The sequence below is a fragment of the Paramisgurnus dabryanus genome, chromosome 7 (assembly GCF_030506205.2).
Source record: "Paramisgurnus dabryanus chromosome 7, PD_genome_1.1, whole genome shotgun sequence".
Lineage (NCBI taxonomy): Eukaryota > Metazoa > Chordata > Actinopteri > Cypriniformes > Cobitidae > Paramisgurnus > Paramisgurnus dabryanus.
This window is the reverse complement of record NC_133343.1, coordinates 30,194,643-30,266,731: the sequence shown is the minus strand read 5'-3', so window position 1 is coordinate 30,266,731 and position 72,089 is coordinate 30,194,643.

Here is a 72,089-nt window from a genome sequence, read left to right as displayed (position 1 = left end):
ACACTTAAAGGGATATTCCTGATAATCCCAATAATTTACTTACCCTTATGTCATCCAAGATTTTTATTTCTTTCTTTGTTCAGTCGAGAAGAAATTATGTTTTTTGAGGAAAACATTCCAGGATTTTTCTCCATGTAGTGGACTTTAATGGACCTCAATAGTTTACAGTTTTAAACAATAAACTGACACAAAGAAATTAATCTGTATAATTCCACATACAACAACATCGGAATGGTCCTCTTTCTCTGCACTTGCAGCGCTAGTTTCATGCGTGACCTTTCAAAGTGATTGCGTAATACGTAAGGTCAAGCTGGCACATCACACGGCTAGTTTAAGACAAGAAGTTTTGATTTAGTGAAAGACGAATTGTTGTGCCTCGGTTGGGATTGTTTCGAGTCCTTTGAGCTACATTTAAACTGTAAACTGTTGAGGTCCACTAAAGCCCACTATATGGAAAAAATCATTTTTCCTCAAAAAACTTAATTTATTTTTTGACTGAAGAAAGAAAGACATAAACATCTTGGTTGACATGAGGGTGAATATAAAAGAAAAAAAAGGAAAACTAATATAAAATCTGTATTGGATTGGATGAGCCCCATTAACGTCTTTACTGTAAAAAGCAGCATGCCCTTAAAAGTGCCCACAGGTCCCTGCAGCAAACATTATTTCAACATCCTGCGAATGTACAAACAATAACACGTGTCAACACGAGATCCAAAAAAGAGCCGATGATTTCAAGTCATTTTCCAGTGCTACTGTAAATGCACCTGATATTACACAACTAACATCATCTTCCAATTTGTAATCAGAAAAGCGCAGGTAACATGAATGATCTTTGACTGAAACCAGCACCTTATTTTGCCTAGCTGTATCATCCAGTCATACAACTGTCATAGATTTTACACAAAAGTTGCATTAGTAAACATTAGTAAATGTATTAACTAACATAAACAAACAATATAGTTTTCTGGCATTTTTTTATTCTTGTTAATGTCAATACAGTTAGTCATGTTTGTTCATAGTGCATTAATATGTTACAACGCTTGATTTTATAAATGTAGTAGTAATGTCAAAATTAACAAAACTATGATTAATAAATGATTTAGAGTTATTGTTCATTGTTATTTTATGTTAGCTAATGCATTAACTAATTGTAAAGTGTTACCCTACCATAAAGTCCTGCTTACTGTAGATAACCACATTTAAATGTTTTAATTACATTAATCAATCCCTTGTTTTATTCAAATCAGTTATTTTGTATTTCTGTGATTTAATTTATTACTGCTCAATTTTATAGACATAAAAATGCTATAGTCGACCTGTTTTTCTGACTTTGTTTATACTTTAAAAGAGCTTCCCTGTCTTGTGTATATAGGAATAATGTCAATGATAACAGAAAGGCAGAAAGAAGCGATAAGGATGACTGCCCAACTTTGAGGACTATTAAGAATTCTTCAGTTATGTTTAGATTTTCTGCTGACTGCTATGAAAGATGTGAATGACTTTCAGCTCTTGAACTATCGACAAACCAATAATCTATAACTCGCTGTAGTCTGTACACACCTGTTATCTTTAGGTGACAAACTAAATCTCTCTCATCTTTATAATTTGTGTGCATTGTGGGAAAAGTGTGTATAAAAATGCTAAATTTTTTCAGGCATATGAATTGTGCGAACACCCAGAGTAAAAAGCCAATTAAACATCCTCTGGGTTGTGTTTTTAATCTTATCAACATGTTTTTTAATAATATAATTCAGGTTATCATCTAAGCAGAAAATAATTGGTTTCATACAAGGAGAAAACCCTTAAAAGAACAGCTTTGCTTTTGAAAAGTGTGAAGAGGAATCTCAGAGCGTTTCATTGGCTCGGTTCCATACATTTTTTTTCTTTTATTAAAAAATCTCTTATGGCTCATTTGTAGAGCTGGATAATTCCTTGTCTCTAAAGTCTACAGACAGTCGCTTCATTGCTTTGATCATAAATCACATCGAAACACGAGGCAACAGACATCTTTATTGAGACACACAACTTAAAGAAACAGTAACTCTTTTGGTCACGTGCACCCTCTGACTTTCAAGCCAGGTAAAGTTTGAAACCAAACATAAATCTTAAAAAAAATTTGCATTACGAAACACAAATGGAGGTTTTGAATCTCAAACTATTCTTCACACAATGAGTGCGTTATGAATTTTTTTTTTTTTACATATATTTTGTCCTATGTTTTAGTAACCGAATAAACAAACATTCCGATTATGATTAATAAACTCACGTAAATGCATTAAATGGTTTTCTTTTATCTGGGAAAGCCCATAAATGGTTTAAGCAAAACTGATTGGCACAGGTAGTTTTTTTGTTCATTACCCCGATTTCGTGTTGCATGTAAACAACTTAACCGGCTTTCTCGCAGTTTTGTTCGTGTGCGCATGTCTCCATGTGTGCGTGAAAGATAAAAGCACAAAGTAATGCATAAAAGTCTGCATTCGGCTCAAGCAGTTGGCAGAAAAACTTCGAAAATAAAAGCTGATGTTAGATTTAAAGGAGAAGAGATACAACAGTATAGCTTAAGACAGATTTTTTCAAACGGCTTTTTAAATGATTATTCTGTATGTAGGAGAGAACCGTTGTGACAATATGCGAGACAAAAATAACAAAGCGGTTTCTCTGAGCCCTGATAACATTTGCATTCTAAGCTATTACAGCATCTTTAGCATGCAACCCTTGACAGAGCTGAAAAATATTGTAATGCATTGTTTTGCGTGTGTAGGTCCAGAAAGCTGTTTTGACCATGATAAGTAAATTCCTAAAGCAGTCATTTTTTCTTATAATGCATTGTGTTTCTCATTTCATGTGTCAGTACTGATCAATCTACAGGTTATTTAGTCCTGAAGTTTGACTGAGTTTTTCAAAATAAAAGTAAATCATTTTAAATACTGTTGAAAATAAATTTGTTCTCAACAATTCAAGTTTGTACTATCGAGTTGCTTTTGATACATTCGATAAAACTGAAATTTAAAATGAAAATATTTTGCAAAAATAAAAAACAAAAAAAGAAGTCAATGCGAACGCAGTTTTCTGCATAGCCAGTTTATTATTTAGCATGTGAACGTATGACAACCAGTTTCTATAATAAGCAGATTTTTGATAGTTCTGCGTATTCTAAACGCAATCACTGACCTAAGATTGCTATACAGTTTTCGCAACTTTCATGTAATTTAACGGCTAAGCTTGACAAATGTATTCATGGAAAAGGTTTTTAAAAATGTCTCCTTTTGTGCTTCATGAAAGAAAAGCAGGGTGTTTGAAATGACACGATGTTGAATACATAATGACAAAATTTCCAGATTAAAGTGAATTATTCTTTTAACCTGTTTCACCTCTAGTTCTTAAAGACTCTCTTTCATACAGAAGCCAAAATGCTGATGACTTATTTTTCTCATTTTGTTCTCCCTGTATCTGTGGCCAGAAAACAGGGGATGAGTCAGAGAAAAAGGACAATTATCTCTGTCAGTCTGATGCAATTAGTATTGATAAGAAATAGCCATCTAAGAGTGAGGAGCCATTAGCTGTGTGTGTGCGGGTGTGTGTGTGCGCGTGTGTGTGTGTGTGTGTGTGTGTGTGTGTGTGTGTGTGTGTGTGTGTGTGTGTGTGTGTGTGTGTGTGTGTGTGTGTGTGTGTGTGTGTGTGTGTGTGTGTGTGTGTGTGTGTGTGTGTGTGTGTGTGTGTGTGTGCGCGTGTGTGTGTGTGTCTACTGTCCTATCCTGGCCTGTCAAGTCCATCCAGTATCCGTGATGCCGTGATTGGGCCAAATGGAGATGAAAGTGGTGGCAATCGCATGACATTAAAACCTTTTATAGATTTCTATGGGTGGAGGGTTTAATGGTGAAAGCCATTTCAATGAGTCCTGATTGTGCACTTTTGGGCACATAGACAAAAAAATTAAAAAACACACTTCGCTGTGCTGTGTGTGAATGTTGTGGCCGGGGGTATGATTTTTATTAAGATAAATTTAGATTTGAACGAATTTTCATCACCAGATTGAAAGCACATAATAAAAACTTTCCGTAAATCAAAGAGCTCCAAATTCTCTCAGCAGTCTCTGAAAAACATTACAGAGCTCGCAAAAGCACTTATTCTCTATAATTTCCAGGCCTTATTTAAATAAAAAGAAATGAGACATGTATTTATTTTTGCTTTTAAAAAACTTTAAACTTAAGAAGCTCAAATTCTAATATAGTTTGCCATTCAAAATATTTGAAATATAACAATGTAACTGAATTGCATTTGAATCGCACAAACACCATCTTGCAGTCAGGTTCTGTGTATTGCACTAAAGTTTACCATAATCTCAAATCCTTTACAGGGATTTTACAGCATAGTAAAATCGTCAAACAACTGCATATCTTTTAAATAACAAAAATGTAATTGATCACATGCTGTATGTATTCACTGATCTCTGTAGACGAAATACACTCACTTAAAGGATTATTAGGAACACCATACTAATACTGTGTTTGACCCCCTTTCACCTTCAGAACTGCCTTAATTCTATGTGGCATTGATTCAACAAAGTGCAAAAAGCATTCTTTAGAAATGTTGGCTCATATTGATAGGATAGCATCTTGCAGTTAATGGAGATTTGTGGGATGCACATCCAGGGCACGAAGCTCCCGTTCCACCACATCCCAAAGATGCTCTATAGGGTTGGGGCCATTTTAGTACAGTGAACTCATTGTCATGTTCAAGAAACCAATTTGAAATGATTAGAGCTTTGTGACATGGTGCATTATCCTGCTGGAAGTAGCCATCAGAGGATGGGTACATGGTGGTCATAAAGGGATGAACATGGTCAGAAACAATGCTCAGGTAGGCTGTGGCATTTAAATGATTCCCATTTGGCACTAAGGGGCCTAAAGTGTGCCAAGAAAACATCCCCCACACCATTACACCACCACCACCAGCCTGCACAGTGGTAACAAGGCATGATGGATCCATGTTCTCATTCTGTTTACGCCAAATTCTGACTCTCCCATCTGAATGTCTCAACAGAAATCGAGACTCATCAGACCAGGCAACATTTTTCCAGTCTTCAACTGTCCAATTTTAGTGAGCTTGTGCAAATTGTAGCCTCTTTTTCCTATTTGTAGTGGAGATGAGTGGTACCCGGTGGGGTCTTCTGCTGTTGTAGCTCATCCGCCTCAAGGTTGTGCCTGTTGTGGCTTCACAAATGCTTTGCTGCATACCTCGGTTGTAATGAGTGGTTATTTCAGTCAAAGTTGCTCTTCTATCAGCTTGAATCAGTCGGCCCATTCTCCTGTGACCTCTAGCATCAACAAGGCATTTTCACCCACAGGACTGCCGCATACTGGATGTTTTTCCCTTTTTACACCATTCTTTGTAAAACCTAGAAATGGATGTGTGTGAAAATCCCAGTAACTGAGCAGATTGTGAAATACTCAGACTGGCCCGTTTGGCACCAACAATCATGCCACGCTCAAAATTGCTTAAATCACCTTTCTTTCCCATTCTGACATTCAGTTTGATGTTCAGGAGATTTTCTTGACCAGAACCATACCCCTAAATGCATTCATTTGAGAAAATGCCATGTGATTGGTTGGTTAGATAATTGCATTAATGAGAAAATGAACAGGTGTTCCTAATAATGCTTTAGGTGAGTGTATAGTACATAATAAATGAATCAGTAAGATAGTGCCATGGGTAGTCGCACTCAAAACTTTTTAAAATTGTAGCATCTCTGGACACGCCCCATCCCATCACTGTCGCTGATGAGAACAGAAATCACCAGCTCTCCAATGTGATGAATGTGATCGTGTCGCTTGTAATGTGAACAGGGAACACAGTAAGTCTTCCGGTAAAATGAAAACGTCTATTTTCGGCTTTTAAAGCTCTCATAACGCAGCGATTTGACTGCCATTCTGATGATCGCCTCTTAATTTTAGGTTTGGTTGAAAACTCTGACAGATAAAACCTTTATCTGCATAGATGACAAGGAAAGAGCATCTATATGCGCATCCATTTTAGCCATCCTGTAAAATTTGAGCGGGCAGTGACGTGTGAGCGTATGTCGCAGGCAAACATGCGGCGAGGCATCAAGTATAAGATTGCGCATGGATTACACAAGAATTTCTCATGCGTTTTTCATGCGCTTCTGTGTATTATTCATTCTTTTCAGATGAGAGACAATATATTAAAGAGAATCTTAAAACTTCTCCAATAACAGCTACACATTTACTCAATTGATCATGGTTTTTCTGTCTTTCTCATTTGTTTCTCGAGATTAAACCTTTATCTTTATGTTTGATTTCATTTCTCCATCTGGTCTTAGCTGATGTTTCATTGAGGTTTAGACTTGAATATTTAAATTTCAATCACTCTTCTTGAACAGGTCAGACTTTTGTACTGTTAGTAACTAAAAAAACACATTAGTTTGCACAAGTAGCATTACATGAGTTTACAGTAAGTGAGAATGTTTATTGAGTAACTTGATTAAGAGTAGTCGATTGTCTCTCTCTGTCAGCATAAATCCATTTCCACCTACCCGGAAATAAACTTCACTCAGATTCCCAAGGGCTCATAATCTCTCCCGTCCTTCGAGCTGGTCGGTCTGGATGAGGGAATAAGGCTGAAATCTGAGCGCTCTGTGTGTGAAATTTGTGGAAGCCTGCAGCTCACTGCAACCTTTATCAGCCACTACAGGGACCTGGACGATGCCCTGAAGCCATCAGACATACCTTATCACTGAGAGATTCAAATTATTATGTTCATCATTGCATTATTACTGTATGTTATCATAAATAAGCAGTATGCAATAAACTGAATTGCACTCTGAATATATTCTGCATGAATGCAAACTGCAGTAGTTACAGTAACAAACTGCTTATAGATAAATACACACCTGAATAATAAAACAAAAACAATGGCAGAGACTTTTGAAGGCAACTCTCTATTGCCCCCCTTGGGTACTCTTGGTTATTATGATGCAGTAACACAACAGTGCACATGAAGTACAACAGGACTACATGTCTGAAATGCACTGGTGAGGTTTTGTGTAGAGTTTGTTTTCTTGTCTTCTCATTTGAAGAAGAGAAAAGCATCTTAATGGTGCGGTCCATCTTTATAAACCCACCTCTACTGTCAATCACCCCAGTCTTATGATTTGCATATACTGTACATAATTCTTATATAATAAATTTTAACTTTGCATGCACATGTTACACCAGTACTTCCCGTTCATCTTTTCCTAATTTTATGTATTGGTTTCTCTCATTTTTTTCTGTTTTTTACTGTTGCTTGGGTTTGGTATTAGAACTACATTTAGTTACATAAAATGACATCAAAACCCCAATTCTAACCCCAACTCCAAGTGACCATGGTTTAAAAATATAAAAAACATGAAGAAACCTATGACATCCTGAAGCAAATCCCAAATCTTACCCCAACCTAAGCGACAATGGTTTAAAAAACAGAAAAAATGTGAGAAACCAATACATAAAATGACACGCCGTATTAAGTGAACGGAAAGGACTGGCGGCATCATATGCATGCAATATTAAAAAAACAACAATGGCTGCCCAGCAAGCAGTAGCCGTCATTTCACCATTTAGGTTTACTATAGATGCAATATACTTCAGGATTTTGCTATTTATTTTTGTGATTTTTGTGAAAAAATTAATCAATTCTTATAGCCAACACTTACTGTAGAGAGGTGCGTCTGGTAATTTTTTTTTTAGGGTCGCTCTTTAAAAAGTTTGAAAACAATGGACCTAAAGTAATGCACAATAAGTCCAAACCTGCCTTTTCCCTAAACTGTACGTATACTTGTAAGATATTATTATGTGTGTATGTAGCCGTACAAGTGCAAAGCCTGCAAAGAGAACAGTTCAAAATGATCTTACCATTGTCGCTTGAGTTAGGGGTTAGAATAACATACTGTTAAATTTTTAGAAATCCTAATCCAAACTCCAACTCTAACCCCAACTCCAGGGGCCTCATTTATCAAGCGTGCGTACGAACAGAAGTGTGCGTAAAGTGTGCGTAGGAACAGTTTTACGCAAAGTGTGGAATTTATCAAATTGTACTTATACGTAGAAATGTGTGTAAATATACGCACACCTCGGAGTATGCGTACGCAGAGCATCTAGTGGTAGAACAGCGATATTACACAGGACCGTCCATCCCCAGCGTTAAAAGAACACTTTGCCTATTTATTATCCACCCCAAGGTGTTAAAAATGATTACTGTTAATAAAGTAACTGCAAAACAGTGTTGAAGTTAATTAATGAAATAAGTGTCTAACCCTATATAAGAAAGCTCCATCAAATGCTTGACACCGTGGCTTATCTTGCATTATTGGAAGACTTTGCAAATCATCCATTCCGCCGGGAGCGCGTTTTCAGAGATTGCGCCGATGATGCTGGTTATGCGGCTGTCCAAGGTAAGTTCTGTCATTGTCTGTCCTCCTACAGATTTCACGTCGGTGTGCTGTGACGCGTTTTTTTTTTGGCTGATAATTTAATGTCAAACCACTTTTTTATTTCTAGAAGTGTTCTCATACCCAACGGAATTAAACTCACTGGTAACATGTTCCCATGCAGATTTGTTTTCTTTTGTTATTATTCCCCCCGTATTAAGTGAACAAATGTGTTAATAACCTCATCCACCAGTAACTCAATTTCTGTGTCTGTAAAGTTCCTCTTTTTCGCTCTCTTTGCCATTATTGCGATGAGGGAAAAAGCACAACCACGTGACTTATAACGGGAGGTGTTGTCACCATATATGGTTCATCGGAGGCGTTTCGGAATGCAAATGACCATGAACGTGCACGAGCATGGTGCTTAAGAACAAGTGGGATTTATCATCAAGGATTACTTACTGATGTGCGTACGAACCCCATGCGCACGTTTGATAAATCCCGATTTTTTTGTACTTAGGCACATTCTAAATTTCATTCGTAGGTACAAATATAGAACATTTTCTACGCACTGTTGATAAATGAGGCCCCAGGTGAGAATAGTTTTAAAAGCGAAAGAAAAACATGTAGAAACCAATACATAAAAGTACATCCTATCCCAAACCTAACCCCAACTCCAAGTGACAATGATTTAAAAGAAAAAGAAAAAGAAAACAATACATAAAATGAAATGAAAAAGAAAGTCGTGCCACGGACACGAAAAACTACTTATAGAATTTCATGCAAGTGACATGAAAAAGACATTTGTGCTCAAGAAATGAAAAAAGCTGAAATTCGTGCCATGGACGTGAATAAATCAATCAAACTTTTTGTGACTATAACACGACTTGCCGTGAGATCGTGTTGGGATTATCCAGCATTTGGTTATTATGCGACCTGTAGCTGCAATCAGTTTTCAGAAGAGATCAGGGGCCTCATTTATAAAATGATGCATAGAAACCATGCTACATTTGATCTTACGATCATTATCAAAAATGTGTACGTGTGATTCATAAACCGAACGTGCATGCAGAAAAGACGCGTACCCCTTTCTTTCAGATGTGGAAATCTATAAATCGCAAATGATCTTGAACTTGTGCGCAGCTGAGCAGTTTCAGATCTCCGCCTTTAAACAATGCCTAATTAATGTCATAGACATATAAAAGAGTGCTTGTCAATGTTTAAAACCAATTTCGAGCCGCAAGAATCGCTTTTATTTCCAAAAACCTGCAGCAATCAGACAAGCAAAAGTGCGCACGTCTGCTCAGACCCTGACGTGAAGCTTAGCACTTTTCCATGTCAAAGACAGTTTTTATAAATATGGTTTTGCCATGGATTTTTTGCGTAAGCACACTTTGCCATCAAATCTGTGCATTCGCACACTTTAAAAATGAGGCCCAGATGTGCTTCAACAGTAGACACTTTAAATCTAGATTAAAAACACATCTGTTGAACTCTGGTTTTACTGAATGAGCACTGTGCTGCTTCACACTGACTGCACTTTTAACTCCAGTGATTTTTATTCCTGTTTTATTATTTTTTAACACATTTTTTTATTATTAAAATCACATTTATTTTCTTTTTTTATTTTAAATACTCATGTATCTTTGTTTATTTTGTGATTTTATTGTGTGTCTCTTATTTTTACATGTTATTTCTCTTACAGTATATATTGTAAAGCACTTTGAATGACCTCTGTGTATGAAATGTGCTATACAAATAAACTTGCCTTGCCTACTACAAAAAGACAGATAGTTCTCTTCAACTGTGTTGTTTTATGTAGTTAGATAATAAAACATATTACCACTTTGACCTGTACTAACTAGAACAGCAAAATAAATTTTTTCCATAAATCTCTTGTGTATTATGAGCAATAATAATTGTGATGATTGCTTAGCAGGCAACATAACGACATTTATTTGTGTGGGTTGCCTGTTAGATCACAGACATCCATTAGCATTTGCTTTCGAAGACACGTCCTCCAAGCGCTCAGAGACTCGGGGGAAGCAGAAGAAACTACTACAAAGTGATTTCACGCTGGAAAACATGTTTAGCATAAACTCCTGTCTGGAGCCGCAGTGTATCGCTGGCAGTCGTCAGACAGATGAGCTTCAAAGAGACCTGATGGAACCAGCTGCAGGTTTACCAGAAACTCTCCTGATCCAAACACAAACCAGAGAGACAAGAAATATACAGACACTGTTTAGTCCTTGGCCTGGGTTACCAAAGCAATGCCAACTGAAGACTCGGTGAAGAGAAAGAAAAAGAGGGAAATGTGTTTCTTAATATTTCATGTTTTAGAGACAGAATAATAAGTCTTTACATCACTTAAAGCTCCGGTTCTTTCAGTGTTTTTGAAGCTTTGATTTTGTTTACAGTGTGCAATATAAAATGTGTTCATGTTTTACGTGTAAAAAAACGAAGTATTTTTCCCACAATTTACCTATCTGTATATCGCTGTTTTCGCTGTCCTCAAAAAACGGGCTGATGTCTTCCTTGTTCTATGAAGTCCCCACTTCAGAAATAGGTGTTGAGTTCTGATTGTGTAGTTTGTTTAATGTGTTGTGATTTGATAGCAGCTTAGCTTCCCGTTAGCTTAGCTGGCAACTGACGTATTCCTGTGGGCGGGGTCTAGTAAAAAAAAAAATTCTATTGACGTCATTAAAGCAGGAAGTAGAGGACTGTAGTCCAAACCGGCTGTTCACTGTAGGCTTTGAAAGGTGAATTCTGTTAAACAAAATATATCGCCAGGCAGTGAACTGGCAGTGAACTGTCTGTCTGTCTGTCTGTCTCTCTGTCTGTCTCATAGTCTGTCTGTCTGTCTGTCTGTCTGTCTGTCTGTCTCATAGTCTGTCTCATAGTCTGTCTCATAGTCTGTCTGTCTGTCTGTCTGTCTGTCTGTTTCTCAGTCTGTCTATTTGTCTGTCTGTCTGTCTATCTGTTTCTCAATCTGTCTATCTGTCTGTCTTTCAGTTTGTCTGTCTCTCACGCCCTCGTCCTGTCTCTCAGTCTGTCCGTCTGTCTGTCTGTCTGACTGTCTCTCAGTCTGTCTATCTGTCTCTCAGTCTGTCTGTCTATCTATCTATCTGTCTGTCTGTTTGTCAGTCTCTCAGTCTGTCTGTCTATCAGTCCATCTGTCTGTCTCTCAGTCTGTGTATCTGTCTCTCAGTCTGTCTGTCTATCGGTCTCTTAGTCTGTCTGTCTGTCTGTCTCTCAGTCTGTCTGTCAGTCTCTCAGTCTGTCTATCTGTTTCTCAGTCTGTCTATCTATCTGTCTGTCTGTCTGTCAGTCCCTCGTTCCGTCTGTCAGTCTGTTTCTCAGTCGGTCTATCTGTCTGTCTGTCTGTCTGTCTGTCTGTCTGTCAGTCCCTCGTTCCGTCTGTCAGTCTGTTTCTCAGTCGGTCTATCTGTCTGTCTGTCTGTCTGTCTGTCTGTCTATCTGTTTCTCAATCTGTCTATCTGTCTGTCTTTCAGTCTGTCTGTCTCTCATGCCCTCTTTCTGTCTCTCAGTCTGTCTGTCTGTCTGTCGGTCTCTTAGTCTCTCTGTCTGTCTGTCTGTCTGTCTGTCTGTATGTAGTATGTCTCTTAGTCTGTCTGTCTTTCTGTCTGTCTGTCAAGCCCTCGTTCTGTCTCTCTGTCTGTCTGTCTCTCAGTCTGTCTATCTGTTTCTTAGTCTGTATATCTGTCTGTCTGTCTATCTGTTTCTCAATCTGTTTGTCTTTCAGTCTGTCTGTCTCTCACGACCTTGTTCTGTCTCTCAGTCTGTCTGTCTGTCTGTTAGTCTCTCTGTCTGTCTCTGGGTCAGTCTGTCTGTCTGTCTGTCTGTCTGTCTGTCTGTCTGTCTGTATGTCTGTCTGTCTGTCTGTCTGTCTGTCTGTCTGTCTGTCTCTGGTCTTTCTCTCAATCTGTCTGTCAGTCTCTCAGTCTGTCTGTCTGTCTGGTGGTCTCAGTCTCACAATCAATCATTATTTCATTGTTAAAAGAATCTGAAGTCTTATCCTCTTACAGATATTTACATTGTTACATTGTTATTTTTATAGGAAAATTTGCAATGCAAAACACAATCATTTTTTACAATAATTGTTATTTTTTATCCAATTGCTTTTCGTGTACACATTTGAACAGTATGTACAGTATATTCCCTGGGAACCAAACTCATAGTGCTGTACCAGCTGAGTCATAGAAACACATTGAATAGTGATTAGGGGTGGGCCGATCCAATACTTTGGATCGGATATCGGGTCAATACGGACCTTTTTTGCTGGATCGGGTATCGAAAAAACGGGGCCGATCCAAATCCGATACTGTGCATTACTTGTGGTTGTTACTGTCATGCTACAGAAAAGTCAAACTATTATAAAAGCACCATAAATGTTATTATACACTATATTCAAAATCTTCCTAATATATTCAACAGCCTTATGCGAAAAACAAATGCAAATATGAAGATATTTAAGGTCACAAAAACTGAATGGTTTGGTGCTCGCCGAGTTAATACACTGGAGTAGCGTGAATTAAATATGTCATACACACACACAGAAACACACACAAAAGCCGTATTTTAAACATCTGATTAAAAAGTCTTTCATGTTGTGACAGTTTGCGCAATTAAGTAAAAATGTACTTGGACTTTTTATTTGCTCAGTCGTATGTCCACTCAAAAACAATTATTAAATTTGTAAAAACACTTAAATTCTTTTAACTTGTATCTCATTAAAAAAAAATTCACTTGACATGATATTCTCTTGATTTTGTGCAACATGTTTTGTGTGTATATGTGTGCGTATATATATTTATGTGTTTATACACACAATTCTAAATGGATCAAGAAAAATACTAGTATTGGATCGGGATCGGTATCGGTCGATACTCAGAATACAGGTATCGAAATCGTATCGGTAATAGAAAAAGTGGATCGGCCCAGCCCTAATAGTGATGCATGAGACACTAAATTACATTTTGGTTGTAATGTTTGCCTGGCTCTCCAGCAGACCCCTTCACACCCATTTCTGCCTCATCGATTTGAGCTGTAGATGAATCAATATGCGGGAACACGCTCTCTCTCTGAACAGCAGGAGTTTTGTTACAGACACAGAAGCTAGATTGCCTGGCCTTGGAAGTTGCAGGAAGAGACGATATTTAGCATGGAAAGTGTTCGTTTTGTCTTTGTAAACTCACCGCTGTGCATCTGGACCTATCTTTTGAGAGAAGACGTTTGTCCTTCTCGGGCGAACAATGATCGCTGAACATGAGGTGCCATCAAAAAGAGTTCAGATGATCTTTAACCTGCAAGCGAATCAGACCCATTCATAGTGCAGTCGCACAATCAGTGTCGAGATGAGATGACAGGAAGAATTGCACACAATTCCGAAGGACTCAGGAAATCACGCTTGTCTATTGAACATCGTATTTTCTAAAACCGCTATCATTCTTGCTGGAAAGAAAGAGAGAGGGAGAAAGAAAGGAAGCATACTTTTAGGCTATCATTTTAAATGAGTTATGGTTTAGTGGTAGCACTTAGTAGAAAATCAACTTCTTTACTTTGTATGTTAGTCAGACAGTCCCTGACTAAATGTGCAGACTTCTTACCCCCTTCTGTTTAGTTGTACCCACATAATATCCTTTAAAAACCTCTAAGGCGTCTAATATTGTGTCCCTGGTTGAGCTCATTGCCGAGTAACTCATTAAGTTTCAGGCTACTTCACAATGAAAAGCGTCTGGTGCGCACACAACTCTACAGGCTGGAGACTCATACCTGAAGTGACTAATGGGAATTGAAAACAAACAACTGCCGCGCCAAGTCATTTTTCAGTGACGTGTAAACGCCTGTCGCTTGTCACAGAGGAGCAGCTCTACAGAATAACATGAGAGAGAGATAGACATATATAAAGAGCAGGCCAGCTGACAGTCTTGCCTGGGCCCGGGACAAGATAATCTTAGAGGGCCCTCCACCCCTTACTTTTTACTGGTAACAAGAGATTTGGCATTATCAGATTCAGGACCCACGAATATTGCATATTATACATTGTATAAAACATTTAGTTAAAGGTGATTTTCGTAATTTTTAGAAGGATCTCTTGACAGAAATGCAAAATAATATACTAAACTATATTATCAGGGGTGTATAAAGACCTTTTTATAATGAACCGTTATGTTTTTATTACATTAGAATGAGACGTTTTTATCTACATACACAGAGGGTCCCCTTTCGTGGAGGTCGCCATTTTGTGCTGCCATGTTTCTACAGAAACGTTTAACGGACAAACTTTTTTTACTAAGTTGTCTCTGACAATGACATGTTTTACTGTAGCTTATCTATGCGTTTCAAAAGCGAGGGGTGAGCAGTGGATTGAGCCGTTGGTGGCAATTTTCAACCTCACCACTAGATGCTTCTAAAATTTACACACTGCACCTTTAAATGTAGTACACTGAAAAAAAATATTCATTGAATTTAATACATTTTTTAAGGTAAGTGGTTGCAATCAATTTATTTAAACTACATTTAAACAAAAAGATTAGTAAAGTAAAATAAAATATAAAACTTTTGTTTAAATGTAGCTTAAATAAATTGATTGCAACCACTTACCTTAAAAAAAACGGATTAAATTCAATGAATCATTTTGTTTCAGTGTACTGACGCTGTATACTGAAACAAAATATCATAATCACGTATGAATTATGAACAGACTATTGGAAATATCAGTAAAACAACTTCAGCTAATATTATGCTGTGTTTGGACTAAATATTGAATAAATATTACTCCTATCTTTAGAAATTTGAAGTAAACATATAAACTCAATCAATATTTCTCCAAACATGCACGCATTTGAACCAAAAGTCCAGAGGGATATTATTTTGTAAAGAGCTTTCATGATGAGCATGCATTAGATTTTTCTCAATGAATGCGACTGAGGGTAGAGCCCTGCATTTCAGCCCAAGCCCGACCCGACCTTTTTACACCCCTCAGGTCGGGTTTCGGCCAATTTTAACGTCACAGCTGATACGCGGGCGGACCTCGGGCTTATAGGCTTCTCCATCTTTTTATATTTTTCAATTTATTTAAAATAACATTTTGACAGACGATGATTGCAAAACAAACGTAATAAGACTTTTAACCTATAGCACGAGTCCGCTATAAGCACAGCCAGCCACACATTTACAATGCAGCTGTTGCGTATTTAACAGCAGGGCTTCAGCTCACCGGGAAAAAATATTAATGGAGGACTTGATTAAAACCTTGGATACTGCGCATAATCTATGCAAACAGCATCCAAGACATAATCTATAATACATATATATGCATAGCGAAGTTGTAAGATAAGGCATGTTGCATGTTTATTCGTTTCATGTTTATTTCGTTTCGTTTTGTATAGCCCTTTTCATTTTTTATTTCTGCACCCGTTGCAGCTGCGAGCAGCAGAGCAACCTGCCTACGCTTTTTAAAAATAGTGTGTGTAGATAATAAACGTTTAAACTAACACTGTGATATGCTGAAAATATATATTTTATATAGTTGTTCTTATAGACAAGTGAAGTGTTGATTTGAGAGTTCAATTCATCAAACATGTCGTCAACTTGCTGTCGGCTGCGAACCGCTTGTTGGAACAAACAAAAATACTCTAAAATGTAAATAAAAAAAGAAATATAACTATTTTGCCATTTAAAACAAATCTGAACTGCTTTAATTGCTGCAAGAGTAGTACAGCTGTGTAAGGAATCTGTGTAAGGAGTTATTTTTTCTATTTCTGCGGATTTCTTTTGCAGAATCTATGCGGAATTTTGCAGAATAATTAAAAATGTTTTAAAACGATCTGAGAGAATGTGCGCTGTGAATATTACAAAACAATAAAATATTTTATAATTACATTTTATTAAAGGATTACCCTGAATTAAACTGGACCAACATGAACCAACAGATAATGGACAATGTGCTGTCACAACCATAGAGTTTAATATAAATTACATATATTACTGTCTACAGTGTAACAGTAAAAAGAAAAGGCTTCTCATAATGAATGTAGCCTATATCAAGATAATTTCATCTGTTTAACAACACAATGTATATTTATCTTGTAAACGGATTTGAAATAATAAATAATTTTCGCATCACTTAGCAATAGAGACGATAGCGAATTCATTATCTTCTCCGCGGTAAGTTTTATTTCAAATTCAAGTTTTACATATTAAATATTAAATAGTTTGTGCTTTCTCTCATAAAAACCTCACAGCAAACAGCACAGACTTCTAAACACACGCGATGCAGTGATTATATCTGCGGTCACAGATTCCTAACGGGGATAATTAGGAATTCTATTTTCCTCTATAAGGCCTATATTTTCTTCTTTTCTTTTCTTTTCTGAGCACCGGACTTGTGCTGAGTCTGACCGGACATTTTGAGCGTACTGAACTTCAAATCAAATGAATCAAATATTTTCTTTATTATTTATCAATTATTCCATAGGTTCCAGTTCTGGGCCCCACCCCACCCTGGGCCCGGGACAACAGACCCGTTTGTCCCCCCCTGTCGGCGGGCGTGATAAAGAGAGGGAGGGAGATTGGAGGAGTGATATTGAGACAAATGTTTCAGTTTGTCATGATGTGAGGTAAAACAAACTTCATCTCTGCTTTCTGCATCTTCTCGCCTTCGTCTCTGGGGATTCATTGAATCTGCCATCCAATAAAAGTGCAAAGAAACTCAAGAAAATAAATTACATAAATTACAAATAAACATCTCTCTCTCTCTCTCTCTCTCTCTCTCTCTCTCTCTCTCTCTCTCTCTCTCTCTCTCTCTCTCTCTCTCTCTCTCTCTCTCTCTCTCTCTCATGTATATGTTGCACTAAAGACTTCACTGTATAGCATTAGTTTTGCTAGCCTGTGCAGATCTATGTAAACTTTATCAAGGATTGTAAGAGGATCATTTTTGGGGGGATGATGAGGTCAGTAGAGAGAAAGAAAACTAAATTTGGAAACACTTTAATTGAAGGGGTGTTCATAAGACTGACATGACACCTTCATAACCATGACATGACACGTGCCATAACAATGAAGGAGATTTTATGCACGTTTATGACAATTGTCATTAAGTGTCATTTATTCAATTATGTCCTTTTAAATGCAAATAAGACATTGTTTGAGATGTCTTGACAATATTACCTTGACTTCAACCAATACATCATAACTTGTCATGACAACTTGACATTACCAAGACAACATAACTGACCACTTTTTTATCAGTGATACAAATTAAATTTGTCATTAAAATGTCATGAAGTGTTAATACTCTGTCAAATTGTTTTATAAAAGCGTCATGAATATTTTTCTTGACCTCAACTACAGTGATACAAATTAAATTTGTAATTAAAATGTCATTAAGTGTTAATACTCTGTCAAATAGTTTTATCATAACTTCATGAATATTCTTTAGTTCAGTGGTTCTCAAACTTTTTCAGCGTGCTGCCGCCTTTGTGTACAGTGCATTCCTTCGCGGCCCCCCCAAAGAAAATTTATGACAAAAAACAGTTCTAAAACTTTACATTTTAATTAAACAAAACATTAAATTATACAAAGTAGTGCTGCCTTTTTTTAGGTTTAATTTTACAGAAATCATGATAAATTAATGTATTTTATAAAAATGTAATAAAACTGGGGCCCCCCTGGCACCATCTCGCGGACCCCCTGGGGGCCCCGGACCCCAGTTTGAGTTCATCATGTTTTTTAAGTTTCCTTCATCTGTTTAAGAAATATAATCTATCATCCAATAATAATAATAATAATAATAATAAAATTTGACAACATTATATTTTATTGCATTTGGAGCAAATTTCACCTAAAATGTAATGAAAAAAATACAATAGTGGGTTAAGCCATTGCCTGTTGGGTCCATATTGCTAGAAAAAAAGTTATTTACATTAAACTTTTTAATTAAATGAATTAAATGTTTTGTTAGGTTTTTCTTATATGTCAGAAAATCTCAGAACCCTTTGTGTAAGGAAGAACAAGTTCTGTTAGTTGTCAGTTTTTAGATATTATACACATACATAAAGTTAAGTATAATCTTTTGACGTGTCTGTTGCATTTTGTTAAGGTATTTAAAATTATTTGACATACTATTAACACATGATGACATTTAAATGACAGTTTAATGTAATGTTAACCCATAAAGCTAGGTAGTTTCTTTTGCTATGTCATGTTTATGAAAGATTTATAACAAGTTATGATTGGTTTATGTCAAGTTGTCATAACAAAGACATCTTAAGCAATGTCATCTTTGCATTAAAAATCACATAATTCTCCTTGTCCTGATTATGAAGGTGTCATGTCACTCTTATGAACACCCCTTCAAGTAAAGTGTTACCCTAAATTGAAATAAAAAATGCATTTAAGGAGGACATAGGAGTGTGAACGTAATATCTTCACTACTCCTGCGTTATCTATTCAGAGGAGATCAAAACCAAGCAGTACATCTAACAATAGCACCCCACAATCTCCCTATCACCGCGCCAATGCCAAGCCAACGATAAGCAGACGGTATCATCTTATACTCCTGCCAACTGCTTACAGCTTTCTCTGTCCGTACAAATCCCAAACCCAATGTCAAAACTGTTTATTTGAAAAGGAAAACCAGCCAAGTGCCTGGAGGAGAGAAGAGTTTGGGGATTCTCCGGATCGCAATCGCTCAACTTTTTTCCAAGAAATACAGAGAGAAACTAAATCCCAAATCCCAAAGAGAATGTCGCTGAGATCGAAGGCTCGGCTGCAACATCTTCAGAGCTAAACTGAGCCGGAGGAAAATCAATACAACTTTCATAAATAGCTCCTGATTGTTAATTGTAACAGACACAGAATTGCCTGAACGATAAAATACTTTCAACAAGCACAGAATTACAAGTTTTGTTACAGAATGTGTCACATATGTTTACATAAACCACAGGTATTGACCAATCAGAATTAAGCACTGGAACTAACGGTTTCATAATGGCTTAATTAGTCACACTGTCCAGATTATTGTATATAACCTCAGGTAATTGCACATTATCCCTATTGGGTTATCGTTCTCACTACTTTCTAAAATAGTTTTGTATCATCCACGTTTAGACGATAAGGACCCACAGAGTGAAATGTGTGTCTATTAAGATAGAGAAGGCACAAAGCTTTTTAACTTTTTTCAAAAGATTAGTTTTTTTGCAAATTCTTACTACAAAATTCATCTTTCCTCCTGGATAACACAGTGAGATCAAACGGAGCGATGAATGAGACATCAAAGTGCCCTTCATCTTCCTCTGGTTCCTCTACACGGCACACGGCTCCAAAAGTCGCTGGTTCAGGTTTTAACCTCACCATCTGGATCCTGCACACAGTTTCTGGAACAGAAGCCATTTAGACCTTGAAATTATATTCAGTCAAAGGTCCTTTGAATGTATTTTCTGGGTTTTACTCTCTAGTTTCATGGTTAGCTTGAAATAAAGTTTCATTTGCCCCAATGATGCTTTCAACATGCACAGGTGTGCAGTTTTAATGTCTGTATCATAAATATACATATACAGTGTTGGGCTAGTTACAAATTTATTTATTACTCCTTTCAAAAGTTATAACATTACTTTACTAACTGTATTACTCCCAGCTAACAGTAAATTGGTTACACTACTAGTAACATTACTTTTCAGTTACACCCCCAAAAAATTGGCAATTGCATAACTGTTGCAGTCTGTAAGATAGTTAGATAAATAAAGAGCACAACTGGCTTAAACTATTTTTTTTTTAAATAATGTAATTTAATAAAGCAGTAACATTTATATAAAAATCTGCACCAGGGCTCAAGCGAACCAACAAAACATGTTGGCAGCATAAAAAGAGCTAGCTTCCTGCGTTGGTGTCGGTACCTTTACGGCAAAATAATACATTTTTTTGGCCAAGAATATGTTTTAAATGTATGCTAACTATATTTTGTAGAAAATAAAGCTTAAGTAAATATTTTTTTAATTTAAAAATATAGTTAGGTTTAACCTAATATATTTAAAAAAGATATTTCTGGGGGAATCAAATACATTTCTAATTTTCAACCCATATGGCAAAAAAAAAAAGATTTTCCAGGCTAAAAATGTATAAAAATATAAGTTTGTATAAATTGTACATATACACGTATAATATGTATAAAGTATATATTTAATTTGAATGTTATGTTTATAGGTTTATAACATACAAACTTTTTCTTCCAATGTGGTGTAAATATAAATGCTTTAAAATATATTTATTTTTAAAATATACAATAAATGACCAAAAATATATTGGTGAGAAATACATTTTGTAAACATATTTCCAAATATATTTCAGCACATATATCATATATTATTTACTATATATTATATATGATGTATTATTGGCCATTTTTGTATATTTTTAAATATATTTAAAATATTATGGGTATGACAAAAAGTAACTAGTCATTTTTTATGGTAACTGTAATATTATTTTAAAAAATAGTAATTAGTTATAATACTAGTTACCAGGGAAAGTAATATTATTAAAGTAAATAGTTACTAGTAACTAGTAGGGCTGGGTATTGGCAAGGGCCTCATGGTACGATACATATCACGATACATGTGCCATGATACAATGTATCACGATATGATACAATAGGTTGCATGTTGCGATACATTGCAATACTTTTTAATTTTTTTTAATCAGATTTTTTTCTAAGCCAAAGTGCTTCCACGTCGTCTTTGAAAGCTGCAGGTGTTTTTTAAATGTTCTGCCATTTTCTCACTCCTGCTAACTTCTGAGACATTGGCCGAATGGCCGTATATGACAGAAAACTGGACAGTGACAACTACAGCAGCGGCGGAGGAGGTCGTTTAAAGCACACAGAGATTTGATGGGGTTTTTAAAATATCCATAGTAGAGATTGAAATATCGATACACTATCAGGGGAAAATAAATATATCACGGTAGTGTTATGAATTCGGTCTTATTGGCTGCTTTGTCTTTGTTTCACTATGTGTTGTGTTTTTGTTTTGACAGCTCCACATGTGCGCGTCTTCCACCTGGTGATCTCTCATTATCTCTGACTTCTCTCACCTGCGACCCGCACCTGATTCTTATTATTGTCCAATCTGGTTTGATTTAAATTCCCCTCGTGTCTTTTGTTCCTTTCAAGTTCGTCTTTGTATGTACCTGCCCGCTAGCTTGTCTAGTTCTAGTCTTGTGAAGTCTGTTATCTGTTTCTCGTTTTGAATTATTCACCGAGCTCTCTGCTGCCTTGTCTCTAGATTTCCCCGTCCTGCCGTCAGTCTTCCCCGATTGGCGTGTCACTATCATCCAGCTAAGAACTCTCTGTCTGTGGTCTCTTCGAGCGCTGCTTCACACACCGTGCGCTGTCCAGCCGCAGTGCGCTTTCGGGCGCGTAATTCTGCGCATCTCTCGGACCTCTGCAGTGCGCTTTCGGGCGCGTAATTCTGCGCATCTCTCGGACCTCGGCAGTGCGCTGTCCAGCACGGATTCGGCTGATGTAGGGACCGCCCCTCTCTCTCTCCCACCAGGATTCCCTCTCTGTGCCCTGTGAGGATTCCAGCAAGTGTTTATTTAGTGGATGTCCTTCAGTGTTTCCCACTTTGAGACTTTTGCATTTACACATACACACACACACTAATACATGAAGACATTGTTTGTTTTATTATACATACCCACTGATTCTATTCATTAAAAACCCTCTGCATTGGGATCCTTGAGTTGTGTCGTTCATAACAGGACGAACTTGCCAAGTTATGGATCCCGCGGAGGTTGACGCCCTCCGGTCTGCTCTCGCCCAGCAGGGCTCATGGTTGGGCCAACACTCGGCTCGCCTCACCACCACGACACAGGAGGTCGAGGATTTATCCACACGCATGTCCGATCTTTCCTCTCGCCTTGACCAAGTGCGGCAGAACACCTCGCAACCTAGTCAGCAGCATGAGACGGAGCCCCATGCCTCAGCCCCACCACCATATGATGGCGATCCTGCATCCTGTCGAGCGTTTCTGTCACAATGTTCTTTAGTCTTTGCCCTCCAGCCACGCCGTTATGCTTCTGAGCGCACCCGGGTTGCATATGTCATTACCCTGCTGACTGGCAAGGCTCGTGAGTGGGCTACAGCTGTGTGGGATGCCGGCGATCCTTGCTGCCGATCCTTTGATGAATTTCGCGAGGAGATGGAGAAACTTTTTGATCGCTCCGTTCGCGGGGATGCCGCTGCGGCTCGGTTGGCACATTTGGTCCAAGGAAAGCACTCTGTCACCGAGTACGCCATCAAATTCAAGACCTTAGCGGCTGCCTGCCACTGGAACGAAGCTGCTCTTCGAGCGCAGTTTGTCGAGGGGTTGACAGACGGGCTTCAGGATGAGATCGCTGTTCACGACCTTCCCCCCACTCTGGATGCCATCATTGACCTTGCTCTTCGGATCAAAGCTCGGAGGATGCTTCGCAGTCAGCGCCGTTCTCTACGACAACGTGTGTTTGTGGATGAGACTTCCATTTCTTCCTCGGCCCCTGTGTCACCCCCAGCCGAGTCGGAACCCATGCAACTGGGGCGCATGCGCCTGTCTCAGAGAGAGAGAGAGAGGCGGTTACAGAATGCCCTCTGTCTCTATTGTGGAAAGCCCGGACATTTCGCCAAGACTTGCCCGTTAAAAGCCGCCGCTCATCAGTGAATACGGGAGTCCTGGTGGGCGCCACTTCTTCAAAACTCTCCCCAGTTTCCAGTACTCAACTCCCCGTCATGTTGTCCTTCGCCGGGCAGGACTATCCATCCACTGCCCTTCTCGACTCTGGCGCGGAGGGCAACTTCATTGATGAAGCGCTGGTTCACGCCTGGGGTATCCCGGTTGTCCCTCTCCAATCCCCCTTGGATGTCTGGTCCCTAAAGGGGCAGCAGATGGCGCGGATTACACACTGCACTTCTCCTGTGAGTCTCTCTGTGTCTGGTAATCATCGTGAGGAGATTGTGTTGCATATCCTTCATGCATCTCTATCTCCTATTATTTTAGGGCATGGATGGTTAGTGCAACACAATCCTCACGTTGATTGGCAGCATAGTAGTATCTTGTCTTGGTCTCAGTCTTGTCATGTGTCATGTCTTGGTTCTGCTGTTTCTGGTTCTGTTCTTTCTCTTCCTCAGGTTCCGGCAGTCGATTTGACCGGGGTCCCGGCGGAGTATGCGGATATCGCTCAGGTGTTTAGTAAAGCCCGGGCCACCTCCCTTCCTCCTCACCGGCCATATGATTGCGCTATTGATCTCCTCCCCGGCACTTCTCCGCCTAAGGGTAGACTTTATTCTTTATCGAGTCCTGAGAGAGAGGCTATGGACCAGTATATTAGTGATGCCCTGCGTGCCGGTCTCATCCGTCCCTCCACCTCGCCCGCAGGGGCGGGGTTTTTCTTTGTTGAAAAGAAAGACGGCTCCCTGCGTCCTTGTATTGATTATAGGGGATTGAATGACATTACTGTTAAGAATAGGTACCCCCTTCCTTTAATGTCTACTGCGTTTGAGCTTTTGCAGGGAGCGCAGGTCTTTACTAAACTAGATTTACGCAATGCCTATCATCTGGTGCGTATAAGAGAGGGAGATGAGTGGAAGACAGCATTTAATACCCCTACTGGACACTTTGAGTACTGCGTTTTGCCTTTCGGGCTTTGTAACGCCCCCTCAGTCTTCCAAACTCTGGTTAATGATGTGCTGAGAGACATGATTAACAAATTTGTCTTTGTGTACATTGATGATATTCTCATCTTTTCCCCCTCTATGCAGGAACACACTCAGCATGTCCGCCGAGTTTTACGCCGGTTGTTAGAGAATAAGTTGTATGTCAAGGCGGAGAAGTGCGAATTCCATCGTAAGTCAGTTTCGTTCTTGGGTTTTGTGGTTGCCCCAGGTGAGATCCGTCCCGACCCAGCCAAGATCAAAGCGGTTGCTGAATGGCCAGTCCCAGAGTCCCGTAAAGATTTATTAAGATTTCTGGGCTTCGCCAATTTTTACCGGCGATTTATCAGAAATTATGGTCAGGTTGCTCAGCCACTTACTGCTCTCACTTCCACTAAGGAGAGGTTTGTCTGGAATTCTAGTGCTCAGGAGGCCTTTGATAATTTAAAGTCCCGGTTTATCTCTGCTCCTGTTCTCTCTATTCCAGATCCGGCTGCTCAATTTATTGTGGAGGTGGATGCTTCGGATGTCGGGGTAGGCGCCGTTTTGTCTCAGCGGTCTGCTAAGGATGGCAAGGTGCATCCTTGTGCCTTTTTCTCCCATCGGTTAAACCCAGCAGAGCGAAATTATGACATAGGTAATCGGGAGCTGCTGGCGGTCAGACTAGCTTTGGGTGAGTGGCGTCACTGGTTGGAGGGGACCTCGGAGCCCTTCCTGGTCTGGACGGATCATAAGAATCTCGAATACATCCGTTCAGCCAGGAGGTTATCTTCTCGTCAGGCTCGTTGGGCACTCTTCTTTGACAGATTTAACTTCACCCTCTCGTACCGGCCCGGTTCTAAGAATACCAAGCCCGACGCTCTCTCTCGTTTGTTCGAAAACCCCTGTTCTGATGGGGACGAAACCATCCTCCCTGAGGGGCGGGTGGTGGGTGCCCTGCGCTGGGGAATAGAACAACGGGTGAGACGGGCCGGCCGGGAGGGGGAAGTGCCAGAGGGGTGCCCAGCGGGTCGATTGTGGGTGCCGAATGCGCTTCGCTCAGAGGTCATCCGGTGGGGTCACGAGTCCAAGTTTGTTTGCCATCCGGGGGTTCGGAGAATGCTGGCTACCGTACGTCAGCGTTTCTGGTGGCCCTCTATGGGTCCCGATGTCAGACAGTTTGTGTTAGCCTGTCAGGTTTGTGCCCGCAATAAGGCCTCTCATCAAGCCCCTATTGGTCTGCTTAAACCGTTACCCATCCCCTCTCGTCCTTGGTCACATATCGCCATTGATTTTGTAACCAATTTGCCTAGTTCTAAGGGAAACACTGTTGTTTTGACCATTGTGGACCGCTTCTCCAAGGCGGTTCATTTTGTCCCTTTGCCCAAATTACCCACTGCCAAGGAAACTGCCCAGGTAATGATCGAACACGTCTTTCGCTTACATGGTCTGCCCACAGACGTTGTTTCAGATAGGGGTCCTCAGTTTATTTCTCGTTTCTGGCAGGAATTTTGTAGACAAATAGGCTCCACAGCTAGCTTGTCTTCAGGGTATCATCCTCAGACCAACGGGCAATGTGAACGGGCTAACCAAGATTTAGGTAGAGCTCTCCGCTGTCTGACATCGCAATATCCGAGCTCCTGGTGCCAACAGTTACCCTGGGTTGAATACGTCCATAATTCTCTCCCTGTTTCTTCCCTTAACATGTCCCCTTTTGAAGCGTCCATGGGGTTTCAGCCCCCTTTATTCCCGTCACAGGAACCTGATGCGGTGGTTCCGTCTGCACTAGCTTTTGTCCGTCGTTGCAAACGCACCTGGAGAAAGGCTAGATTTACGTTACGTCAGGTTTCCAGACGAACCAAGGCCGCGGCCGATCGTCATCGTAGAACCGCGCCCCGCTTTATCTGTGGGCAGAAAGTATGGCTTTCGTCCAAGGATTTACCTCTCCGTGAGCCTTCTCGCAAGCTGGCTCCACGATTCCTTGGGCCATACAGCATTGTTAAGGTCATTAATCCCGTGACGGTCAGGCTCAGATTGCCCCCAGCACTCGGTCGGGTTCACCCAGTTTTTCACGTGTCTAAACTGAAGCCTGTGTATTTTTCCCACCTTAATCCTGTTCCCTCTGCCCCCACCCCTCCCACCCCTCAGCTTATAGATGGTGCCCCTGTATATTCAGTTAAGTCTTTACTGGATGTGCGTCGCCGGGGTAGGGGATTTCAATATCTCGTTGACTGGGAAGGATATGGTCCGGAGGAGAGGTGTTGGGTACCGGCCCGGGACATTCTGGACCCTGGGCTGATAGAGGATCTCCGCCGGCGACGGGGTGAGCCTCCTCATGGACCGCCCGGTGGCGGTCGTGGGGGGGGAGTCCTGTTATGAATTCGGTCTTATTGGCTGCTTTGTCTTTGTTTCACTATGTGTTGTGTTTTTGTTTTGACAGCTCCACACGTGCGCGTCTTCCACCTGGTGATCTCTCATTATCTCTGACTTCTCTCACCTGCGACCCGCACCTGATTCTTATTATTGTCCAATCCGGTTTGATTTAAATTCCCCTCGTGTCTTTTGTTCCTTTCAAGTTCGTCTTTGTATGTACCTGCCCGCTAGCTTGTCTAGTTCTAGTCTTGTGAAGTCTGTTATCTGTTTCTCGTTTTGAATTATTCACCGAGCTCTCTGCTGCCTTGTCTCTAGATTTCCCCGTCCTGCCGTCAGTCTTCCCCGATTGGCGTGTCACTATCATCCAGCTAAGAACTCTCTGTCTGTGGTCTCTTCGAGCGCTGCTTCACACACCGTGCGCTGTCCAGCCGCAGTGCGCTTTCGGGCGCGTAATTCTGCGCATCTCTCGGACCTCTGCAGTGCGCTTTCGGGCGCGTAATTCTGCGCATCTCTCGGACCTCGGCAGTGCGCTGTCCAGCACGGATTCGGCTGATGTAGGGACCGCCCCTCTCTCTCTCCCACCAGGATTCCCTCTCTGTGCCCTGTGAGGATTCCAGCAAGTGTTTATTTAGTGGATGTCCTTCAGTGTTTCCCACTTTGAGACTTTTGCATTTACACATACACACACACACTAATACATGAAGACATTGTTTGTTTTATTATACATACCCACTGATTCTATTCATTAAAAACCCTCTGCATTGGGATCCTTGAGTTGTGTCGTTCATAACAGGTAGTTAGCTGTATCATTTTTTGCAAAGCCCTAGTAACTAGTATTGACTGCCAAGCACTGTTGCTATTTAATTTTGTGAAATTTGTTAAATTCATTACAGTGACAACAACTCTTTAAAATCATCTGTTATAGTTTTGTTCTGAGATACTAGTTTAGCAATAGTATTTTGACAAATGAGCAAAAGAAAGCATGCCTATGAAAACTGTTGAGAATTAACCCAAGTAAACTAGTTTGTTGGCCATATAACCCGAGGTGTTGAAGCAAAGCAGAGCTCAGTCTCGGTGTGTGAAGGTCACAGTTCTTCCACTAATCTCAGAGGAAGTGCGGCTTTGTGCTCCCTCAACAAACCAATCCCATTCTGGTCTTCCTCATCCTGCCAGCAATTTACCTCTGATGAAGCAATTCATCTGCAAGAGACGAGCAATTTCTGCAGCGTAACCGCTGTGTGTTCCCGGCTCAGTCGTGTTGCTTTGAATGTGTCTCCAGAGAGGAGTTATCTAGGAGCCGAGAGCCTATGTAAGGAGAAAGGCCAGATTTTGGTGCCTTATCTTTTCTCTCCTCCCCATTCCTGATAGGCCAGAAAAGGATGAAGCCTTTCGAAAGCCTTCCAGAAAAACGCTGGACGATTAAAACGGAGTCCCAATCAATTTGTCGCCTTTGGTAGACAGACAGCGTGTGACGCGGAGCGACTTTCCTGAAGGAAAAACAACACTTTTCTCAACCTGTTTGAGCAGGTGCTTCACACGAAAGGATTTATTTAGGATTGTGAGGACATAAAGAGAAATTTAAGTAATTATTATAAATGGTTCAAAAGTTTAAGGTAACTTGAAATTGTTTTTATAATTTTAAAAACCTTTGGACCTGACTGTTTAAAACTAACAACCATTTCTTACATTTCAAAAAATAGTTTTATTAAAAACCTTTTTGAAATGAATTACTTGGACCAAATGATAATCAAATAATGACCAAACAAAGCAAATGGAAACTACTAAAAATATAATGTTGTCACAACATTAGCTTTACCTTTTCTAAAATGTGGAAGCTCACTTGTATCCAAAAACTTAATGTGATGTCAGAAAAACTGTCAAGTGCATGATAGGAAAAAAATATCGCAATAACGATTCGTGAGTTGACCGCTCGATATGCATATCAATTTGTGTTAAAATTGGAAAGTTAGATTTTACAAAAATCATTAGCGCAATCTCACGAAAATTCGTACATAGGCTAATTCATATTAATTCGTACGAAGTTAATCATGCAAAAACTTACGATTATCCTAAAAAACAAAAAAACAATAACAAAACCCCAACGTCACGGCCGTCGGGTAGCTATGGGTGGGCCTGGATGGGCCTGGGCCCACCCACCTGTCAGCTAGGCCCACCCACCTGCCTATCCAGTAAGGCCTATTAGTTATCCTAATGATTAAATTATGTTGCAATTATCACTATACTTGACTATAAAATAACGTTTGTAAATTTAACGTTTGTAAATTATTAATCTCCTGTTTGTTACAAATAAAGTATTTTTAAAGTACAAAGCTTTTCTTACATATTTGTAAAATATTCTTTGAGATTACACCGATCATCTGGGCTATCAATACATTTACAGCAATTAAAAGCCTGCTATTTTTCCTTCCATGACTGAAATAAAACGACTTTTAAAGGTTTTAAAACCAAAAAAAGAACAATTTCATTACAAATGAAAAAACGCAATTTTTAATATCAATCTTAAACTGGTGGTCTTCTTCCTCCGCTTAGTTTTTTAATTTACAAATTCTGCCATGGAAATATGGAATCGGGATGGTGCCAGCGCAACTGGCTTTTAAAGGGGATGAGAGATGAGACTCTTATTGGTTTATTGGTTAATACAGGCTTTTGTTTTTATTAAACGGTGATATATTGAAGCTGGTGTAGTTGTGTGTTTGTATATTTTGATAACACATGCATTTCGGCTAGGCCCACCTGATTTTCTCTGGGCCCACCCACATTGTGAATCCTGGCTACGCTAGTGCGTCACAAGGCAAATGCATATCATACAAAATTTTGAATGTGGAGGTACAAATACAAATTAGCCACCTCGTAAAATACATACAAATTGTCATGAGATAGCTTTGGGCAATAACCAAATACCTAACATCCATTTTAGTCATTTTATGCAGCATTTTTCAATATTTTACAAGAAACACTGACCTGCAAACAGGACACAAAACCATGCTGGTCAACCACTGATATGTTAGTGCACTAGATAACAAAATTTGACATCTAAAAAATCCACAGTAAAACATTTCACAAAAAAATCCTGTAATTCTTGCAAACAAGTAGAAGAGATATGTGCTGTTTGCTTACAGGCGTGGAAGATCGGCCTGTGAGCAATAATACGACACTGTTAGCATGAAACATCTGCTGATCTGCCAACATCAATCATGTTGAGAATCCACAGAGACGTCACAGCCATCCAAACACTTTTGAAGATACTTGTTTGCTATGAAAGACATTCAAAGACTCTTGCTGATAAACACACACAAACAAACAGTACTCTTGTGTATTAGAGATGTGACCACAACCAAATAACCAGGCAAAAAATTCTACATTAGACTGATTTTTATTAAAGATTATTCTACATGAAGCAATCCAATAATGAGTTTGTGAAGCTTTTTTATATACTTTAACTAAATCGAAATATATAAGGTAAATAATAAATGAACAAAATAGTACTTTCAAATGCATTTAAATAAAAAATTATACATTAATTAAATATTTACTGAATATGAATTGAATATGTGCATATCTTAGACTATACTGTATAAAACACACACATATGTACTTTTTAAAGTAAACATGCTGAAAAAGTCTCAAGGCTCAGAGCTGCTATATGTTTATGTAAACTTGTTTGTGTTTACTGTATATACATCACTGACCAATGATCACTGACTAATTATAACTAATGATTTGTTATAAAACATCAGACAGTAGTCTGTGCCACACAGAGCATATAAACTGACACATACATATGATGTTATTTGTTTTCTTGGGATATTGGATCCAAGTTATTGTTCAGTGAGTCACAGAGAGTATGTATTGATTTAATACTTAGAAATGTTTTTCCATAAATAGCAACTGCATAGTTATTTTAATAAAGGTTTTAATTCCTTAAGGACACAACATGTTGAAAAAAGATCTGAGATATTTGTAGTAAAGAAGAAATATTTAGAATTACTACGTAAAAAATTTAATGCTGTGTTTTGAGTCTTGGCCCAAGTCAAAGCAGACCGTCTTCAAAACTATGATAATCTTTCAGTCTAAAGTTTGATTTATTACAGATAAAGTTAAGAGCAAAATAATTCATGTCTGTAATACAAGTGACTCAGTGTTAGGGATTTAAAAAAAAGCTAAGAACCATGTTTGCAAAAGTAATGGTAGCTGCGTTTTCATTAAAGATTTGTGCAAAACTATCCTGTAATGATGGCATTGTGTGATTAAAACTTAATTTTGTTGTCTCGCGATAAGTCATTTCAAAACTTTATACAGTGCTGCTCAGACCGACATGCATATGACACCAACATATGACATTTTCATGTCATGTTCTTGCCGGTTCTTGTAACGCCACATGAAGTCGAACACACCAAAGAATGATTATGTGACTTTTACGCATGTAAGTTCACCTGTAAATGCAAAACTTTTTCCATGTTTAAGTGCTATAATCGGGTGCCCAGTGCTTCTATCAACCTAGAAAATTTGAAAAAGATCAACCAATTAACTTAGTTTTGGTAAACCATTTTCTGCAAGCATGTGAAAAAATAGGTGATTGAAATTTGGCTCCCCTTGTGACGTCAGAAGGGGATCTTATTAAAATAATACCACCCCTTAATCTGCACTATCCAACCACGGCACTGCCATTTAGTGCAGAGATCAGCTCATTTGCATTTTAATGGAAACACCCAAAAATTGCACATTTTTGCTCACACCTACAAAGTGTCAATTTTAACATGTTACAATAAATTATCTGTGGGGTATTTTGAGCGAAAATTTTACATACATACATACTCTGGGGAGACCAAAGATTTATTTTAAAATTTTAAAAAGTCTTGTCACTATTAAAGTTTGTCAGAGTTTTGTAACATTAAATGAATGGTCTGTAACTTTACCCAGTCCAAGCGTTACCCAACATGCACTGCTGCTGTCACATTCGCGTGACATCAAAGCATGCAACACTAATTGTGAATAACAAAAGCAATATCTAAAAAGATTCAATGAAAAACCCTACGTTTAATTTTCACATCACGCAGTATTGCTCATTATGTCACACGCTGAGAGCAATTCCCAGCAAGTTTAATATAACTGAGAGACTGAGGGAAGAACAAATTAAAGTCTGAATATTTTCCACATGTGCATCAGCTTCAAACACATTTGGACACCAAGTTACACTTAGAAATATTTGAATATAACTGCACTACAAAATATCAAAGTCTTTATCATCTGAAAACACTGGGTCTCATTCACAAAGTATGCGTAAGGACGAATTTGTGTGTGAGATGTGCGTACGGACGTTTTCACGAACAAATCATGATTCAACAAAAACTTTTGTTTTAAAATGTCTTCTGAAAAAATCAAGAACAATAAATACTATATAATAAAATACTATTATGTAATAATGTGATATATAAACATTACATTATAATGTATATATTACTATATTATATATACATTATCTATATTATTATTATTATTATATACAGTATACACATTATCATAGCAAACATATTTTTTCTAGACATATAAAGAAGATGCGCGTAATGACAAATCTTCCTGCTTTCCTTTCTTACTTTTTAAATCTCTATATGAAAGTGTTTAATGTTTAAGTGTTTAATGCCTAATGTAAACGTTATAGGTCTAATGAGAGGTCCAAACGTCAATCACTTGATCTCCTATCTGTTTTATTTTAGATACAGATGTGCGTCATATTAATTAAATGTCATATTTGATATTTATATTTAGATAATAAATATGATCATGGAATTTTTTTAAGCTCTTTGCTTCGGTGACAAACTGCTATAAATTTTTTTCTGTGAATCCTGCGCTGCAGAAAACCCTTATATGGAGCTGGTTTGGGCATTTTATGCAAATTGCCGATCTCATGCATGCGGCCACTCATGTAGACCGCTCCAAATTTACTAACGTAAGAACATGTGTTCATGTGTGTACGCATGTGTTGTGAATTAGGTAGAAGTTTTCATGAGAAGTTCAAGTTTGCGTATAAAACGTACGCAATTATTAATAAGTAGTATGAAAGCACTACACAACACAATCGTGACACAACTCAGTATTAGTCTAAGTTATTACATTTCCACAAAAACAAATATGCTATACCTTTGAAACGGTTATTTGGACATTGTTTTACGTGATACAGCCTTTCCACGATCACAGTCAATAAAACAGTCATGTCAATGCCAAAGGTAAACAGTGTTTGTTAAAAAACATAAAGCATGTTAGATATAACTTACATAAATATCTTGATTTTAATAAATGACCAGTTGTGAAAATCAAATTCTTATAGGTTCTAGTTAACCAAAGAGCATCTTTCCTTATTCAGCCCTACTATAAAAGGACATTAAAAGCCCAAATGACCAGCACCTTCTTACTGACCCCAGAACAGCGCAGTATAAATTATATTGTCAATACAAACCTCCACATGCTGAATTAGTCTTACAGTCTCTCATCTATTGTAAACCGACCGGTTATCAATCACCGTTGAACAAGCTTAAATAAGTGGAATTAAGCAGGAGGCTTACACATATACATCATTACAAAATACCATTAATCTCAGGTTAGCATACTAGCTAAACTAAAAAAAGTGTTGGGTAAATATTGGACAGAATGCATCGATAGGTTTAAAATTTCAACCCAACTGCTGGGTTATTATAACCCATGGTTGGGTAACACCACCCAGCATTGGGTAACTTTGAACGCAACTGTGTGTTTTGTCCAATATTTACCCAACACTGTTGAAAATAACTCAGCATTTTTTAGATTACCTAACTAAAAAAATTTGGGTTAGGGTTATACATTTATTTATTTATGCATTTAATTCATAACTTATTTCTGCATTTATAAATTTATTTATTTATTTATTTAAACTTAAGTCAACTTTCTGCCTTTATGCTAGGTTGCTAGGGTATTATTATGCAGTTGCTAGGGTGTCTTGGGTGGTTGCTAAGGCAAAAGAGACTGTCCCCGAGCATCTACAACATCCTGGTCTCCAGACATAAACTCACGACACTCCTTTAATCTAAGCCTAAGAGGTTTTTATCATCTGTAATTAAATCATAATTTAGATTTGATCATTGCAGATGAAGCTTTAACTTTGAAGCCTGCACTATTGTTTCTTTTATTTAATCGTTTTCATGTCTTAAAAGAAACTCAGAGAAACTTTTCTATGAGGGCGCCAGTGGCAGAGAAACCCAAGATAAAAGGCTTAGAGAAAAGGGAAAAATCCATCGCAGCATCCATATTTACAAGATTTTGTGCAGCTGTAGCTAACACTCAGTTTAACACTCAGTAACCCACAAACACCATCAAAATGGCTTCCCGTCGGCCCTTGAGGAACACATACAGCTGTCGACATTGACCGTCACTGTCTGTATCGTGCTGTGGGCCGCTGGAACCTCCCGCTGGTCACATATGCCTCAGCGTTTAAAGACATGCAGACATACACGCTTGCACAGCGCTGACAGTTCATCATCACACTAAACCAGCCGACCTCAGCTTTACCCTCCATATGGTAAATCTCATTCACGCAGGGCAGTGGAAGAATTATAGATACGCTGCGCAAGAAAGAGAAACATTTGAAAGCAATGTGATATTAGAGACAGAACCATCGAATTTCTGAAAGTCAGACAGTCGACCGGCCTTCTGGTTAAAGATAGATAGAGCTCAGTCTGTATCCCAAAAAGCCAACGGGGAAAAACAGCATCTATCTACAAAGTCGCTCGCAGGAAACGTTTGTTAACCAGCTGCAGTGGGGTTTCTTACAAAGACATAAAAATATGGGTGTACGAAATCACAAAGAGAAAATAACACAGAGGGAAAAGCTGCGCAGGAAAACATTTTTGCATCATGGCTTTTTGAATTAAGCCGTGACAATTGTAATTCAATATACAGGAGAACAAACATCAACCCACGGGAAAAAAAATACTAGGGTTACATAACGATTAATCGTTTGCAAAATAAAAGTTTTTGTTTACATCATATGTGTGTGTATTGTGTATAATAATTATGTATATATAAATACACAAACATGCATGTTTATATTTAAGAAATATTTACATGTGTATATACATTTTTATATTTATATATAATTTATATCATATTTAATATACAAAAAATCTTAAAATTATGCATGTATTTGTGTTTATTTATATATACATAATTATTATACACATGACACACACATATATGATGTAAACAAAAACTTTTATTCTGCAAGCAATTAGTTTAATCACTAGATTAATCCTTATGCAGCCCTTAAAAAAACCATAAACTGTAGTAAAATCCCTAGTTATTATAAAGATTTTTTTGTAATGTTTTGAAATATTAAGGTTAACTACATTTACTACAGTTTATTAATTCACTAACTAATACTACGGTATACATTAACAAAGTATAGTAGTGAGTTATTTTACTAAAATAATTCAAGTAGTTTCAACAAAAAATTATTAAGTTAATTTCCTTCTTACAAATTTAAGTGGATTTCACATGATGAAGTTGGATTTACTCAATAGTTGCTTAAATTGCTCAAATCTTTGTGTTATTTTTACTCAAATTTTGGTTAAAAAACAAGAATAGATTTTTTTAATAGAATTTACAATTGTTTTGTTAAATTTAATAAGGCACAAAATCATTTTTTTACAGTGTGTAGCCAGACATAAAGGTCTGGGAACCATGGCCACTTTGAATGACATATGACTGACACGTAAAGCATCCAATCACATTTCGCTTTGTGCCACGTCATGTTTAGGGGCTTGGAGAAGTCGGCAAAATAACAGACCAGTGTGCAACAATCATTCATGGACGTCTCTAAAGTTTATAACAACAATGAGACAATAACAATTAAAATACCTTGCATTTAAACATGCAACATTTATTCGATCTTGATGAAGCATATTGTCACTGATGTAAACATGAAAGCTTTCTTCTTTGTTTCCGGACAGAACGTTAAAGATCGCGACACACACATATCCCAGAAATCCTGTTTCCAGAAAAGTGTGCCGTATGCATCAGACATTCAGCCAACAGTCGGTGGGTGTGACCTCCGAGGCTGAGACTATAATTTTAATATCAAAGTATACTGCATTTTACTACAGTTTACAACATGGCTGTGTTAAGGAGATTATACTGTAAATAAACTTTTTTCCCTGGTGTTGTTTGTCACAGGCAACCATCAATCATACAGAAGAAATAAACATCCCACGGGGACCGGGTCATATCTACAGACCATAATATGTAACCCAGTTAAAAACATGAAGTAATAAGTGATGCTTGTAGTATCATTTAATAAGAGTATATAAATAGTGTGAGTTAAAAAGGTTTAAGTTAATTTAATAAGTTATGTTTAAAAATGTTAAAAGCAGTTTAAAAATGATTGTATGTTTATTGTTTTAATTAAAAGTTAAAGTGTTTCTGAAAACTGTCTAAACCAGCATTTATGGAGTTAATGACGATCGGCAGTAGAGTGAGGGGTGTGGTTTTGCAGCGGGAGAGACGAGAGAGAGAGGAGAGTGAAGGAGAGTGGAACAGCAGAGTGAGCGTGACACAGAGATTTTCTGAGTTTAAAATGTAAAACTATTAGTGCACAAATCAAAATGTAACTTGTTTCTGGTGATTGTTTGCACGACAACCATATGAAAAGAGTGACAAGGTGCATATTGAGTAACGGGAGGAATTTCTACACGAAGTTCAAAGACTGTTTACTTTTGTGCTATTGCTAATGCTAACGCTGCGTTACTTTTGAAATATATGCTGAAGTCAGTTCATCACAAGTGAACGATATTTTATAGTTAAAGTTTGACTCTCCGTTGAACAGTTTGAGGAGTTTATCTGCTGTTTTCGATCTGAAGACAGAGAAGAGGACTCACACAGAGTTTAAAGCAACCAGGACTTCACTCGTGAGTTTTACTAGACGTGGTGTTAAAATGGAGATCGAGTTCGTGTTGTAAGGCTGATCGGATGATGAGACTGCACCCGTGACTGTTGGTGAAAGGCTGGGACAGAAACATTATTTCAAGGTACCTTTCATTTTGTTTGCTCGGTGACGAGTGAAGCGGCCATTACGTTTTTGGGCCTCTACGAACACGAGCAACGCATCAGGCCTGCTACGGTATTTTAGTTTGATAATAACTTTGGTTGCCGGCTTTAGATTGCATTAAGGTGTTTTGGGCCCACAAAAAAGTCTGATTTAAGTGTTAAAGGTATATTGAGGTTTTCTGAATTAATCCATTTGAGGGTTAATAGAGTTTAAATTGTTTTCTGTGCATTTATACATGATACAGTATTGACTGTGTTTACATTTGTTGTTTTAACAAGAGGGTTCATAGTTTACATTGAATTCTGTGCATTTGTATGGTACAGTATTGACATTTTTTACATTGTTGTGTAAGTAAGAGAGACTATTCAATTACAGTATTTTATTTTGAAAAAAGAGGAACATTTTATGTTGAAGGTTTAAAAAGAACAATTATATTTTTTATTTAATTTGTTTATTTCTTTTGAGATAATAACTTATTTTTTGAGTAAATAACTAAGAGATATTTTCTTAAACTTTGTGTTGTGTTATTTTATTATTTACTTGGAAAGAGGTTATTGTTTTATTTGGTGAAAGACATACTTAGACACACGGTTAAAATCTTTATTAGTAATATAACTTAAGAAAGGTAAATTCATAGTCGGGTAAAGAAAACATTTCATGTGTGTATTTTAAAAGAGAAATCCAAGATAATATCTAAATTGAGTTAATTAGGGTTAACACATTTAATTAATTAATACATTAACAGAACCCAAAAGCCTTGCCCTTGTTAATATAAATACTGAGGGGAGCGCTACATAAAATGGAGGCTCCGCTGGGATAGTCTTGAATTTTTCTGTAAAAAAAAAAAATAAAAGAGTTAAAAGGTAAAGACACCGACTTAAGTTACTAAGCTAATTTACAACCAGTTTCAACATGGAAAAAACTGAACTAGTGTCAGAGTTAAAACGCTGGTGCCGTGGTGAGGGTTTGGAAGAGACTCATGCACTTATGACCATCGTCCCAGAAGATGTAGAGATCAGTGAAGTGGAAGAAACACTGGGAACAATTAAGTCGCTAGGACGGGTGCGTGTCCGAGGAAGAAACTTCAGTGCAGAACTAAACCAACGGATGGTTTTGTGCGAGAGTAAAGAGACTGTGCAAGAGGAGAGGGTTCCTTCTGAAGTTATGCCGGTTAAGGGTGGCGAGATGTGGCCTGTTATCATTATTGGAGAGGCTCAGACGGCTGCTGAAGAGTTTAATAGTAAACTTAAAGGGTTGCTGCAAGCTGAAGGGAAAACTATGGAGGACCTCAAATCATTATTCCCTAGTACACCCCCACCTACTAGCTCCACTGAATCCATCCTTCGCGCTGTCGGAGATCTGTTGGAAAAGACAAGTAAACCAGCTGATGGAGGAAGTTATGGTCGACTACGCATGTTCTCAGGAGCTCTACCAACACCACCCGGTGAGGAACCATTTGATCATTGGCTGGAGCAAGCATGGCTTTTAGTGGAGGAGACTGAAGGCTCTGATAGAGAAAAAAGACGCAGACTTATTGGAAGTTTAAAGGGGCCCGCACTCGAAATTGTGAAAGCAGCACGCCACATTAATCCTGATGCCAGCCCGAAAGAGTGTTTGGAAGCGCTTGAAAGTGCTTTTGGAAGTGCTGAGTCAGGTGATGATCTCTACTTTGCTTTCCGATTGATGCAACAGCAAAAAGGGGAGAAACTATCAGATTTCCTTCGACGTCTAGAGAGGTCTCTAGCCAAGGTGATTCAAAGAGGGGGTCTACCTGCTGGCTGTAAGGATCTAGCCAGACTGGAGCAACTGCTGAGGGGTGCTATCGCCTCAGACCTGATGCTGATCCAGCTGCGCTTGAGAGAAAGGAAGGCTGCACCCCCAAATTTTCTACAGCTGTTGACTGAGATCCGTGCTGAGGAAGAGTACGAAACTGCTAGAAAGAAGCTCAGTGCCTCTGTACATCAAGTTCATGCTAATTCAGAAGTGGATACACGGCAAACTGAGATCCAGAACTTAAAGGCTGAATTAAAAGAGCTAAAGTCAATGGTTGCATCAGTAGTGACCAAATCCACTGCAGTCAAAGACGATTACAGGGAGGTTAAAACCATTAGTGCACCAACTGGCTCTGAGAACCGGCAAGATGCCGAGCTGGCTGCCTTGAAAAAACAAGTGAAACGACTAAAACAGAAAACCAGCAACAAGATGCCTGAGCCTGATGCTGCAGTCACTATTTCAACCATGGAGGCTTTTAAACAGGTTCCAAACTCGCCCAAGGGAGCCCCTAAAAGGTCAGAAGATAATTTCTGCTATAGGTGTGGTGAGAACGGACATTTTGCCACAAAATGCCGAAACCCTGAGAATCAAGCCAAAGTTATCAGAAAGCTAATTCATGCTCTAAAGATGACTAAAGACAGACAGCAGTCTGGGGATACCACCACCAATGTAGCTAACTGTGAGGTCAAGAAAAGTGTTGTTACCTCCTCTGAGGCAGCTGGTCTCCCTGAGGGCTTGATTGGTCCACCCAGCATAGTACCTGTGAAAGTAAATGGATATAGCTGTGATGCCTTGCTGGATAGTGGCTCACAGGTCACCATTATCTTTGAGTCTTGGTATCAAACTTACCTGTCTGATGTCCCAATACGCCCAGTGTCTGGTTTAGCCCTGTGGGGATTAAGTGAATCTGAGATCAGTTATCCTTACCGTGGGTATGTAGTAGTCGACATTGAATATCCAGCAAAGGTTGCAGGTGCCGACCAGACAGTGACAGTTCTTGCTCTTATCTGCCCCCAGCCCCGAACTGCAGACCAGACTCCTATCATTGTGGGGACAAATGCCAGCCACATCCGACGTCTCGTACAGCAGTGTAAGAACAATGGCATTGACATCACGCAGACACTGGGGATACAAGCAAGTTACAAAGACCACAATCTAAAAGCACCTAGCACGGCCACAGTCCTGGAAGAGGAAGGTGATATTGGCTGTGTGTTATGGCAAGGCCCTGGCCCACTGACTCTGCCCCCTGGTGGCGACTGTACTGCCATCTGTAGAGTTGAGTACAAGCTTCCAGTTGACAAAGAAATCTTGATGGTTGATTCGTCTCCAGTAGCTCCACTCCCAGCAGGTGTGCTATTTCAGCCCATGGTGGTGCCCAGCGAAGAGGTGAACGTCAATCATTTCAGAATCTTGGTCCAAAATGAGTCCTTAACAGAGACAGCCATACCAGTTGGAACAGTTATCGGACATATGTATCTGATAGATGCAGTCACTCCTCTTTCACCTTCCAAGGCAGCTGACACAGAGTTTGATGTGAACCTGATCAACTTCGGAGACTCGCCTGTCTCAGAGGAGTGGAAAGAAAGACTCCGTCAAAAGTTATCCACAAGGTCCCAGGTGTTCTCATTACATGAATGGGATGTTGGATTGGCCAAGGGGGTGGAACACACAATTCGGATGTCAGATCCACGGCCGTTCAGGGAGCGCTCTCGTCGCCTGGCTCCAGCTGACCTGGAAGATGTGAGAAAACACCTCCAAGAACTGTTAAAGGCAGGGATCATAAAGGAGTCTCGTAGTCCATACGCATCTCCCATTGTGATTGTTCGCAAGAAGAATGGAGCTGTGAGAATGTGCATAGACTACCGATTGTTAAACAGCCGTACAATCCCCGATCAGTACACAACACCTTGTATTGATGATGTGTTGGATTCAATGACTGGAAGCAAGTGGTTCACCGTTCTTGATCTGCGAAGCGGTTACTACCAAATCGCCATGGCCGAGGAAGACAAGGAAAAGACTGCATTCATCTGCCCCTTGGGTTTCTTTCAGTTTGAGCGGATGCCACAGGGAATAACTGGAGCCCCAGCCACATTCCAAAGATTAATGGAGAAGGCTGTGGGTGACATGAATCTGCTCGAAGTCCTTGTCTACCTCGATGACTTGATTGTATTCGGCCGAACTTTAGAAGAACACGAAGAGAGACTTCTTAAAGTCCTTGATCGTCTGGCAGAGGTTGGATTGAAGATCTCATTCGACAAATGTCAATTCTGTCTCCCAAAAGTAAAATACCTTGGACATATTGTGTCGGCCGATGGAGTATCGCCTGACCCAGACAAGATCGAGGCAGTTACAAGTTGGCCACAGCCTACGCACCTAAAGGCTCTTCAATCCTTTTTGGGATTTTGTGGCTACTACCGCCGTTTCATCGCCAATTATGCAGCCATAGTAAGGCCATTGTCTGAGCTCACAAAAGGCTATGCTCCAACCCAGCGGGGCAAGAAAACTGAGAAAGACAACACAAAGACTTACCTCAAAGAGTCCGAGCCCTTCGGTGAGAGATGGGACCAGTCCTGCACCGAGGCTTTCCACAAGATTATCCACTGCCTTACACATGCACCTGTGTTGGCCTTTGCGGATCCCAACAAGCCATATGTTCTGCATGTAGACGCCAGCTTGAGAGGGCTGGGCGCCGTTCTATATCAAGAATACAGTGAGGGCCTGAGACCAGTCGCCTTTGCTAGCAGGAAACTAAAGACATCTGAGAGGAACTACCCTATTCACCAGTTGGAGTTTCTGGCCCTTAAGTGGGCAGTTGTGGATAAATTCCACGATTATTTATATGGGGTCAGATTTACGGTAAGGACGGACAACAACCCGCTTACCTACGTGTTGTCGACTGCCAAGCTCAGTGCTGTGGGGCACAGATGGCTCTCTGCCTTATCCACCTATGATTTTGATGTCCAATACCGACCAGGCAGACACAATATAGATGCCGACCTGCTCTCTAGGAATATGCCTGAAGAGAATTTGGAGGAATGGGAGACCATACCACAGCCTGGTGTGAGATCCATCTGCAAACGAATCTGCATTCCAAGTTTGGCGGGCGGTCCACAGAGGTATATAGATCAGTTGGGAGCTTCGCCTGATTGTGTGCCTGATATTTATGCTTTCCCTACTCACCTGGAGTTGAAATCCTTGGGGCAGATGTCAAAACAGGAACTGATTGCAGCTCAGGAGGATGATGCAGCCATCAAATCTGCCATACAAGCTGTTAAACATGGCCAATGGCCGGAAGAGAATGGATCCTGTCCAGAGCACTCTCGTCTAAAAAAAGAGCTGGGGAAGCTGATGATGAAAGATGGGCTACTCCATCGTTTAAGCCAGCGGCCCTCTGGTGAAGAACTCACTCAACTTGTCTTGCCCAGTGTGTTCAAAGAAATGGTGTTGAAGGCCACCCATGATGAGCTTGGACACCTTGGTATTGAAAGAACTACAGACTTGTTGAGAAGTAGGTTCTTTTGGCCGAAACTGGCAGGTGATGTTGAGCAGTACATAAAGAACTGTGGAGAGTGTGTCACACGGAAAACCCCCTGTCATAGGGCAGCGCCTTTACATCACATTTCAAGCAATGGACCGATGGATCTGGTATGCATCGATTTTCTGTCCATGGAGCCAGATTCTGCAGGTATCAGCAATGTGTTAGTGGTCACGGATCATTTTACCCGTTATGCGCAGGCTTTTCCATCCCGAAATCAGAAAGCGCAGACGGTGGCAAAGATCCTTGTGGACAAGTATTTCCTCCATTATGGTTTGCCAGCCAGAATCCATTCAGACCAGGGCCGAGACTTTGAAAGTCAGTTAATAAAAGAGCTCTTGAAGATGATGGGAATCCGGAAGTCACGGACCACTCCCTACCACCCGCAGGGAGACCCGCAGCCTGAGAGATTCAACAGAACTCTACTTTCAATGCTGGGCACCCTGGGCAGTGAAAGGAAACGGCAGTGGAGCAAACATATTGGCTACTTGGTTCATGCTTACAACAGTACCAAATGTGATGCTACAGGGTACTCACCCTATTTCTTAATGTTTGGCCGAGAAGCAAGGCTCCCAATAGACTTGTGCTTTGGAATTTCTACTGATGATCAAGCTGATGGTGGCCATTCACGCTATGTAGCCAAGCTAAAAGAAGACTTGCAAAGAGCTTACAAGCTTGCCTCTGAAACGGCCTATAAGACACATCAGAGGAACAAGAGGTCATATGATAAAAGAGTGGGATTCCAGACATTGGATATCGGCGACCGAGTGTTGTTAAGGAACTTAGGATTGAAAGGGAAGCATAAGTTGGAGAGTCGTTGGAGTCCTATACCTTACTTGGTCATGGGAAAGATGCCCAACCTTCCAGTGTATAAAGTGAAACCAGAGGATGGAAGAGGAGGAGTTAAAACTCTCCATCGTGATCATCTTCTGCCGATTGGTCAGTTAGTGAGAATGCCAACAGTGGAAACTGAGGACAACTCGCGTGTCACGACTAGACCAAGAACAAGAGCTGAGACACAAAAGAGATCAAAGGAAGTCTTACCTGAAGTACAGGAAGCTTTTCAAGAGTCAGAGTTTACAGATTCCTCTTCAGATGTTGAGTGGAGTTATGGATGTGGAAAACCCTACAGTACTTACCTGAAAGAGATCCTGACAAAGGAACAGACAAAGGAAAGAGTTACTGCTGGACAGTCAAATCTCATCCAAGATGATAGTGATTACTCCCAACGGTCAGATGGAAATCCTGCTGAGGATAGCTTGTCAGAGGACAACAGTTCGGAGGAGGAACATCACAGTATGAGAGAAAAGGATGGAGATCAAGATTCCGTTCCTGAGGAAGAAAGTGATCCAGAGTCTGATAACCCTCGCCACGATGAGCATCCAGAGATAATCACTAAGACAGATGTGCTTAGCAAATCTGAAAGTCGTCCAAAAAGGGTAGTGAAACCAGTTATCAGGTTAACTTATGATGAGCCTGGTAAGGCAAAAGATCAGCCCCTCACTATTGTGCATAGAGGTGTTATCATTAAGATTGGCAAGAGTTAATTTAAAGTAGTCATGCACCTTTTCCTCTAATACACTTAAAAAATAGAGTTCATTATGTTTGATGAGGACATCAAAAACATTTAGAAGGGGGAGGGTGTAACCCAGTTAAAAACATGAAGTAATAAGTGATGCTTGTAGTATCATTTAATAAGAGTATATAAATAGTGTGATTTAAAAAGGTTTAAGTTAATTTAATAAGTTATGTTTAAAAATGTTAAAAGCAGTTTAAAAATGATTGTATGTTTATTGTTTTAATTAAAAGTTAAAGTGTTTCTGAAAACTGTCTAAACCAGCATTTATGGAGTTAATGACGATCGGCAGTAGAGTGAGGGGTGTGGTTTTGCAGCGGGAGAGACGAGAGAGAGAGGAGAGTGAAGGAGAGTGGAACAGCAGAGTGAGCGTGACACAGAGATTTTCTGAGTTTAAAATGTAAAACTATTAGTGCACAAATCAAAATGTAACTTGTTTCTGGTGATTGTTTGCACGACAACCATATGAAAAGAGTGACAAGGTGCATATTGAGTAACGGGAGGAATTTCTACACGAAGTTCAAAGACTGTTTACTTTTGTGCTATTGCTAATGCTAACGCTGCGTTACTTTTGAAATATATGCTGAAGTCAGTTCATCACAAGTGAACGATATTTTATAGTTAAAGTTTGACTCTCCGTTGAACAGTTTGAGGAGTTTATCTGCTGTTTTCGATCTGAAGACAGAGAAGAGGACTCACACAGAGTTTAAAGCAACCAGGACTTCACTCGTGAGTTTTACTAGACGTGGTGTTAAAATGGAGATCGAGTTCGTGTTGTAAGGCTGATCGGATGATGAGACTGCACCCGTGACTGTTGGTGAAAGGCTGGGACAGAAACATTATTTCAAGGTACCTTTCATTTTGTTTGCTCGGTGACGAGTGAAGCGGCCATTACGTTTTTGGGCCTCTACGAACACGAGCAACGCATCAGGCCTGCTACGGTATTTTAGTTTGATAATAACTTTGGTTGCCGGCTTTAGATTGCATTAAGGTGTTTTGGGCCCACAAAAAAGTCTGATTTAAGTGTTAAAGGTATATTGAGGTTTTCTGAATTAATCCATTTGAGGGTTAATAGAGTTTAAATTGTTTTCTGTGCATTTATACATGATACAGTATTGACTGTGTTTACATTTGTTGTTTTAACAAGAGGGTTCATAGTTTACATTGAATTCTGTGCATTTGTATGGTACAGTATTGACATTTTTTACATTGTTGTGTAAGTAAGAGAGACTATTCAATTACAGTATTTTATTTTGAAAAAAGAGGAACATTTTATGTTGAAGGTTTAAAAAGAACAATTATATTTTTTATTTAATTTGTTTATTTCTTTTGAGATAATAACTTATTTTTTGAGTAAATAACTAAGAGATATTTTCTTAAACTTTGTGTTGTGTTATTTTATTATTTACTTGGAAAGAGGTTATTGTTTTATTTGGTGAAAGACATACTTAGACACACGGTTAAAATCTTTATTAGTAATATAACTTAAGAAAGGTAAATTCATAGTCGGGTAAAGAAAACATTTCATGTGTGTATTTTAAAAGAGAAATCCAAGATAATATCTAAATTGAGTTAATTAGGGTTAACACATTTAATTAATTAATACATTAACAGAACCCAAAAGCCCTGCCCTTGTTAATATAAATACTGAGGGGAGCGCTACAATATATCAGAGACTTGAGGGATAGACTCCTCAGGCCAGTAAGCAACAACTTCTACAATTCAAATCGCATAGCAACACCACAGTATTCCCATTACACCTGTACACACGTGTATGCTACAGCTAGACTTTTATCTTCTCAAGAGAAAGTGTAAAGTCAAACGGTTCAGATTTTCTCTGTAAAGCTCTTTTTAATTTCTGACCTCTCGGCCTCTCACTTCTCACTTTCATTTGCTTGGACAAATGGCTAGATTAAGCACCATGCTCTGCAAATGTAAATCAGTTCTGGAAAGATCAAACACACGGAGAGTCGGTTTTGCCCAACGGTCCAGAGTGTTTAACTTCATATCTGAATGCAAAGTATTACAGTGATTTCACATCAAACCTTCAGAGAATGAAGAGGGAAATTTGCCTAAACATCTCTCGCTCTCTCACCATCTTCAAAACCAGCCTTACATTTAAACCATGTATCTATTTATTTCTTTACCTCTACATCCCATACGTTTTAATATTTTGGGCACATCAAGGGTGCAGTAAAATATCCAAAAACCACTAGGCCAAGGTTATATATTTTGTCCAGCTGATTACTATTAATAACTATAATGTTTTCAACTACTTGTAAATCGTTTGAAAATTGCCATTCTAAACATTGACACGGGGCAGTGCAGTCGCCTGTCAATGACATTAATATCCACGTGACCCTTGGTTACCGCCTTTACTGACGTAAAAACCACATGACAATAGTGTTGTGGACAACTGTGTAAGTATGCGTTACCACGTGTCGGGCTACCCGCTTTATGGACTACAATTACTCTTTACCGTCTGCCGCTGGTTATGTCAGCAAAGACAGCTCCCGTAATCGTACGAGCCAACCAAACGACCCAAGAAGAGTTTGGAACAAGACGAGATTGGCGCCTTCTAGTGGCGAATTCAACATATTCCACCTTTTAACCATACACACATTCTATAATGCACCAATTTACCACAGTGGTAAACCGTCACAGCCCTACCAGTGATGCGAGGGTCGATGTATAAACAACCCGCACTTGACCGACTTTTTTAACTAACCCGCCCGCAACTCGGACCGCAAAAAAATAAAAAATTAACAGCTTTATGTTACAACATTAACATGCATGTCAACACTGCCTGGATGTCAATGTGGACAATGATGCAGAAATATGAATGAAAACTGACACGTAGCCTACAACGTGAAGCGTAAAACGCAGGTCTGATGCAGAAGTATAAATCAGCCTTTACAAACATTCATGATCTTCTAATCAGGTTGCTTGTTATACTTAATATTAGACTTACATTGAGTCCCATCCCATCTACTACACACCCTACTGGATATCAATTCACTAAAAAACACTCAATACACATGAGCAACCATACAGTAAAGTGGTAATAATGGCCCAGGACATCCTAGAAATACCCTAACAACCACTCAGGTGATTCTAGCAATCGACTCAAGCGCATAGCGATGATCTGGCAACCCCCCAACAACTCAAGCATCATTGCTTCAACATTTGCAAGACTCACAAACCTCTCATGTTTGCTTTCATTTGCATTTGCAAACGCATTATTCTTTTCAATTGACACCTAAATAAATCAAACATAGATTTGTTTTTCTGCAGCAGACTGTAAAATGATGTGCTTCTTTATTTAGCGATTCATAATAAATGGAAACGGCGCGCAAGCCAACAGTCCATCAGATATTTGTTATTCACTTGCATTCAGTGCACAGAATTCAGACTAATGCTGACTGAAATATGAGCCATGAGATCGGTGTATTATGAGTCTGAAATTATGTGCTTTTATAAACTTTTGCAGTGCTTATTGGCGTTGCTACTAAAAATATAGCATAATTTAAAGGTCTGTTACAAAAAGTGGTTAATGTTAAATGAATTGACCACTAAAGAATACGTACAGTCTTCTAATAAGATCAAGGTAAGGTTGATGAATATTCAGCTGTCATTAGTTAATATTATACCGATTGATGCATGACACCAAAATTACATCATTTCCTAGAATGATGTCATTACATAACACCAGCAAACAAGAACTTAAATAGGGCTCAATATATTTCACAGTATTTTTTTCCAATAACGGTGATATGGTTTTTAAACACATTTCCAATATTTCGATATACATTACAGCGTCCCATTGGTCGTGGCCATTCACATGTTACGTCTTTAACAGGTGTTAACCGCGGGTCAAGGCGCTTCTTCCTTCCAAAGCGCGCTCCCATGGTGTCTTTTGTAGCTAAGCAACTATGAGTTTTTGTAAGAATGCTAAATACAACATTATAATATAATATAACATTTTTATTTAAATACTATATAGGAGGAGGTTTTAAAAACTTGACAAATTCATTTGTTTAGAAGTTTGTAGGTACAGGCTTTCATTGTGGCCATTTTCATAATTCCAGCGTTTTACTCTGAAAAAACTTCAAAGAATGCCAATGTAGTACAACAAAAACGACTAATCATTGTAATACCGTGGGGTACTTCTCTTTGTAAGTGAACCACAGAGCTGCACGGCTGGATGTACTGATTCGTAATTCGTCACGACCCAAATCGCTAAACATCATCCAATGTACGCTCAGCACCTTCCACGCTTCAATGGTCAAATTACAGCAGGTACGAGTGTATTTTAATTATTCTTATTCTCTGACGTCTGATTGCTTTTTCCTCTGATCCTTGTAAAAACATCTTTTTGCCTATTACCCAATTAAAATGGAGCTAAGAGGTTGAAGAGCGAAACATTGGAGTTGCCCGGGAGGATCGCGTCCACGTATGCAAACTGGATTTTAGAGGATTTCATTTGGACTTAAACCTCATGCTTCACTGTTCATTCCAGAGAGACTTGCTGTTTTGAGTTTTATTTAAGAGCACTAGGAAAACCTTTTCTTCTGTTGGTGCCTAGCAGTCATTTTTCCTACGTTAGTACATGAAAATCTCATGTAAATTTTGTGTAACACTAATAGCGAGCAGCAAATCGTGAACCCTGCTGTACATCTCTACATACTTTAGTAAAACCAAAATGTTGTATTAGGATTTCCGTCTGATATAAATTTCTACTGGGCAAAATCACCGAGCTGAAAGCATAATGTCTGTCTATAAGGAATTGCACAGCATTACTGATCATCTACAATATGCTTGGCAAATTTGTCTTTAATGTGTTTGACAGGAACATTAACCTCAATGTCACGACTACATGCAGTGAAATGAAAAAAATCACTCTGATATTTAAATAATAAATGAGCGTTGTGACCCCTCCTGAGGTCACAGGAGGTGATGTATGATACCCCAGCGGCGACACATGGATAGCTAAAGCTGATCGCGGGAGGGGAGGTTGATGAAAAGCTGTGTTGAAGGGAACACAACCTTTGACGGCCCTGACAAAAAACTTCATGTCCGCTTGACTGAGACTTTATCTGATATAGCGGACAAATACTTGACAAACAGACAGCAGACTTCTTCAGACTACTTCAAAGTAGGGAAGTATTTTTTAAGAATCAAATGGTTGTTTAGCAAAGAAAAATTGTTGTACTATATGGCATCACTACTAAGAACTCTTTTGGCACATTTATTTTGAAGAATGCATGGTTTTAATTGGACAAATACATTATGGGAAAACTGTGTGACTGATGACTTTGCATCTCAGTACAAATACACTTAAAAAAATAAAGGTTCGTCCCAGTAGAGGTCTTCTTGGGTCCAAAGAAAAGTAAAGCCCCCTGAAATGACCCGAATCACTTTTTAGCCGAATCTGACATGCATTATTTTATTCACTTAAAAAAAAGAAAGACCCAAGACAAACCCGAGAAAATAAACCAGAGTCTGACCTGAGCCAGTGGTCATTTTTTTTAACACGACTGGACCCGAATTTAAACAGCATTATAAGGGCCAGAGCACCGGGATTATAAGGGTCCGAGCACCTATTGTACTTTAAGGAGTTATTATTATGTAATTTGTTATCTGACAACACCACCAAGGTAACCACTAAAATGTGCATTCGAAATTGATTGACAGGTCTGGCTCAATGAAAATAAACCTGCCGCCAGCCACCCGATGTTGCAAGCGTTCTTGGCAAACTGAAGAGGGGTTGGAAAAAGACAGGGCTGGGTTTCCAGATAACGATTGAACTTAGCACTTAAGAGCGCATTCGACGAGCTACTGAAAGAACATTCGTTGTTCGTTTATGTGTATTCCCCAAAGATGCACCTAAAATGATCGCTCGCAGCTGGGCTTTAAGTGCTACAAGTCGCTATCCGTTTGTCAAGTGCTGAAATGTCACCTATAGATTTACTAGATCGAATTTGTAGCAGAAGCTTGTTTAGACTAATGATTATCAGCTGATGTTCACTAATATTTGTATAATTTTTTTTAATTATTGTTCAATTACTTTTTTAATGTTTTAATAATTTGTGCATAATAACATATTATTTTCCGTATTTAGTTAGATCTCGTCCCACTTCGAAATGCCTTCTGCATTTTATATTATAGTTTAGATTTTTATTATTATTATTTGTTTATTATCTATGTTTATTTATTATTATGGATTATTGCATTGTACCGTAAATATTTATTTGGTTTCTTAAATCAGATGCCATTTCCCTTCAAAACATTATTTTTACTGTAGATGAATTATTGCAGCAATTTGTAGGAACAATTGATCAATTTGCTACTACCAACTTTTACCAAAATTGTACCAAAAACTTTATGTTCTTTATTAATTTATGTTTAGTCATTTAAATTCGATTTCTCATTTGATTTTTAAATATATTATATTAAAGTAATTTAAACAAATAAACTTAGAAGAACCCAATAAATAAACTTACATTTAAAACATTACAGTATCGTCATTGCTGGAGTGCAATTTGTTGGTGTCCTGTAGGTGACCTTGTAACTCTGTTGTCTTACGATTCACTTATGAATTAATGATTACTCCAGAGCACTCGTAGATCTACGATGATTTTCAAGTACTACTCAAGTTATGAAGCTTTTGAGAAACGTTCCGTAATTCTAAGATGATTCGTATGATCGTTTTTACAATCTACTTAAGGGCTTGTTATAGTTGTGCGTAGGTCTTACGGCGTAGCCGCGACAGCGTAGGTTCCACGTTGGTTTTCATTTATACTTTTGCGTTGTCGTCCGCGTCGACGTGCAAACGTGTGCAGAATGCTGGTAGACAGTATCCACGCGTGTAACCACAGTAGCAGCGCGACCGTCAAAGAAGAAGCTTGACAAGTTAACCCACAAACGAAGAGGAAACAGCAACTTGTGTATGATTTGAGAAGACCAAATTGATGGAAGTAAATAAACAGCGACTTTTGTTGCAGTTTGAGTTTAATCACTCCTCAACTTGGTTTGTCTTTGTTTTCATCGTCGCAAACGGAAATACCTATGATGCAGTTTTGTTTTACCTGACGGGAGGGGTTCTGGTGGACCAATCACTATGTAGCTTCGCCTGGAACCTACTCACGACTATAAATCGGGCTTTAGCCTTGCAATGCTTTTGGGAAACCGGCCCAGAATAGTTTGGGTCTATTCGGGTCCATTCGGCAAAAACACATTCATTTTAAATTACCCAAAGCCAGAGACAGCTAATACACCCGACCCGTGTCCGAGGCACACATGAAACTTTTAGACTCGAACCCACTCTGGTCTCGGGTCTGACCTCGTTTTTTCGGATCTAAGTGGATCCATGAAGACCTCTACTTAACAGCGATGCCATAGAAGAACCATTTTTGATTCCTTGTAGAATTTTTTTTTATTATTTCTTTCTTACCTTTTTATAATCTAAAGAACCATTGTTTGCCACAAAGAACAAAACCAAAAAGGTTGTCGGGATGTTAAAGGATTTTTTTAACCATTCACCCAAAAATGGTTCTTCTATGGCATAATAACGCACCATTTTTTTTAATAGTGTATTTTTAAAATCAACTGAAGAGTGCTTACAAGATATGAAGAAACCAGTCCTACCCGTACACACAAATAATAAAATGTGTTATTAAAGCTCGGTGTAGTTAAATAAATGCTTGTGTGCCAGCAGAAAGAAATTAGCGTAAAGCACACTCAGCCTCGGCAATGTCAAAACTACTTGTTAAAACTCGAAACGCGTGCTAATTTTATCTCTAATGAAACACTGCCAAACTTATGTGAAACACTCGAGGGGATTAAAAATAAGAAGTGGGCACCAGTGACCTCCATGTCATTTCACACCAGCTTAAAAAAAAACCTGTAAATATTATTATTTTGACCACTCGAGTATCTTCTTTTGTACACCATTTCATGTACATAAGAAAGAGCATGTTTGAACCAACACGAAGGCAAATAAATGATGGCAATTATTCATTTTGGTGATCTGTACCTTTAAGTTCTTTAGCACGATGTCAGGCGATGTTTTGAAGTCACTCGGTCATTGTGATTTTTGGATGCGGTCGCCTTGCGGTTACCCACACTGCATTAATCACATTAGCTGAACTCTCTCCTGTCTTGTATTGTCTTTGTAAACTGCGATTGGGGTTTTGGATTAATTGGTCTCCGCTAAACAAGGCAAAAACATTGGAGCAGGAATTCAATACAATGAGTGATTTGAGAAACATTTCACTGCTTTTCAAAGCTTAAAAAATTCTAAATTCATACTGTAGTAGTGAATAACGGGTGCATTATAGATCAATGTCAGATATACGGCCAACAGAAAATAATAAAGACACTGCAGACAACCTCGAACCGAAGAACAGGTGCTCGGCCATTAAACATTTATGGAAGGTGAACAATTAACTGGTTGGGCAAAACTATGGAAATAAACACATGCATGCATAAGATCAAAATTAAACAACAGACAACTGGGAAATTTACCAATTTACAAAGAGTGCATGATGGGAGATTACCAGCTGATGTGACATTGTGTGATGTCACACATACAGTATGTACTATTGAAAAGAAATAAATGGTAAAACTAATCATGACCTCAGATAAGATGAAAACTCCTGTACATGCAAATAATGAAATAAGTTCTATTATTAGCATTTTTTTTATTGTTTTTTACTCAATTCTATCCTGCACAGCAATTTTGATAATGAAGCACTGATTGTAATAAACCCAAATTGATACAGCATGGACAGACATTGTCCTACAACAACGATTAACATTCAAACACGCCAGCCCATTCATTATGAACCAGGAGCCCAGATGTCCATAAATCTTCTCATTGACAAGCGGGTCCATCGCGGCACCTCTAACGTAGCAACCGATATCTTATGATTAAAAGGTGGAGAGAAACATTCCATTAAAAGGATGCGCAGGTTGCGAGCTGGCACCGCCACGTCGTAGATTTAAAAGGGTCAATTACAAGACGCACAGCACAGCTAGAACCAGCAAACCATTAGCAGTCTGGCACCATCTGTTCTTACTGCAGGACGTCTACAGAGCTCGATGCTATAAAACCTCAGCGTGTGTTAGAGAGGGATGTACAGTGCTGAGTTAGCGCTCTGTACCGTAAAATGTGACGGCGAGAGGAATACACTCGAGTAACCTGTAAGTAAGATTGACTTTAATAGACTACAAGACAGATGCCAAGACAATGTAAGATTGACGGAATTTGTTAAAGGGATACGCCATCCAAATTTTAAAATTACCTCATGATGTACTCACCCTCAAGCTATCCGAGATACAAATGTCCATCATCTTTCAGACGAACACATTTGGAGGTATTTTGTCTTTGCTCTTTCACAAAACAGGGATCAGGGAACAACTTCTGACTTAAAACCCCCAAAAAGTGCATCCATCCTTCACAAAGGTAATCCTCACGGCTACAATGGGTTAATAAAAGTATTTTGCAGGTAATTGATGCAATATTGTAAGACAAATATCCATATTTTAAACTTTATAAACTATAATCACTAGTTTCCGGTAACAACACCATCTTGGATTCACGGGATTCACGAGAGTCTCTGCGCAACATACCCGTCCAAAATCTCTAATCGCGGCCTTCGTAGGTAGCATTCCAAGGCAGGAAGGCATCAAGGCACTTTTGGATTCAATGTTTGCTTTACTTCCCGACTCCTGAGATACCTTCTCCGTCTTGTAACACAATTCCATGTGTGTGTGTGTGCACAGGAGAATGTGATTGGTCGAGTAAAAAAAAAAAAATGTCGACCAAGAAAGCATCACAAAAGCGCTCTCTGCTTATATTTCAAACACAATTACATTACGCTGCCTATGAAGGCTGTCCGAATGCGTTTCCCAGAGCTGCCTTTATGCCGCAGAAGTGTGCTACCGAAGTCCGCTACCTTGGGTTTCGGAAGCATCCTACGTTAAAACTCTTTCGTGAATCGCATGAGTCCATGATGGCGTCATTATCGTAAGCTAAAAATTGATATTTTTCTTACAATATCACATCAATTCCACGCAAAATACCTTTATTAACCCATTGAAGCCATGTGGATTACTTCTGTGAAGGATGGATGCACTTTTTGGGGGTTCAAATTCAGAATTTGTTCCCTGATCTCCGTTTTCTAACATTATAAAGCGGGGAAGGACTTTTACTAAAATAACTTCAAATGAGTTTGTCTGAAAGATGATGGACATGTGTATCTCGCATGGCTTAAGGGGGTTAAATCATGGGGGAATTTTTATATTTGGCCGGAGTATCACTTTAAAGTTTGTAGGTTATTGTTTATTAGTTGTGTATTAGGCATTTCCTGCTACAGGTATACAGTACATGTAGTAAATATACGTGGTTGCGTAATTTCTGTGTAAAACGTGAGCATGTTTGTGAAATCCTAATGATGAGAAGAGGTGCATCAAAGTTAAATTTGAGACATTGATTTTAATCTTTGACATGACCTTACTCACTCAATACTAAAGATATCAAGGTGACATTTTCACATAAAACAGTTAAAAAAAAATGACTTCAGCTGGGTTTTTACAGACTGGGTCATAAATTAAATTCTCTCTCATTGTAAGCCGCTTTGAATAAAAGTGGCTGCTAAATGAATGCATAATATATTAAATAAAATATTTTATTCATAATCTGCCTTAACCCCTTCAAACCTGATTTTATGCCTTATTTTGATTGGTTGATCAGCATTTTGAACCACAAAACATGTGATGTCCATTCCAGTGGATGCAGGGTTTGAAGGGGTTAAATCAGCATTAATACAAAATCACTTGGTGAACATACATAGGGGTAAAGTCTATGCCATGTGTCTGTGCAACCCAATCTCAAGGCAAGTCGTGGTATAGTCACGAAATATTTGATTTATTTTTGTGTTCATGGAGCTTTTTATTGTGTCATTGAGAACAAATGTTTTTCTTTTGTGTCACTTGTGGCACAAATTTCTATAAATATTTTTTGTGTCCGTAGAACGACTTTCTTTTTGTGTCATTTTATGTATTGTTTTCTCATTTGTTTATTATTTTTTTACCATTGTCGCTTGGGGTTAGAATTACTTTGTATTATATTGCAGACACTCAAACCCTAAATCTAACCATTGCTCAAAGCGACAATGGTTTAAAAATAGAAAAAAAGTTAAAAAAATACATTAAATGACACAAAAAAGAAAGTCATGCTAGGGACAGAAGAAACTATTTAAAGAAATGTGTGCTCAATGACAAAAAAAAACATGGATAATTGTGTCCATGAACACGAATAATTAAATCAAATATTTTGTGACTATAGCCTATAGAAATGCCTTGAGGTAGGGTTAATTCTGTGTGGTGATTTATAAAATAAAAACATATTTTTTTGCAAAATCCTCATTGCAATTTTTTATATGTAATCAAAATAATTTTGCATCTTGTTAGTATTAGTTGACATTCAATCCTTGTAATCGTGTTATAATTAAAACAGTTTGATAAGACCTGAAGTGATTTCTGATAGACCACCATATTTCTTTAAAAACATACATCTGTAAAGAAAGATGAATTATCGCATAACAGAGGGGATTCAGTCGGACTTTATCATAACAATCGATCAAGCTATAGGCACGATCTCACGTGGGCCGATCCTCTGTTGGTAAAATATGTTCTCTGGAGACAAACGCGTGTGAAGCAGTGAGCTAAACAGTCACGGCATCGGTCATGGAGGTCGACGCAGATGTTTGCTACTTCAAGCAGAGCAGATGCCCTTTAAAGGTCACACAGTGTGGAGGTGTTCAGAATAATTATACACTAGTTTAGTTTCCTCAGAATGCTACAATCACTAATGTCAACGCTGAAGAAGACTGAAGAATCAAATTACAATGATTTACAAAGTTGTACAGTCCAAAAGCTTTTTCACTTTCAATGCTTTCTTCGGCCAAGTTGAACATTTCGATAATAAAAATTCACAAACTCTGTCAGCATGCAAAATAAATTATGAAACCTCTTGATGCTTGTGATGTGAAAACAACCAAAATACAGTAGACGTCTAGGCTAAAACAATTAAGGCAAAATTTGGGCTGTCAGTAAAAACTGAATAGACGTCTAAACCAAAAATAAATGACATAAAATAAATGCATTAAAGAAAGGAAAAACATTGTAATCACTGTTGACTTTGCTTACATGATGGAATATAAATCAAGTTATTTTTGCAAAAGATTACTCATAGCCGGACTACATTAGGTCTATAGTTAGATGGTACATGATAGTGAAATTATATTATGTTCTTAAACATTTTGCAAAACAACATATTGTAGAGGTCAGTGGTGGCCAGTGACTTTTTTAATGTAAAGCTCGTCACAACATGTATTTAACCTGTGTGGCTCATCCTTTAGGCATGTCATGTAAACTTATGTGCATTGTGTGTCATTTAAAAATACGTGTCTGCTGCAGACGCTTCAACGGAGTTTATGATAAAAGAGATGCTCACGTTTGCCAGATAGTCGCTTAATCCCATGTGTAATCAGAGTTTAGTGTCGAACAAACACATATTTTGACATGACACATGATGCATATGGTTCAAAAGACACAACGAACGCATATTTTGATATGATGCATGATACATATGGTTAACATGACGCAACAAATACATATTTTGACATGACACATGATGCATATGGTTCAAAAGACACAACGAACACATCTTTTGATATGACGCATGATGCATATGGTTCACATGATGCAACAAACACATATTTTGATATGATGTATGATGCATATGGTTATTTCAACATAATGCATGATGCATATGGTTCACATGAAGCCACGAACACATATTTTGACATGATGCATGATGCATTTGGTTAACATGACGCAACAAACACATATTTTGATATGATGCATGATGCATATGGTTAACATGACGCAATGAACAAATATTTTTATATGACGCATGATGCATATGGTTCACATGAAGCCACGAACACATATTTCAACATGATGCATGATGCATTTGGTTAACATGACGCAACGAACACATATTTTGATATGATGCATGATGCATATGGTTCACATGATGCAACAAACACATATTTTGATTTGATCCATGATGCATATGGTTAACATGACGCAACAAACACATATTTTGATATGACGCATGATGCATATGGTTCACATGAAGCCACGAACACATATTTCGACATGATGCATGATGCATTTGGTTAACATGACGCAACGAACACATAATTTGATATGATGCATGATGCATATGGTTCACATGATGCAACAAACACATATTTTGATATGATGCATGATACATATGGTTCACATAAAGCCACTAACACATATTTTGACATGACGCATGATGCATATGGTTCTCATGAAGCCACGAACACATATTTTGACATGATGCATGATGCATTTGGTTAACATGACGCAACAAACACATATTTTGATATGATGCATGATGCATATGGTTAACATGACGCAATGAACAAATATTTTGATATGACGCATGATGCATATGGTTCACATGAAGCCACTAACACATATTTTGACATGACGCATGATGCATATGGTTCACATGAAGCCACGAACACATATTTTGACATGATGCATGATGCATTTGGTTAACATGACGCAACAAACACATATTTTGACATGATGCATGATGCATATGGTTAACATGACGCAATGAACAAATATTTTGATATGACGCATGATGCATATGGTTCACATGATGCAACAAACACATATTTTGATATGATGCATGATACATATGGTTAACATGACGCAACAAATACATATTTTGACATGACACATGATGCATATGGTTCAAAAGACACAACGAACACATCTTTTGATATGACGCATGATGCATATGGTTCACATGATGCAACAAACACATATTTTGATATGATGTATGATGCATATGGTTATTTCAACATAATGCATGATGCATATGGTTCACATGAAGCCACGAACACATATTTTGACATGATGCATGATGCATTTGGTTAACATGACGCAACAAACACATATTTTGATATGATGCATGATGCATATGGTTAACATGACGCAATGAACAAATATTTTTATATGACGCATGATGCATATGGTTCACATGAAGCCACGAACACATATTTCAACATGATGCATGATGCATTTGGTTAACATGACGCAACGAACACATATTTTGATATGATGCATGATGCATATGGTTCACATGATGCAACAAACACATATTTTGATTTGATCCATGATGCATATGGTTAACATGACGCAACAAACACATATTTTGATATGACGCATGATGCATATGGTTCACATGAAGCCACGAACACATATTTCGACATGATGCATGATGCATTTGGTTAACATGACGCAACGAACACATAATTTGATATGATGCATGATGCATATGGTTCACATGATGCAACAAACACATATTTTGATATGATGCATGATACATATGGTTCACATAAAGCCACTAACACATATTTTGACATGACGCATGATGCATATGGTTCTCATGAAGCCACGAACACATATTTTGACATGATGCATGATGCATTTGGTTAACATGACGCAACAAACACATATTTTGATATGATGCATGATGCATATGGTTAACATGACGCAATGAACAAATATTTTGATATGACGCATGATGCATATGGTTCACATGAAGCCACTAACACATATTTTGACATGACGCATGATGCATATGGTTCACATGAAGCCACGAACACATATTTTGACATGATGCATGATGCATTTGGTTAACATGACGCAACAAACACATATTTTGATATGATGCATGATGCATATGGTTAACATGACGCAATGAACAAATATTTTGATATGACGCATGATGCATATGGTTCACATGAAGCCACGAACACATATTTCGACATGATGCATGATGCATTTGGTTAACATGACGCAACGAACACATAATTTGATATGATGCATGATGCATATGGTTCACATGATGCAACAAACACATATTTTGATATGATGCATGATACATATGGTTCACATGAAGCCACTAACACATATTTTGACATGACGCATGATGCATATGGTTCACATGAAGCCACGAACACATATTTTGATATGATGCATGATGCATATGGTTAGCATGACGCAACAAACACATATTTTGATATGACGCATGATGCATATGGTTCACATGAAGCCACGAACACATATTTCGACATGATGCATGATGCATTTGGTTAACATGACGCAACAAACACATATTTTGATATGATGCATGATGCATATGGTTAACATGACGCAATGAACAAATATTTTGATATGACGCATGATGCATATGGTTCACATGAAGCCACGAACACATATTTCAACATGATGCATGATGCATTTGGTTAACATGACGCAACGAACACATATTTTGATATGATGCATGATGCATATGGTTCACATGATGCAACAAACACATATTTTGATTTGATGCATGATGCATATGGTTAACATGACGCAACAAACACATATTTTGATATGACGCATGATGCATATGGTTCACATGAAGCCACGAACACATATTTCGACATGATGCATGATGCATTTGGTTAACATGACGCAACGAACACATAATTTGATATGATGCATGATGCATATGGTTCACATTATGCAACAAACACATATTTTGATATGATGCATGATACATATGGTTCACATGAAGCCACTAACACATATTTTGACATGATGCATATGGTTCACATGAAGCCACGAACACATATTTTGATATGATGCATGATGCATATGGTTAACATAACGCAATGAACACATATTTTGATATGACGCATGATACATATGGTTCACATGAAGCCACTAACACATATTTTGACATGATGCATGATGCATTTGGTTAACATGACGCAACAAACACATATTTTAATATGATGCATGATGCATATGGTTAACATGACGCAACAAACACATATTTTGATATGACGCATGATGCATATGGTTCACATGAAGCCACGAACACATATTTCGACATGATGCATGATGCATTTGGTTAACATGACGCAACGAACACATATTTTGATATGATGCATGATACATATGGTTCACATGAAGCCACTAACACATATTTTGACATGACGCATGATGCATATGGTTCACATGAAGCCACGAACACATATTTTGATTTGATGCATGATGCATATGGTTAACATGACGCAACAAACACATATTTTGACATGACACATGATGAATATGGTTAACATGCAATGAACACATATTTTGATATGACGCATGATGCATATGGTTCACATGATGCAACAAACACATATTTCGACATGATGCATGATGCTTATGGTTAACATGACACAACAAACAGAAATTTTGACATGACACATGATGCATATGGTTCACATGACGCAATGAACACATATTTTGATATGACGCTGATGCATATGGTTCACATGATGCAACGAACACATATTTTGACATGACGCATGATGCATATGTTTAACATGACACAACTAACACATATTTTGACACAACGAGCAATACACATGACACTCCTGACACACAGAATTCGCACCCCTTGAAAGAGAGGTCATTGGCCACCACTGGTAGAGGTGAATTAATGTAAAGATTAAATATTTTGACGGCATCTTCAACTATGAAGTACACTGAATGGTTTTTATCGATATGAGCGTTGCCATGGAAACAAAGGTCCAAGGACATTAACATCTCAGAGTCTTACAATTATAATCATTCTGACTAAAGGTTAGCACAGCATAAGCAACAGTCTGCAGTTACAGGTGTGTGTTTATGGACATTTTACAACAGCTTCAAACACAGCTCATCCATTTAGAAGTTTTAAATCTGACAATATTTAAGCTGTATAGTGACCCAGGCCAATACTGATGTCCTCCAAACTCCAGTACATGTGAGGAAACCAGTCCATTTGCTTTCAGTCCAGCATGAAGTTCAAGCAAACATTTGTTTATCAGTGAAAGATTTGTGTCTAAATATCTGTGATGGTGACGCGGTGTGAAAGTGTTCATCACGGCCTCCCGAGACCGCTTCGTTCAAACAATGCTAAAGAGTTTCTAATGGAAAGAGTAAAAGGATCGATAGCGTGATTAGCAACAGCCTTGTAGCTATTGTGTGTTGTTAGTAATCTATGGTATCAATGCTAATACCTGTGGGGACGACATATGCTGATGGAAGAACAGGAGACTCACATGGGCTTAACTGCTCAGCCTATTAGAAACTGCTTGGCAGTCGATAATGAATTAAGCAAGCTTCACTTTCAAGGAGTATGCTTAAAACCATTCAGCAAGCTTAAATATTGACATTCGGACATTGTACGTTTACTGGTTTAACATGTAGCACATTAGCATGTTGTTATGCTTAATTTCTGCACACACATCTGTGATGTAAAACCAGTGTTTATATTGAGGGGGTGCTGGGGTGGTCCCGGACCTCCTATAAGCATTGAGGATAAACAAAATCATAAGGTAGAGGAGTGCCTGGTTTTTATTAAAATCATGACTTGAACATCTTTGTGAAATCACCTATAATGACTGGGGGGGGGCTTAGCTAGGGGACCCACATAATTTTTGACATAATTCAGACACGGTGTAAGACCTCTATAACTTCACTCAGAAAGCATGCCAAAGCTTTGATTTCAATCCAGATGACATTAGATTTGTAATGTGTTATTCAAAGTGAAAGTTTGTATTGATTGTGGCTGACCCATGTGTAAGTAAAGACAGCAGTGACAGAGGGGAACTAGAAACCGTCTAAACCATTTAACATTTCATTTCATTTTTAAATTCCTATAATATTGTTTGTCTTAAATAAAACAGCTCAATAAAAATTCAAGTGTAGACAGATTTCAGAAAATATATATTGACAGACAGACGCAAATGTTCATGCAGTTGTACAGATGCTCCCGCAAAGTATTTTAATAAAATCACAAACTAACTAATATTCATTGACTGACACTTCAAACTAATTCAATATGGCTGCCTGTCTATTGTTATTAGATTCAAGCTTAACAATACACTCCAATGTTGTTATTTTTTATTTGGTGTATTGATTACTATTAGCAAAACCTTGGTTACTAACCATGTTTTAACTATGGTTTTAGAAAGCCATGGATGTCAAAACTATGGTTATTTTGTGGTTATAATGGTTTTACTACTGTAACCATTTTTTTAACTGTAGTAAAACCATGGTTTATTTTTGTAAAGGAGAGACAAAATGTTAGAAATAAAAGCAAATTGTATTTTATTTGTTGCAAAAAACCTCAGTTACACTTTAGTTCGATTGTCCACTTTAGACATGTAATTAACATGCAATCAACTATGACAAAAAGTTGCAAAGTTACTTATAGTTAGTGAAATATCTAAAGTGGCCAAAAATGTTCCCAGTGTTTTTGCAAATCATTTGGTGGTGTAAAATTGGCACCAAGTCTTTTAGTGTGCACCACCTTTAATAATCGCTGAAAAATATCCTACCAACTTTGGTAAACTGAGCAGCCTTATTATCCGTGCATCCTCTGGTTTGTTAAAACCGAAGAGATGTTGAGTTTATAGAAGAGCGTCCTCAAGTAAAAGATGATGTAACTTTCCAGCAACAGCTCTACCAAAATCTCACGCGTGAACCAACAGTTTGAAAATCAGCTGTGGGGCCTGAAAAACACCAAGTCAAGTTTTATAAAGATTGAATGAAATGAGACCTAAAACAAAGCCCACTGTGACTAAGAAGGGTTCATCTCTGTCTGAAGTCATACGCCCGTACACACACGGCTTTTTGCGGACTTCTGACTCAATTAGAGGTCTCAGACTCTCACTGCCAGCTCGAATTCATTACGGCGTTTTATACCACGGCCTGAGTTGACCAAAAGGATGTGCGTCCGATCGATCCAGTCAGTATCTCCTGCTTTTAATCTCTGTAGTCTGTGTCAGCATCGCTATCTGTGATGGATCTCAAGGATTATTGGAATTTCTAAAACACTACGGCAGTCACACAGGTCATGGGTTTCGTCTGTGACCTGGACGTCGGGGTTCGATTCGGCCCGCGAGAGGAGTGCCGGGGGAATTAGTCGGCGAGGATGTTGAATGCAAAGCTAGAGAGGCAATCAAACAGTCCATGTCATTTCTCTAATCCGTGTGGCATTTACACCTCCGCTGACAGATAATGAAAACTAAAAATGGGGGGCAAACTTGCCAAAGCTGAAGGTTTTAATCTGTTGCATGCTTAACTTGGTTTCTTTCCTGGTCAGTAAGCGTGTAAGTGCTGACTCACTGGAGATGTCACAGGGTATTTAGGGCTGTCACGGGTAATCTAGCGTGGCTGCAACGTTTGCCGTTCAGCATGAAGTCTGGTCCACTTCAGCTTATTGTGACCTCCAACCGCCTGCTTAGACAGAAGAAAACATTTACAAAAATATACAGTCGTGCTGATGGATATCTAGGTTATTTGCTACTTCAAACAAAACTCTGAATATATCATAAAACCTGATAAACTTTTGATTTAAAGTCAGTGTAGGAGTGCAAGCACAACTTTGTTTACAGATAAATGGATACAACATGAACTATGACCTTTGGATCTGCAGGATCTGTTGCATCCGGGGTTTTTTGCAGACAGAAAACATCATATGGTCAGCGATGGACCTGTGATCATGTCCTCTGAGGATGAGGTTATGTTTGAGGTCAGCATGGGAAATTATACTAGAAACAGAGATGGAAACAAATGATATTGTTCAAAGACAAGCCAGATATGCAAACAAATATGTGAGCCTCCACTGCAAAAAAAGACTTCGTATTTTTGTCAATTTTTTTTTAAAGGGGACATATAATGAAAATATGACTTTTTTCATGTTTAAGTGCTATAATTGGGTCCCCAGTGCTTCTACCAGCCTAGAAAATGTGAAAAAGATCAACACAGTAACTTAGTTTTGGGAAACCATTCTCTGCAAGCATGTGAAAAAAATAGCTAATTGAAATGTGGCTCCCCTTGTGATGTCAGAAGGGGATCTTATTATAATAATACCACCCCTTAATCTGCACTATCCAACCACGGCACTGCCATTTAGTGCAGAGATCAGCTCATTTGCATTTTAAAGGACACACCCAAAAACGCTCACACCTACAAAGTGGCAATTTTTACATCTTATAATAAATTATCTATATGGTGTTTTGAGCTAAAACTTTACACATGTACTCTGGAGACAACAAAGATTTATTTGACATCTTAAAAAAGTCTGGTGAAATGTTTTCTTAAAATGAAGATGTATTTTCTTGAAGAGCAAAATTACCTAAGAAAATAAGTCTAGTTTTTAGACAAAAATATCAAATGTACGTGAATTTGTGCTCAAAACAAGAAAAAATCTGCCAATGGAGTAAGCAAAAAATCTTGAACTAAACTTAACTTAAACACTAAATTCTAGAAAAATTCAAGAAAAAGAATCTTACCCCATTGGCAATGTTTTTGCTTGTTTTAAGCAAAATAACAATTTAAATTTGATCTTTTTGTCTAAAAACTAGACTTATTTTCTATGGACATTTTGCTCAACAAGGAAATGCATCTTGATTTAAGATTTTTTAAATATTTGTATTTAAAACAAGACAAAATACTAAGTAAGAAAATAATTTTTTGTCATAATGTGCAGCAGATTAAAAAATACATTGTATGGGTCAAAATTATTAAATTTTTATGCCAAAAATTATTAGGATATAAAGTAAATCATATAGTTTATTATCATATAGTTTAATGAAGTTTATTATCATTTAATAAACCATTTATTTAGGATTGGTAATGTGTTGTTTAAGGACTAAATTTGGACAACTTTAGAGGGGATTTTCTAAGTATTTAGATTTTTTTCAGATTCCAGATTTGCAGATTTTTATCCCGGCCAAATATTGTCCTAACAAACAATATATCAAAGTAAAGCTTATTTATTCAGCTTTCAGATGATGTATAAATCTCAATTGCAAATAAATCTCAAAACATTTACCCTTGGTCTTGTGGTCCAGGACACATATAAGATGACAGTTTACAGTTTAAGTAAACACGACAATGTCAGCTAGTAGCTATGCATGTAAGCGGTGCATTACAAACTAAAGGTAAATTCAGTGTAATTGATAAATAGGTACGTGTTTGTGATTTTGATCAGTAGTTTGCTGGAGAGCTTCATACTTTAATGATGAATGAATTATACCAAAACATCAGTCAGGCAGAAAGTGAATCTGGATAATTATGATTAATAATGTGGAAATCATTCATAATCATTTAATAGCACTGCTGTGATATTGTGATGGAGTAAATCTCATCTATTTTTTCACGCTTCTAACCACAATGTCATGGATTGTAGCAGCTGCTGTTTTCAAGCCATCATTACAATATTTCCTACTCACATGACTTGGATAAGTGTAAATATTTGAAATGATTTAGGTTACAAGGAATCACATTTATCCCACAAATAAAGAGAAATCTATATAATTTGCTTAAAGTAACAATGTCCAAGTGAGATTTGTGCCATTCAGCCTTTTGTAATGCAGTTAAACTATTGTCGATACTCCTTATAAAACCCCTAGTGGTTAAACTAGTGAATTACTAATAGATAAATAAAGAAATGCAATTAAAACACAGAGGACTGAGTGATCTCAGAGAGTCACGGTTTGGAGAGGGAGATTAGTTTAAAACAGAACTGCCGTGTGTTATGTTGTACACAAAGCACTTGACATCTTGTCGTGACATGAACTGTAGCTGTCCCTTTCCATAAGCACATTAACCGCAGGCTACATGAAGTCAGTAAACTCCAAAAACAATCCAAAAATTGTTTTTTTCCTATCGCACTCACTTTATACAAGCTTTAGTATGAAGTCATGCTGAAAGTTAAACAACTAGACATTTGCTTTATGTGTTTTGCACCAGACAAAGTTCCCTTTCGAGGGAACTCATGCTGGACCGCTGTAGTGATGCTATGGGAACGCCTCCAGGTGTGAGTGCGTCTTAATGTGTATTTCAAATTCAACCAATGGTGGTGCGTGACATCACGGGCAGGGTGATGCGGGAGCCAGGATGTTTAAAAGGCGACCTGAAAAATACCCTCGCTATCCGGAAATAAGCCGAAGAGGGCGTAACAGGGACGCAGGAAGTACGGCAAGAGAGACGCAGCGTCTCGTTCCCTTCTCGTCTCGTTACATACGGAACCTGAAATGTTTTGCATATGAAAAACTGCAATATAAACAATTAATTGCATGAAGTGAACATGACGCAACATTCAGATCTTATTCAACTTGGAAATTTGGACAGTTGGTGGCCCTTAACAGTAGCCGTGTATTTATATGAAATGTATGTTTGCAAATAATGTGTATTATCATCATCAGTGCACAACCTTCAACCTGATCTCAGAAGAAAACTTGAATATTTAACAAGGTAGCGGATTGATATGAATTTATACGATGTGAATCATGCATTATCATCAGTTCATACATTTATGTTTACAGACTCTTTTCTTCAAACATACAGGATATTTCTCAGTATTTCTTCAAGGTTCACTGGTATCAAACAACACATGATCTTTACACTACAAACACAATGCACTATAAGTAGAGAAGCATTGCCAATTTGTAGAAAATATATGAATGACATTGTGAGTAAAATACAATGTTTTCTGTTGACTTGAACATAAAACAGGTGAGAAATGTCACTATGTTGTGTATTTCAGTGAAACCTATTGCTTTTAACCGGGCCTGATGCCAGAACATTTTCACCTGTGATGGCAAAATGAACAGGTGTCGTTTGACGAAACCTTCCCAGGCGTCTGAATAATTGTGGGCAGATTGTTAGCAGATGTTGTTGACGTGGTGCCACAGCAGGCTGACAGGATCTTGACAGGTCTCAGGTCAGCAACGAGAGGCAAAAGAGACGAAAAAAATGTCTAACGCTTATACATTCACCTCTCTTCTTTTCACTGTCATGACACAATGTGACTATCTGTGACCGCGCAGCTGTCGAAATCCATTCAGCGCGGCTGGGAGCCGCCCGGGGGCGCAGGGCATCTCAATCGCATGATTTTACAGAGAGAAGAAAGCTCTCCTGTACACAAAGACATATGCAACATGCCATGGCAAAACCCAACGGCTTGCGTGTGCCATCCTTTTGTTGTGTCCTCACAGTGTGAAAATCCCAGACTTATAATCTCCACAGATATGACGCTGTATTGAGTACAGATATGACCGTCACAAAAATGATTTCAGGACAGTCACTGGACATTTTACACATTCTGGTGAAAACCTCACAGATATATCCAGCAGGTACATCATGGTAACAGTAATTGTTTTACAGTGTTTTTAACCACTATTTGTAATAATGATATAATCTAATGATGAGAATGAAAAAAACTTAAAAGTCAATTTTCGTGATTTGTTACAGTAATGAATTTGCGAAATATTTTTGGGGAAATTGTCATTAAAATATTGCCACAGACACAGATGTTTTCAATACGTGCAATATGAAGTGGATATGTGTCTATGAACCTTAACCCTGGACCACAAAACCAATAAGGGTCAATTTTTTTTATATTTATACATCTTCTGAAAATTGAATAAAAAGCTTTCCATATCTGGCCGAGACACAACTGCTTGAAAATCTGGAATCTGAGGATGCAAATAAATCAAAATAGAAAAATCACCTTTAATGATGTCCAAATTAAGTCCTTAGCAATACATAATACTAATGATAAATATTTTTATATGTTTATTTTTTACAAAACATTTTCCAGGAGCATGAACTTTACTTATATATCCTAATGATTTTTGGCATAAAACTAATTAGTGCTAGTTATTGCTATACCTATTATTGCTATATGACTGGTTTTGTGGTCCAGGGACACTGATGATGAAAATGGACATGATCTGACATTGCACATCCTACAGAAATCAAATACTATTTAAACAATCTTTCCATTTCATTGTCTTACTCGTTTGGTTTTTATTTTATTTTATTTAAAAAGTGTGCACTCATCTGTAAGTATACTAGACATTTTTGACCTGTGCTGACGAAATCAGTCTGAATGTGCACGGTCTAATTTTGAGCTACAGGCAAAAGAAAGCATAAATGTTGATTTTATTAATAGTGTCCATTGTAATATTTATTTATTGCATATATTTTGTATATTAGCTTGGCTTCTTTTATGTATGTTTTAAACAATGATCATATCAAAAAGTTAAATAAAATAAGCAAAAAAAAAAAAAATGTTTTCAGTAGACTATATTAAAAAGTAGTCCTCCAGATTGTTTTATCTACTGTGGTAGCCCTTGCTCACAAAAAGGTTGTAGACCCCTGGTCTAAATAGTCATTAAACATCTCGAATTATCTTTATTTGTACGTTTTCTTAAAGGTGTACTGTGCTAAATGCTTAATCTATTACAAAGATGTGTGTCCATCCACAAGCGCGTCTAATATTTTGGTTTCGTTTCATGCACAAATTAAAAAATAAAGTGCAGGACATGCTTGATATTAAAGGCGGTGCATGATTTTTGAAAACCACTTTGGAAAAGGGAGTCAAGTACCAAAACACACTTGTAGCCAATCAGCAGTAAGGTGCGTGTCTACTAACCAACATCGTCACCTGGGTTGAATATGTGTGGGGGGGGTCTATCAAAAGATGGTCCAATTGGGAGAATCTATTAGGGTAGGGGCGTGTTTTTTTTAGGTGATTTCAAATATCAACATTGATCATGCTTTTAAACGGGTTATTAAGAGAGATAAAACATGAAACGATCTTCCTTGCACTGACTGACAGATCTGCATGCACAAAGACCCCGATATACAGACATCTACACAGAATTACATTTTTAAAAATATCTGTTTTGACATAAATTCCCGCAGATATAATCTGTTGTCTGTATGTCTTAAGTTAAGTTTTTGATTAACTTCTGGGTAAAAATATCTGATGTGAAAGATTATATTAGATCTGCATTACAGTAGATCTTAAAGCTGTCTGTTTTAATGTCAATCAAACAATAAAAAAATGAACATAGATTTTTTTCTTTTAGATATTGTTTTTGACTTTGTTTTACCAGTGATTTTGTTATTTGAATTTTTTCAAAAATCTTTAACACAATTTTTCTTAAAATTGAAAGTGTAGCTTTGTAATTTTTTTGTCAGATTCCAACAAATCATACATCGTCTTTAAGTTTATTTATAATTAAAATCTGACTCAGTTTCCCAGCACGGGTCACATTTGTTCCAGTGATCTTTCTTTAAACCGATGGGTTTACAGATGTCATCTCTGTCCTCACCTGTGATTCAAGCTCCAGTTCCAGAGCCTCCAAAGAAATCTGATCTCAAAACCATCATGCAGTGGACAATGACCATCTTTCATCTGCTAGAGAGAGAGAGATAGAGAAAGAGAGAGAGAGAGAAACAATATACACTCCTAAAAAAAATGACTTAATAGGATCTTAACAGTGATGCCATAAAATAACCATTTTTGCTTCCTTGAACTATTTAGTGAAAGAACATCTTTCTTGTCTTTCTAAAAAGCATTTTTCCTATACAAGTAACCTTTTGAAGGATTTTCAGATGAATGTACTTTGTTGGTTTCTTCTTGGCATTGTGAAGCACCTTTATTTTTTAAATATTTTTTATATAACAATATCTTACCTCTGATGATGGACATTAGCCGATCTTCATTTTATTATCACTGTTTTTCTTCAGCTTCACCAAGAAAGTTCTCTTGATGGCAAAACCACTAAAGTGAAAGGTCAGCTGAAACAATGATTATTTTTACATTTTTGAAACACTCTTTCACATTCTTCCTCCCTCGCTCCGTTTCTGCTGCCAGCCGAGATGAAATAATCACATAATGACATCCTGTCAGTTTGCCATCACATTAATCCGACCATAAACAGAGCTATCGACAGGGCCATTTTTAATGAAAGGCAACGAGAAGAAAGGCCAGGCGGCTGTAATTGTTCTAATTTGGAGCGGATCGATGGTTTTGGCAGAGCACAAATCACGCGGCTACACAGGCATATAAAAGCTGCCTGTCACATGGAGCCAGACTCTTATTCAACACGCTTGGCACATTGCAGCGCCGGTCGAGGTGGCGTGCCGTGATTTTCGGTTCTGCGTTCAGGCAGTGTTATATAGTTCAGTCTTTTAACACACATCTCCAATGGAGCACGTGAAATTAAAGCACCCTGGCTTCTGTGTCAAATCTGAGTCGACGTTAATAACAAGAACATGCTGTTTGCTAGGGCAGGTGTCACTTTTACTTTGCTTGTACTACAATGTGTCTTTTCATAGCCATTTGAAAGACATCAAGAATAATTTTACACTTAATTACTAAAGCTCTATAATGCACTTCAATCTTATTGTAGAGGATTTATGGGTGGTTTCCCGGATGTGCGTATCCTAGACCCAGACTAAAATGCATGTGTAAGCTGCCTTCATTTAAAAACATCTTGCACTATCGTATCTTAACATATCAGTGTGATTGTTTTGTCTCAAATTGCACATAAGTAATGTTTTTTGTAAGGTACACTGTAAACCAGGGCAAGTCAACTGGCAGCTCACGGGTCCTCCAATCATCTTTATCCGGCTTGCAGATCTTTGTCTTAAAATCAGCATGGTTACTTTAAAGCCCCTGTACATGACAAATGGCGATGTGCGTATACCAGTGATGCGCGGCTCAATGTATAAACAACCCGACTGACATTTTCAACTAACCCTCCCGCAACTCGGACCGCGAAAAAATATATATATAAATAGTGTACCCGACCCGCTCCCTGGCCCGCATTTTATAAAAGTAGTAATTGTATAAAATAGTTGATTGGCATCTTTATTTCAAACGACCCGACCAACCGTGACCTGAATATCATTAAAAATATTTTTAGATGAATCGTGACCGCCGGTAACCGCGGGTGACCGCTCATTTCGGATCAACCCGCACATCTCTGGCGTATACTCATAGAAAACAATGTGTTCTTTTTTTTAGGACGCCGCGGCACTGAGCTGCGCGTCCGGTGTGCGACCCCCTTTAGGGCTATACAAAAATACATGTGTTGATTATCTACACTTTAACACAGTTTAACTATTAACATTTGGCTCTTGCAATGTTAATCTGCAATTTCGAAAATCTGGCCCTCGAAGAAGAGTAGTTGAAGACCTGCTGCTTTACAATATGCAATTTGTCAAATACTTTTATACTTTAACTTAAAAAATAAGTTACATATTAAGTTATGTCAACTTCTTGCAAGCCAAAATTTAATTTAACTTAGTGTATGTTTGTAAAAACTACTTAAATGTTCTAATATAACTAGGCTTAGTTTTGAATTAATCTAAACCCTGTCTGGGAAACTGCCTCATACAGTTTATGATTTAAATAAATTGCATGTGAACTGCCAAAACTTGATAAGACGTGTGTCAATATTTATTGGGGTTTTATATAATTACAATAATCATGCTGTTATGCAATCTGTTACAAGGAAACTGACAAGAAACGGAAAATGGTTTTCATTAGCCCCAGTTTCTCAGATACATTTAATTAAATTTGAAGCAAAGTTAATTGCCTATTTCAAAGAAGCACATATGGTGTCAGAATAAAAATGCTGAATGGAATCCAAAGTTATGAAGCATTCCAGCCCAGCGCAGCAAAAAGCCTTAATGTCACAGCGTAACACATCTGCAGGTGTTCAACAATTAGAGGAAATTGAGTTTCATAAATTTATTCAGATCGGTTAAGAATCGAGACTCGTTAAATATGCTTACCTGGGCAAAAGGCGTCAGATTTTATTTAAATGTCAAGAAAGAGGTGTGGATGATATAATGAAGAAAATACATTTACATTTAAAATGGCTCATTAAATCAGCAGGAAACTAAATCATGTTTAAGTCTTTGTTTCTGGATGACCAAAGCAAAAAACATAACACACTTAGGCTTGCATCATGGAAGAGTGAAAATAAAGGAGGAATTATTAATATTTTATGAACAATTAAAGTTCATTTTACCCATTTATCTGATGTTTTGGCTCATCTTTGAGAGCTCAAATGGTCCTGCAAAGTCTATCAAGGGTCTACTAGAAATGTAAACTTTTTGGCTTGACACAATTTACCATTTCAGGTTCTGAACTTGTTCTTGAACAGTTTTTGGATTTGTCTTTATAATGAAATCAGGGACGCCGTTAGGGGGGGTTCAGAGTATGCCAGGCATATGGGCCCATGAGTACGCTAGGGGGCCCCACCGTCATCACTTTTCCCTTTTTATTTTTTTATTGTACACGTTTAATTATTAACACTGCAGTAAAATGTAAAGTAAATGAACACTACAGTGAATGACTTTGTGTTAAGTAAAATTGAGACACCTTTTAAAAACAGCATGCAAGCATGACCTAGTAGATGTGATTACATATTTGGCGGTTCTGGTGGTTTTTAATTTGATTGATGCGGGTATGGATATGGGTGGGTATGCAAAATTTTGGTTTGGGATCAGTTTGGTGGGTTTGCTATGCAAAGTTACGACAAATAGTCGACAGCCCTACTGTTTGGCATTTCAAGGTAAGATCTCACATGCCACTAAAAAGCGTTC